General features: G+C 51.7%; 1 protein-coding gene and 1 long non-coding RNA gene across 3 annotated transcripts; both read right to left on the bottom strand.

The window, feature by feature from the left end:
* Positions 1-11,741: 11,741 nt before the first annotated feature.
* Positions 11,742-17,534, bottom strand: RTL6 (retrotransposon Gag like 6). Its single transcript, XM_017529503.2, has 2 exons — positions 17,251-17,534; positions 11,742-17,013 (listed from the first exon to the last, which is right to left on the bottom strand). The coding sequence occupies exon 2, from the start codon at positions 16,740-16,742 to the stop codon at positions 16,029-16,031; it is 714 nt and encodes a 237-aa protein (XP_017384992.1). The 5' UTR covers positions 16,743-17,013; positions 17,251-17,534; the 3' UTR covers positions 11,742-16,028.
* Positions 17,535-21,548: 4,014 nt separating this feature from the next.
* Positions 21,549-31,707, bottom strand: LOC108305002. Of its 2 annotated transcripts, none has more exons than XR_005200420.1 (3): positions 30,646-30,981; positions 27,446-28,719; positions 21,549-22,162 (listed from the first exon to the last, which is right to left on the bottom strand). It is a non-coding gene; the product is annotated as an uncharacterized LOC108305002 (long non-coding RNA). The 2 variants fall into 2 exon arrangements; XR_005200419.1 differs by lacking the exon at positions 21,549-22,162 and adding an exon at positions 30,993-31,707 and having other exon boundaries at positions 27,209-28,719; positions 30,646-30,860.
* Positions 31,708-63,561: the final 31,854 nt, after the last annotated feature.

Here is a 63,561-nt window from a genome sequence, read left to right as displayed (position 1 = left end):
GGGAGGGGAGGCGAGGCGAGGGGAGCGGAGGGGAGTGGGGAGGAGAGATGAAACTTGAGGCTGGGCATGATGGCTCACACCTGTAATCCCAGCACTTCAGGAGGCTGAGGATTGCTTAAAGCCAGGAGTTTGTAAAATAAGTTTATTGGTGGTAACACGATAGAATTAATCCTGATATCTGATATTACAAACTTTAGGGTCCTTGAGATATTCAGGATCCCTGTATGTAACTGGCATAAACCCCATTATTTGAGCTCTCTTAATTGCTTTTGTGATTTCTTTCTGTTTCTTCCCACAAAGACCTGTGACGTGCCTTCCACAAGTGCATCCAGTAAATGGAGAAATAAGCTGAGACAAGGCTGTACGCACGTGTCATCTACATGCTTCCCACACAAGATCCATTTCTTTCTTTCTTTCTTTCTTTTTTGAGACAGAGTCTCACTCTGTCACCCAGGCTGGAGTGCAGTGGCATGATCTCAGCTCACTGCAACCTCCACCTCCTGGGTTCCAGTGATTGTCCTGCCTCAGCCTCCCAAGTAGCTGGGATTATAGGCACACATTACCACACCCGGCCAATTTTTTGTATTTTTAGTAGAGACGGGGTTCCACCATGTTGCCCAGGCTGGTCTCAAACTCCTGACCTCAGGCAGTCTACCTGCCTCGGTCTCCCAAAGTGCTGGGATTACAGGTGTGAGGTACCACATCCAACCCAAGATAAGTTTCTTAAGAGGTTCTTGATAAGGGTTTTCCATTGGAATGGGCAGGTCCTCATTGCTGGAAGGCGGATTGTCACAGAAAACTTTTCCCCTTTAGGACCATAATGAAAGTTTGAGGCTGAGCCCTGGTTACCCGCTTTGGGCCTCTGTTCAGATGTCAGCTCCTCCAAAGTGCCCCTGACCACTGTGCCTGACATGCTGCACACCTGACCTCTCCAGCCTTCCCTGACGTGACATGCGCGTGGCTTCCTTCCCTTGGGAGAACAGTGGTCCTTGAAGGCAAAGTCTTGCCTACTCACTATTATACCTTCAGCTTCTAGACCAGTTCCTTGCATACAACAGGTGCACAGTAAATGTGCATTATTTGAATTGTTTTTCTCATTCAGATACAAAGTTTCTTCTAGACGGCTCCAGGCAGCTGGCATGCTAAGGGTAGCACGGCTCCCACACTCTAGGTTTCCCGCCCTAAAAGCTCCCTTAGCACTGAGGGCACCAGTGTTTTCTCTTCCTCTTTAGTGATTTAATAGCTTTGTTTTTGTTTTTCATAATTTAAGTGAATTATGTGTAACTAGTTTATTGAGGAATCTCAACTCGTTGGGAATATAAATAGACACAATTTCATTTCCTCCCAACTCCAATCCATAAGGGATCTGTTGAAGCCCTCTTTTCTGTTAGGTAGGAGGTCCCTTAATGACATCTTGGCCAGATTCCAAGGTTTTCTTCTCATTTTCATCTTTAGAACAGCCTCTTGGTGTTTAAGACTAAGCCCTGTTTCTTTTTCTTTTTTTTTTTTTTGAGAAGTTTTGCTCTTGTTGCCCAGGCTGGAGTGCAATGGTGTGATCTCGGCTCACTGCAACCTCCACCTCCCAGGTTCAAGTGATTCTCCTGCCTCAGCCTCATGAGTAGCTGGGACTACAGGCACCCGCCACCACGCCCAGCTAATTTTTATTTTCAGTAGAGACAGGGTTTCACCATGTTGGCCAGGCTGGTATAGAACTCCTGACCTCAGGTGATCCACCCGCCTCAGCCTCCCAAAGGGCTGGGATTACAGGCGTGAGCCACGGTGCCCAGCCCAGCCCTGTGTATTTCTAAAGAACGTTCAGCTCAAACACACTTCAAGGCTTATGGGCAGAGTTTGCTGTGGCTTGGAGGAGCAGGGAAGGTCCCCTCTGGACCCAATGAAACTGTTTGCCTTGCCAGGCTGTGTTCATTCACATGCTGGGGTGGCTCAGAGAGGGTGCAGGGACGGGGCCCTGAGGGGGCAATGGACTATCCCACTTTCCCATCCACTGCTGAACACGAGAAGACGTGGGCTCCTGCCTGGGCCCTCCCAGGCAGCTCTGGTACCTGATGCCACGTGCCCCCTCTCCTGGCTGGCCCTGGCTGGTGGCATCACACCACAGTACTCTGATGCATGCGTTCTTGTTTGCTTCCCACCGTGGGGATCCACAACACCGTGGTCTACCGAGACTGGCGCGGCAGTAGAGCCCCGCACCCAGGCGGCGCTGAAGGCGTTAAGAAGCAGACACCCAGATAGAACAGCAAAGTGGGGCTATCGGCGCCAACAGCCTTCCCAGCTGACAGCCTCAGGGGCTGACGCATTCCGGGCTGAGGACCTCGAGCAGATTCTGACCCAGGTAGTTAGTCTCCCTGAACAGGTGATTATTATGAACCAACAGGTGTTCGGTGTCTTCTCATAGAACCAAGATAAACAAGGTAGGCAGCCGGCGCCCGCTTACCACTGATCACGGACAAACTAGAAAGCATTCTCCACGAGGGAGCCACGGGGCAGGTCACATAACCCTGCTGAAAGAATTGTTTTCACCGGTGTATGATGTGCATCCACTGTCTTGCTACTTCAGAAGGCCCCAAGCTGTTTTCCACTTGGGGTGTGGGGGGTGGCTAGGTTTTCTTCTTAGCAAATTACGATTTTATTATATACTCAGTATTTCTCAACAGTGGTCCCCTGCGTCATCCACCTTCCTGGGGGCAGTAGGCTCTGGAGGGTGGGAATCCAGCTTCCATACATTCTGGGAACGGGAACTAAAGGGGTTGATGCTGGCTCCCCTCAACTGGGAAAGCCCTTCTCCCTCTGAGCCCCTTAACCTCTGGTTCATGGGATGAAGATAGGTGGTGAGTCCACTGGCCAAGCAGATATGACCAGAATGTGCTTGCACCTGTCTCAGAGGTGCCTTCAACCTACATGAGGTTCCCAAAGCCCACTCTTCCCCTGGCTTTCTCCCACGAAGGAGGAAACAGCGCTTACCACCGAGGCTCCAGGGTAGTCCCACGCAGATCACTCCCACAGTCCCGTCTTCCCCATGTAAGGACTCACACCTGGTATTTTTAGAGGGATTTTGGTTTCTGGATTTTTTTTTTTTTTTTAGACACAGTCTCACTCTGTCATCCAGGCTGGAGTGCAGTGGCGCCATCTCAGCTCACTGCAACCTCCGCCTCCCAGGTTCAAGCAATTCTCCTGCCTCAGCCTCCTGAGTAACTGGAATTACAGGAATGCACCACCACGCCTGGCTCATTTTTGTATTTTTAGTAGAGACAGGGTTTCTCCATGTTAGCCAGGCTGGTCTCGAACTCCTGGCCTCAAGTGATCCACCCACATCGGCCTTGCTAAGTGCTGGAATTACAGGCATGAGCCACCACACCTGGCCAGAGCTGGTGTTTCTGTCTCCTTCAGGGGACGTCCACAGCGAGTGCTCCTGAGCAGCTGGAAGCCCTCCTCCAGCCACTAACTCAGGGGCACAGGCCTCCTCATTGCATGAACCTGCCGCCTTTGCTGCCTGTTTTCAAGGTCCCCATGACCATCAGTTCAAATCCAGCCGGTGGGAGGGACGGGATCCCCACCTACATTCCACTGGCTAGAGTCTAAGCATTGAGCCACACCTTGGCATTGAGGGGGCAGGGAGATGCCATTGAGTTCTTTGCCCAAGAAGAGCAACCAGAATTGATAAAGAACCAGCCGGCCTTTGCAACATTCGGGTTCTGGGAGAATGGCAGGTCTGGGAATTCCTTTCAAGTGCGGTGGCCGATGGCCTGTAGGCTCTCCGGGCTCAGAATACAGCCTGGTGACTGCATCGCATTCTCAGCTTCAGGCCCTCGTTATAATTTGGGGCCAACAGAAAAAGCCCAGCTCCATATCTTGCTCTATGTGTATAACTAGAAAATACATCCCTTTTCTTGAAAGGTGGGGGGAGGCTTTAGCAGGTGTCCTGTGACAAAGACGGCTCTTGGAGAGCCATGGGCAAGTCACATGGGTTCTGCTGTCTTTGAAAATGCTATGACCCTATCGGGGTAACTGGCAGTTTCTCCTGCTGTTTCATTTGTTTCTGGTGTGTGTGTGTGTGCGTGTGTGTGTGTGTGTGTGTGTGTGTGTGTTGCTCGGTGTATAACCACCAGGTTTCTGTGAACACAGTAGCATTTGGAATCCAGTTCTGGAACACACGGAAGGACCACTGGAAGAGGTGGTGAGGTGGCATCGCCTGGTGCACCAGGGCAAAGACTACAGAGGGAGGCTGGTGATGGGGCACAGGACAGGACAGGGATGCCCGCTACGAGAGTGAGCCAGCTTCCCAGCACCCGCAAGGCTACCCAGGAATGAGGAAGTCCCCTCACGGGCTGAGGCAGACAAAGAATGGGGTGAGGAAGGGAGAAAGTAGCCACAGTTCCACAGAGGAAGGTGCATGTGTTCCCTCCCGCATCAAAGCCCGATGGACACGGAGCTGAATGGGCCAGCTCGGGGCATCAGCAGGCCGGCTGCACGAGTCACCAGGAGTGATAACCAGCAGAGCGGCGCAAGCGTGCAGGGGCCTCCTTACCAACCCCGTGAGAGAAGAAAATAAAATGGCAAAATATCACAGTCACGAAAATACTGAACAAGAGATATGGAAAAGAAATTATGTACAAGAGATATGGAAAAGAATCAACTTTACAACTTATAAAAATACTGAGATTTCAGGCCGGGCGTGGTGGCTCATGCGTGTAATCCCAGCACTTTGGGAGGCTGAGGCGGGTGGATCACCTGAGGCCAGGAGTTGGAGACCAGCCTGGCCAACATGGCAAAATCCTGTCTCTACTAAACATACAAAAATTAACTGGACATGGTGGCAGGCACCTGTAATCCCAGCTACTTGGCAGGCTGGGGCAGGAGAATCGCTTGAACCCAGGAGGCGGAGGCTGCAGTGAGCCGAGATTGCGCCATTGCATTCCAGCCTGGGCAACAGAGCGAGACTCTGTACCCCCACAAAAAAAAACTTTTTTTGAGATTTCAGGATGTGATGGTTTCTTCATTTGGGCTGCTATAACAAGGTACCAGGGGTGGCTTGAGCCGCAGACGTTTACTTCTCATAGTTCTGAAGGCTGGGAAGTTCAAGATCAAGGTGCTGGCAGATTCAGTGTCTGGTGAAGTGTGCTTCCAGGGTGCAGGCTGATGGACGATTGTCCTCTTGCTGTATCTATGCATGAGGGTGTTACCTTCATGACCTCACCGCCTCCCAAAGGCCCACCTCCTAAGGCCATACCATTGGAGACTGCGATTTCCACACACAAATATTGAGGGGACACAAATATTCAGTCCACTGCAGGTGACATTGAAAACAGTACCTTAAGCCAGGCGTGGTGGCTCATGCCTGTAATTCCGGCACTTTGGGAACTGAGGCGGCGTATCACATGAGGTCAGGAGTTTGAGACCAGCCTGGCCAATATGGAGAAATTCCTTGTCTACTAAAAATACAAAAATTAGCTGGGTGTGGTGGCGCACGCCTGAAGTCCCAGCTACTCGGGAGGCTGAGAAACGAGAATTGCTTCAACCCAGAGGCAGAGGTTGCAGTGAGTTGAGAGCACACCACTGCACTCCAGCCTGGGCAACAGAGCGAGACTCTGTCAAAGAGAAAGAGAGGAGGGGATGGGAGAACTTTAATCAATATCTCTGATGTAAATGAGTAACCCATGTGGTTAAAAAAAAAACTGTGCTACATTTGCAATAGGAAACAGACATGCATATCAACAATCTTTGAAAAAAATGACACCAATGTGGATAAAACTGCAAACTTTGTATGAAATAGGATTTGAAATAGGACGTGAAATAGGATTTAAATGAGTGAGGAGATGACACTTGTACCCAGAGTAAATGACTGAGCATTGTCTAATGTTTTTCAGAGAAGTGTATAGACTTGATTAAATGCTAATAAACATTCTAATGTAATTATGTTTAATTCTAAAATCTCTCTGGAATGATCCCAGTTTGTAAGAATGTATGTGTGTGTGTGTGTGTGTGTGTGTGTGTGTGTATGTGTGTGTGTGTGTGTGTGTATTTGCAAATTTAAAAAGACTAGAAAGGAATATGCAGACATTTTAATATTTTCTGGGTGGGGGGGAGTACAGATGATTTTTATTATGTGCATATTCTAAATTTTAAGAAGTATGTAATATATATATAACCATTATAATCCGATTAAACCAATAAGTGCTAAACAATTCAGTTCATCAAAAAATATCAAATGAGGAAGCACGGATGGACAGTTGAGAGGTGCCCATGGCTGTGGGTGGAAATGTGTGCTGCATGGGGTCAGTCCCACTGCGCCAGAAGTTGGTGGCAGGGAGGGTGGAGGAGGGGTGCAGGCACAGGGCAGATTTCTAGAATCGAAAATTCTGGAAGCCCAATCCTAATGAGTGGGATGCATGAGGGACACAGAGGGGCCGGGGAGGAGGGGGAAGGTCCGGAGCTGACGGCGTCTGTTCTTTCACCAGCTCTACCTGTTATTCATGGAGACAGCTTCCTCCTTCCCTTTTTATGATAGTATTTCTTTATTTATTTTTGTTTTATTTTATGATGGAGTCTCACTCTGTCACCCAGGCTGGTGCAATGGGAATATAAAATTGTATCTATTTATATTCCCAACAAGTTGAGGTTCCTCAATAAACTAGTTACACATAATTCACAACGGCTCACTGCAACCTCTGCCTCCTGGGTTCAAGCATTCTCCTGCTTCAGCCTCCTGAGTAGCTGGGATTACAGGCTTACACCACCGCACCTTCCAGATTTTTGTATTCTTATTAGAGACCAGATTTTGCTGTGTTGGCCCGGCTGGTCTTGAACTCCTGACCTCAAGTGATCCGCCCACCTCGGCCTCCCAAAGTGCTGGAATTCCAGGCCTGAGCCACTGCGCCCAGCCTCTTTAAGGATCTTAAACAGACCTGCTTTCAAGTCCTCTTCAGGTTGCTGTGTTTACCTGGGAAGAATCTTCCTCCATGTGGTGTGGTGACTGTCGCAATGCTGTTTTGTCCTATGCGCTTTGTTTGTTTCTGGAGCTCTTTCCGGCAGGGGGTCTCTCCTTCCTGGACTGGGGGTCGTGTGTCTCTCAATGTGTTGTGGTCCCCTGGCTGTGTCCACCCTGGTCCTCCAGGGCACACAGGGTGAAGGAGGCCTGTCTTGGAGACACTGTGCACACCACCCATGCCGTGCAGGACGGACCCTGGACTCTCATCATGACTTGCTTCTGTCCCTGGCCATGGGCAACCCACAGTAGTAGAGACGGGGTTTCACCACGTTGGCCAGGCTGGTCTCGAACTTCTGACCTGCGGACTGGCCACAAACCCCGGCAAGATTTCCAGCCCCCGCCCATGGGCAGACAGCGCGAGGTTCCCAGTTATTGCTTACATTTTAGTTTGGAGGAGATGGTTTCACTTCTGGTCCATAGAAATGTCCTTTGGTTATTTTCAAATGCTCCTATTCATACATCTCTCGTGTGTGTGTGTGTGTGTGTGTGTGTGTGTGTGTGTGTGTGTGTGTCTGTGTGGTGTTATTGATGTTCTCACTTCAAGTCCATGGAATTGAATAGGGAGGTTTCTGTATAAACTCAAGCATGACCCAGAAAATTGTCTTCGATGCTCCAAGCCGACGTGCTCATCTGTCAAGTGGGGCTGTTATGAGGATGAACGGAGATAGATTCATCAGCAAGTAGCACAGCCGACCACACAGTGAACACCCACGGAGCCCGGCGATTCTGCTTCCCGTTAACGTTGGGAGCAGGACAAGGGTGTCATCCATCCGTCCCGGCAATAGCAGTGCTGGGGAAGTTCCACAAGTGACCTAAGAGGAGGTACAGGTGAAAGTCTAAATAAGGAAACGGCCAGGCATGCAGCTCACACCTGTAACCCCAGCACCTTAGGAGCCTGAGGCGGGTGGACTGCTTGAGCCCAGGAATTGGATACCAGCCTGGGCAACATAGTGAGACCCCGTCTCTATAAACAATTTTTGAAAAGGAGAGGGGAGGGGAGGAAGGCGAAAGGAGGGGAAGGAGGGGAAGGGGGAAGAGGAGAAGAGGGGTAAGGGAGGAAGGAAAGAAAGGAGGAAGGGAGGAAGGGAGGGAAGGAGGAAGGGAGGGAGCGAGGGAGGGAGGGAGGGAGGGACTATCTCCAGTAACCCTCCCTGGAGGTCTGCCTGCGAGAGGACTATGGCAAATGGCTCTTAGGACCGACACCTGTGGGACGTGAGGCCAGGGACTGGCACCTGGGATGTCTGCAGCCTCATGAGTCCCACAGAGAGCTCTGTCCTATGCGCTTTGCTTTTGGAGCCATCTCTTGCAGGGCGTCTCTCCTTCCTGGGTTCGGGGCTGTGTGTCTCTCCATGTGTTGTGGTCCCCCGGCCCCGAAGTGAGCACCGCCACAGAAAGGAGGCTCGCATGGCCTTGGGCGAGGCGGTACCTTCGCTCGAGGACAAGGTTCAGAAGGGACCCCAGCTGACAGCTCTCACCGCCAGCACTCCCAGCAGCAGGGGTCAGGACTTTCAGTTTGGGAAGGAAACCCAGATGGCCCACAGCATCTATGCCAGGGGCAGAAGATCGCAGTTCATTGGAAACTCTGCTGATTCTGGTGGAAACCCGTCAGTCTGTGGAATTAACTGAAAAATCCTTCAAATGACTGCACGCCCAGTGAGGCAGCCAAATAAAAACACAACATTAATCTTTCCTATGTATCAGCAGCAATCTCTTCGTAACTGTGGAGGAAGCCTGTGAGACTCGCCAAAGGATTGCATCGGCAACAGAAAACTACGCCCAAGAAGTCGTCTAGCGACTAGGGTGTTTATCACAGCATTGTTCACTGTGACAAAAATTGTCAGCAAATTTCCAAAGGAAAGGGGTCATTTGGGTCAAGCATGGCCAGTCCAGAGATGGGATATCATGTACTTATAAATCCTATTTTTAAAGGCCATGTCATGACCTTGGCAAGTTCTCATCACATATTAAACATGCAGAATATTGTCCCATTCTGTAAAAAAGAAAAGCAAACAGGACAACATGGCGTGAGGCTGGCTGGGGCTCTGGCTCGGCTTGGCGGCCGGCTGAGATGTGACTGGTTGGCTGACATGGACCTGAGACTCCGGCTGTGGTCTGATGTGTGGTCCTGCTCAACCGCTAAACAGACACCTGGTGGCTTCTCCACGAGGCTCTGGGCGAGGTGCTAGGGACGCAGGTGACTCACAGCAGCCCTGCCCTCTAGGAGCACAGTCTGGTCGGGGAGACAGACAGGCTCAGTAACGGCGTAAGGCCATCACTTACTAGGTGTGAGCCTGGGGGTGCCAGGGCAGGAGCAGAGCCACAGGGCCCCTCACCCAGCCCGGGTGCTCAGGGAGGGTCCTAAGGGGAGTAACGCTGGATCCTTCTTAGCAGAACGATAAGGGCAGGAGAAAGGAGGCAGTTAGCAAGGCCAGCTGCCCAGGCCTGCAGCGGGCAGGGGCGGTGGGGACAGAGACAGGCTGACCTGAGAGTTGCTGAGGACCACGGGGTCTCGGCACCGGAGCAGGTGCAGGAGAGTGGAGGAAGGCAAGGGGGCCACCCTGCCACCAGGGTGGGGATTCCATGGAGAGAGAAGGGGAGGCTCCCCAGAAGGGAGCCATTTAGGGCCACAGGATGGAATTCCACCAGGATGGGCCCATGGGGGCTCAAAGTGAGAGCAAGTGGCAGAGCCAGAGGGTGGAGGCCCAGCTCCAAGTCACAATCTGTTTTCTCGCCTCAAGGAAGCCAGACAGTGGGATGGGGACGGGGCTCAGCTCTCAACCTCCCCTATCAGGCAGAGTCCCTGCAAGGCCAGGTCCTTGTAAACCTCTCAGATCAGCCACGTGGGGACAGACAGGAGGACACTATGCACACTCCAGGCCTTCCCATGGAGGAAGACACTGACTAGGCAACGGGCTAGCCAGAGGGGACCCTGATTTTCACTCCCATTCCCAAACCAGCCAACAGTCACAGAGCAGCAGATGGGAGAAAGCTGAGGGCAAGGCTTTCTGCAGGGTGGAAGGAGAGGCCACCCAGCCCACGACCGCAGAGTTCCTCCACAGAGCCCACGACGCTGTGCCCTGCACACAGCTCACCAAAGCGCTTCTGCCGCTCCAGCCCCTACACCTGGTACCAGGATTTGGGGGAATCTGTAGCATGTTTTGAAGCTCATCTAGTAAGAACAGCTAAGAAAATCTGAAGCAGGAGAGCCCTACTAGATATGAATAGAAATTATAAAACCTAGCCAAACATGGTGCCTCACACTTGTAAGCTCAGCACTTTGGGAGCCCAAGGTAGGTGGATCACCTGAGGTCAGGAGTTCAAGACCAGCCTGGCCAACATGGTGAAGTCCCTTCTCTACTAAAAGCATAAACAGAATTAGCTGGGCGTGGTGGCAGGTGCCTGCAATCCCAGCTACTCGGGGTGCTGAGGCAGGAGGATCACTTGAACCCAAGATGTGGAGGTTGCAGTGAACTGAGATTGCGCCACTGCACTCCAGCCTGAGTGACAGAGACTCCATCTGAAAAAAAAAAAAAAAAGCAATTATAAAACCCAAGTCAGCTAAAATAGGGAAGTACTGGGCAAGATAAACGCATCGACTGAACAGTGGAAAAAGCTGGTCCCACGACAGGTAAGATTTCCCCAGTGCGAAGGAAAGAGCACACAGGACCAAGGAAGAGAAAGAGGTTTTAATGCGCGGACTCAGGGTGTTTGTTTAAATCTTTGAAAGAAAGTCTACTTGGAGCCTCATCTCACATTACATGCCAAATTAATCCCAGAAATGACTGTTTGTGAATCTGGAGGGAAGAAAGGGCTGCGGTGTGGAGCGACGGAAGGAACGGCTGCTGACGCCGGCAGCACTGCTGACCCTTGTCTCTCTACAGCAGCAGTCCTCAAGGTGGGGCAAGACCCTTTCGGGGGTCCACGAGGTAAAACTGCTTTCATAATAATCCCAAAATGTCGTGTGCGTTCTCCGCGTCATCTCCGGGTGTACAGTGGGCTTTGCAGAGCGCCGTGGCGTGCGCTCTTGTGGAGGGCTGAGCATGGCAGGTAGGACACTCCCACTGTCTTCTCTTCAGCCAGACTGACAGACATTTGCCAGAATGTCTTCGCCAATGCCTCTTCTCACTAAATCATGTTTTGTTTGAGAAAAGTTTTTATTTAAAAGTTTGTTTTTATTTTCAAAATGATTATTTTAAAACTTTGTTTAAATGTATAATATGGTAAATATTGATGGATAAACCTATATAAGCAAAAGCTCTTTGAGGTCCTCAATGAGTTCTTCTTATAGTGCAAGGGGACCCTGAGACAAAATGTGTGAGAGCTGCCTGTGGCCCGTGAGCTCTGGAGCGTGGACAGCTCACTGCCCGTGGCCCGTGAGCTCTGGAGCGTGGACAGCTCACTGCCCGTGGCCCGTGAGCTCTGAGTGTGGACAGCTCACTCCCTGTGGCCTGTGAGCTCTGGAGTGCATGCTGCTGGGTCCGTCTGTGGATCCCAACGCGCTACAGATCCATTGGCGTAACTAATTCAACAAACCTTCACTGAGTACCTGCCATATGCCAGGCATTGTTGCAGGTGCTAATGCTACAGCCATGAACAAGGCAGACAACAGATACCTGCCTGCCTCGTGTTCTTGTCTAGCTGACACAGTGCTGTGGAGACTGGCTACGTATGTCAAAATTTCAGTAAGACAAAACACACACACACAAAGTAAACACCCGGAAAGAGCTGCAGCAAATATGACACACACCAGGTTAATATCTTTAATACATACTGAGCTCATACAAATGTATCAGACCCCAGAAGACAGAGCAAAGGACATTGACAATCCACAGAAGAGGAAATAGAATCGCTTCACATGAGAGATGCTCAACCGTGCTGGAAATCGATGAAACGCCAACTAAAACACAAAGCTACTTTTTCATTATCAAATTAGCAAATATTTAGCCAGGTGATAAAATTCCCAATACTGGCAAGATGGATATGTTTATCCTTGCTGGTGGCAGTAAGTGGACACAAATGTTTCCGGAAACCATTTTGTCAATATGCAGTAAAATCCTCAAAGGTTTTCATATTCTTTAATTCAAGAATCCACCTCTGGGAGTCTATCCTAAGAAAATAACTTGACATTGGGAGACAGCCTTGTGCACAAAGGTATTCACCAGCTTACAACTGAAATGTTAGTGACAGCATTAGTATCTGCAACTGGCACCACAGTCCATCTAGTCGATGGGAGAGTACACAGCCACTCCAAAGTAACGTTAGTAATCAGACAGGGAGATGCCCACGACAGCTCAGTGAAAACAGCTGCACAAAACTGTGTCATGACAGAGGACAGCAGCCTGTGTCAAAACAAAATGCAAAGAAACTATAGTTGGGGGAAGAAGCCTGAGACACCAAAATGTGACATTTTACTTCCTTCTTTCCTCTACTTGCAAAAATTGACCTAACATGTGGTTGACATGGATAATGAGAAGACCTAGTAGGTTTGGTGCTTGTGTCTGGAAAGGCCTGAGGCAGGCGAAGTGAGGAGCTGGGCTTCCTCCCATCTCTACCACATCTGTGCTGTGCCGGCTACCACCCCAGCCAACCTCAGGTCCCCGAAGAGACCGGCGGGAGCTATCAGTTCCGCAGGGAAGGCCCTACACCCCAGTCTTCTCCCCACTGCTGGGAGCTTCTTCTGCTGGCCCAACAGGCTGCTCTTGCTTCCCTTCCCCGGGAGCCACACCTGGTGCCTACCTCTCTAAGCCCCAGAACCAGCGCTCTCCAAGCAGAGGTGAGCTGAGCCTTAAGGCTGTGCGTGGCTGCAGACGGAGGTGCCTCTGCTACGATCTCTCCCCTGTTCCACCCAGAACTCTGCCCCCAGTGGGTGGCCGCAGCATGGGTTTTGTCCAATCCCGGGGCTTGTTCCTAAGTGAACCTCGGCACGTGCCCAGCTCAACCCACGTCCCTTCATTCCCCGGCTGGCCGGAACCGCTTGGGTGGTGCCCACCGAAGGCGGCTCTGTCCGCCGTGACAACAGGAGCGCGTGCCCCAGGCTGGTCCTGCCGCACTGCCTGGGTTTTGTTTTCCAACTCCTCCTCACTGCTCATCACATACTAACCTGGGGCCAAACAGGTCTTCGCTGTTTCCTAGAAGTCACCAAAATGCTTTAGGCCTCACTATACTGGGCCAGAGAGTCACCCCTTCACTAACTTCCATCTCCAGGGATTTCCGGGTATGCAGTGAAGCTTACTTAGCAGAGGGGTGTCATGTGGATCAGACAGCAGTCACAGTATAGTCCAAAAAACGTCGGAACCAAGGGAAACAGAATTACCTTCACCTGTACTATTTACTGTCTGTCCCTTTTATAAATCAATACCTGTTTTCTAAAATTCAGAGACATTATAAGCCCCAAATATATACAAAGCATCTCCCTTCTCCCACCTTCTTCAGCCTGATCCCCCGTCACTGAGGTCTGCACCTCTTTAGCTGGGGACGAAGGTGTCTTCCACTAGAGCCACCATGGGGTCCTCACCCCTCCAACGTGCGCTTCTTCCAGGTCCAAGGTGGGGGGCAAGCTCCTGACCCTCTCTCATGTGCTCCATGTTCCAAAGAGCAGGAAGCTATCAAGAAGGTCCTAAGAGCACCCCAGCACACGTCCCGAGCCCACACACATGAGCACCGAGAGACAAAACACAAACCACCACGCCAAACAAAGCTGGAGCAGCTGCTTGGATAGGGCGCCCACAGGCAAAGGACCCGGCTGCAGGTGTGAACGGGGGTGTGGCTGGCCTTTCCCAGGCAGCTCTGCGGTGGGCAGCAGCACAAGCCTGACAAAAACACGGCAGGGCTTTCATCAAGCTACTTGGGTGGAGCCAGGGCTGGCGACACGACAGAGTTCCTGCCGTTTCCACGCTGGGTCTCCTACTCTGGCTGGGCTGGGCCACGTGGAAACCTTCCAGGTGGAAGGTTTTCCCAGGTGCCACTGTCCCCCTTCACTTGGGGGCACATCTCCCTGGCAGGTACTAGTCTTATCAATACAGCTGCTGGCGACAGAACAGAACTGAGCAGAGAGAAAGTGATCTGTCCCCTCCCATTCACGGAATGGTGGCCGTGCTGTGCATCCTCCCTCCGTTCATGCTTAATGAGCACCATGATCCCACGTAGACAGCCTCGGCTGGAGTCCAAGGGAACCGAAAGCCTGTGTTCAGGCAGTTGTCCAGCAGGGCAAGTGGGCTAACGGAGTGGATGGTGAGCGGGCGGCAGGAGTCTGCGGACCCGGCAACCACCCAGTATTCTTGGTCTTGCAAAGCAGTGGTTCTTCAGAATCGCAGTCACTTTTCCCAGCGCCATCAAAACTCTTCAGGAGCGGCCAGGTCCCAGGACCAACCTCTGGGGTCCCGAGACATATGTATGTCTGTGGGTGGGTACGGAGTCTGTCCTTCTGCAACCGAGCCAGAACCCTTCAGACGGGCAGATGAACCCAGGGTAGGAAGCCCTGTGGTCCAGGAGGTCATGTCAACGTGGTTCATTTGGCACTGAAATATGGTGGACCAGCACGGTCCAAAGGGCATGGCCAAACTCAGCCAGAAAAATGATTTCTTGGTCATCTCCCTGTGAGGAGGCATGAGGTCCCTCAGAAGCAGGACATGCATGCCAGTGCTGCACTGTCACCACACTAGGACCACTGCAGTCCACAGCTCTTTGCTTTTACCAATGCCACCAAGACCCTGGCTGGGTTGCCAGAGGCAGACACCCCCCGGTCTAAGTGCTTACAGATGGTTCCCAAGGGAGTGTGTTTTCTCTCAGACAAAGGCGAGACATCTGATTGCCCAGGCATGGGGAGGACATGCCACAGGGTGCCCTTGGAGACCCACAGATGGAGTGTGAGTGGCTGCAGGGGCTGCAGGGAAGGCCACGTGGCACCTGAATGGAGATGGGAACAGGTCTCAAGCTGGGCAAGGCTCACTATCAGTGACATGGGGCAGCGGCAGGGGCAGGAGTGACTGAATGAGCATCAGCAGCTGTGGCACTGCCCATTGAGATCCTGGGGGGCAAAAGGAGTCACTGGGATCCACCCTCAGCCTGCTATGGCCCTCAGGTGTGGGTGTGCAGGAACCTGCAGCCTAAGGGACTTCCCCAGTGGCTGAAAGTCCACCATGACCTTATTTAGCAGACAAGTTCCAGGTTCCCCAAATCCCCGGCCCGATCAGAACACAAGCGGCTGAAGCCAAGCATTACTGGAGCTGCAACTTCTGATGGATTCACCCTTCAGCTGCAACATTGTTCCTTCCCAGTGAGAGCAATGGGGCCTCCTAGACTGCATATTCACGTGCAGAGTGGAACCCGGCCCCCAGAAGTGCCAGAACTACACTCCCAGCAGTGACTGCTCCACCACTGACAGCACGGATGAGGCCCTGCCTGCTGCACTGGGCCCTAGCAGGGCCGGTGGGCATTGGGCAGGACGCCAGACCCCCTCTCCAGGTACACCCATGGAGTCACCACCCCAGCCAGATCCTCTCTCCAGGCACACCCATGGAGCCACCACCCCAGCCAGATCCTCTCTCCAGGCACACCCATCGAGCCACCAGCCTGGCCAACGTGGCTTCTTTCTGTCCAGAGGTCGTCAACCGGAACCAGGTGCGGAGCCGCCAAGGGGGCTTGCAGAGGGCAGAGTAGGAGCCTCCATGAACCAAGTCAGGTGGGGAGGAGTCAGCCCACGTGGTCCATCAGTGTGCAGCCCAGTCCCTGTGTCCAGTAGCAGAGTGGTAGTCACTGAAACAGTCCGGGATGCCAGCAAGAGGGAGGCAAGCATGCAGTGCTCGTTAGGTACAAAGCTAGCACGTAAGAGGAAGCGTGGCAAGGTGGGCAACCAGGGCGCCAGGAGGGATGGAAGGAAGGTCTCCTTGGGGAACAGGTCTGGAGAGGCAAGAAGGGAGGTCTTCACACAGGGGTGATGCTGTCGCATGGGCAATTTCTTCTACACAGCAAAGAGCGTATACTACCTGGGCGGCTGCAGACGCTACCAAGGGGTGGCAGATGCTTAAAGATTCCGCGCTCGGGCAGGCAGGGCTGGCGCTGGACTAGTCCCGTTGGAAGCCGGATGCACTGGGCAAGGCCCCGTGCCCGCGGCAGCCAGCTGGCGGCAGAGCATCTGCCTCTCTCGCACAGCCCTGTTAGAGGCGGAAGTCTTTCTGATTTGGGCGCGCCGCGCGTGTCGGAGCGGAGACTTGTAGGTTCTCCGCAACTCTGCCAGGAACCCCTGGTAGTTGTTGCGCAAGGGGCTGTCAGGCTGCATGTGGGGGATAGCCCACTTCTCCGCCTCCCCAGTCAGTCGAGACACAAGGAAGGCCACGCGCTCGGCCTCACCCGGAAAGCGGGAGGCCTGGAAGATCATGAATCTGTCCATCTGCATCAGGAACCCCGCCAACTGGCCTGGGTCCCCGGAAAAGGGCTCGGGCAGAGAGGTTGGAGGTGTGGTCATAGGTCGAGTCCCGTTAGAAGTAATTGCAGAGATGGGCGGGGTGATCTGCAGAGCCCCCGGGATCCGCGCCCTGGTGCGTAACAAGGTCAACTCTGCCATCACGCTCTCCAGCATGTTGGTGAGATTGGCCTTCTCTGCCCGCAGGGTGGAGGCCTCCCGCCTCAGCGCCGAGTTGGTGAGGCGCAGGGAGGTCAGGGTGTCAATGACGTCATCCATCTGGGCGTTGGGAGACGCTGCCGGGCTTTCAGCTTTGGATGTCTGCGGCTGCACCATGCTGGCCAGAGGTCAGCCACGGGTGAGACCCGCGGGTGGGTCAAGGGGGTGTGGTGACCAGGTGGGTCCCCGTGGAAATGGGGGCAGAGTGGGGTGCACGACGGGAGGTGGGCTGTGAGATCCCCAAGCCCAAGCCGAGGGCCCGAGAGAGGGGCCCACGATGCCCGGCGGGGTCAGGCCCTGGGGACTTCGGCCCCGATCCCACGCGGCTCCTTTACTGCAGGCCTCGCGGGCTAGGGAGCCGGACGGGCGGCTGGACCTGCTCTGGGCCCTGGAGGATTAAGAAAAGATGTTTTTAAGGCTTCGATGGCGACTAGCGGGCAGGGCGGCGAGAGGCGGCGTGGAGGGCCTGCGCGTGGGTGGCGAGGCTGCACAAAGCCCCACGGCGTCCGCCCCGCGCCCGCCCGGGGAAGAACAAAGAGGAGTGCTGCTCGGCGGCCGCGGGCCTGGGGGCCGCCACAGTGGCGGGGTCGGTCTGGGCCAGGCAGCGGGGAGGGGACGCGCGTACCTGGGGTCTCGCGGTTCCTCCGCGGCTCCGTCCGCCGCCGGCCGCGACCAAGATGGCCCGCGCGGGGGACGCGGCCAGGCCGATGAGTCACCGCGCGGCCCGCCGAGAACTGCTTCCCGGTCAGCACAGCCGGGCGACTGCGCTGGCGATGGCGGCGGGCGGCCTCCGGCAGGTGCAGGAACCAGGCCGGGCCGGGGCCGGGGCGGGGCCGGGGTCGCGGCAGAGGGCGGGTCACCGCGCGGTCTTTGTGCGGGCGGGGCCGGCGCAGTGGCGGCGTCGGGTGGGCCTCGCGCGGGCCCTGCTGGTTGCCATGGAGACGTCCCGCTCCCGCGTGTGTGGCGACAGCGGAGGCCCCGCCCCCCGGAAGTGACGCAGTCCCCGCCCCCTCAACGCGGGCATCTGCTGCGCCCTCCCCAGCAGCCAATCAGGGACCACTGTGGTTGCAGCGGCGCCTTCATCAGGGCGGCTCGTGGTGTTCTCCCAGCCATGGGGTTTTCTTTGATAATTTACTTTTCTTCTTCTTATGCCTTTTTTTTTTTTTGAGACGGAGTCTCACCCTGTCGACTAGGCTGGAGTGCAATGGCGTGATCTCCTCTCACTGCAGCCTCCGCCTCCCGGGTTCAAGCAATTCTCCTGCCTCGGCCTCCAGAGTAGCTGGGATTACAGGCGCCTGCTACCATGCCTGGCTAATTTTTCTATCTTTAGTAGAGGTGGGGGTCTCACCATGTTGGCCTGACTGGTCTCAAACTCTTGACCTCAGGTGATCCAACCGCCTTGGCCTCCCAAAGTGCTGGGATTACAGGCGTGAGCCACCGTGCCAGGCCCTTATTGTGATTTGAATATAATTTAATGTAACAAATATAATGTAATGTGACAAATGTTGATGTCAGAGAAGTAAAAAAACCTTTGTACTACTCGGACTTCCTCCACCTAGAGATAGCAAATACTGATTTATGTTTATATACACTCACTTAGTTGCCCAGGCTGGTATGCAGCAGCACCATCATAGCTCCCGCCACCTGGAACCCTCGGCTCAAGTCATCCTCCCAACCTCAGGCTCCCCAGTAGCTGGGACCACAGAGGCCACCACACCTAGCTAAGCAAATAGTAATATTTCCGTAGTGCCATTCAGTCATTTTTCTATGATATGTTCTACAAAAATTAATTTTTTACTTTGTGAATATTTTGTAACCATAACAGCACATGGAATTTTGAGCATTTTCCTACTAAAGATAGTTCAGAAGCATGATTTGGAAATCCTGTACCACAATGTATTTAGCCATACTCTTTTTGCTAGATCCTTATCTTGTTTACCATGCTAAAGTTTTATAAACTACACTTGTATATAAATCCCCACCCTTTTCTCTGCTGGGTTCCCCGGGGTAAATACCAAGGAGTGAAGATACCTGGCTGATATGCTTTGGCTGTGTCTCCACCCAAATCTCATCTTGAGTTGCAACTCCCACAGTTACGTCTTGGGAGGTGACTGAATTATGTGGGCGGGTCTCTCCTTCCCTGTTCTTGTGATAGTGAGTCTCAAGACATCTCATGGTTTTACAAAGGGGAGTTTCCCTGCACAAGCTCTGAGTTTGCTTGCTGCCATTCATGTAAGACCTGACTTGTTCCTCCATGCCTTTCACCTTCTGCCATGATTGTGAGCCTCCCCAGCCATTCGGAACTGTGAATCCAATAAACCTTGTTCTTTTGTAAATTGCCCAGTCTCGGATATGTCTTTATCAGCAGCATGAAAACAGACTAATACACTGGCCGAAGGGTATAAACTGATTGACCTTGCTGAGACGCTTCTGCACAGTCAGTTCCAAGCTGGCATGGCTGGAGAGAAACGATACTGAGAAATAAAAATAAAAATTTAAGCCCCCCCAACCAACTGAACAGACCCCTTGTTGGCCAGGGGACCCCAGAGAAACCTGGGAAGCTGAACTCCTGGCCATGATGGTATGGGAGGTTGGGCACACCTCGATATCTGCCTCCCATTCATAACCGATAACCACCATTAGGCTTTTTTCCCGAAGGGTCAAACAGAAACAAGCCCCTCTGAAAGACTTTAACATTGATATCAACCAACCACCTGACACTGCCCCTCCCTTTCCGTGGGACACAACAACTGACCAGCATTCTCTCCTGATAAGAGACCACCCACAAAGGTGTGGTACTGGCCTGTCTGTGGAGGATGTGTGGTGAAAGTTTTTGTGTCCTCTGCTTCACCTTTTGATGTCAGAGGCTGAAAACTCCACCCTCAGATCATGCTGACACTGCCATTTTTTGTACAGGACCCATGAAGGGGCATGAAGCTCAGTTGCACATGTGCATATGTCTCTTCTCATAAATATTCATGCCTCCCCGTGTAGCTTATTGAACATGTATATTTGGCCCTCGTGTTCAACATAAACTTCTGTCTTACTCTTCCAACCCTTGAAGTGCCTGTTTATGGCTTCTGGCCAGAGGCTACCCTTCCCAGCTTGTCCAAATGGCCACCCTGCAGGCTGCAATCTTTTATGAGAAATAAAACTCTCCTTTCCAGGTTTATGAACCTCATCATTCTTCAGATAACAATACCCGGCATGCCAGTCTTTTGAGAACGCAGTCTTCAAAGAGGCTGAAGCTGGCAACCATCTGCACTCCTTAGGCAGGCCTGGGACAGAGCTAGACTCACTCAGACTTACAGTTTTCACTCAAGAGAATTAGGGAATCAGGATGTTGTTACTGAGCAAATGGTCTCGCTGCCTGATGCACACAGAAGCCAATAACTATAGCAGCAGCTTTCTTTTCTTTTTTAGACAGAGTCTAGCTCTGTATCCCAGGCTGGAGTCCAGTGGCACGATCTCAGCTCTTTGCAACCTCCACCTCCCATGTTCAAACGATTCTTCTGCTTCAGCCTCCCAAGTAGCTGGGACTACAGGTGCGCACCACCACACCTGGCTAATTTTTGTATTTTTAGCAGAGACAGGCTTTCACCATATTGGCCAGGCTGTTCTCGAACTCCTCACTTTGTGATCCACCTGCCTCGGCCTCCCAAAGTGCTGAGATTACAGGCATGAGCCACTGGGCCCAGCTGGCAGCAGCTTTTGAGAAAAGAAAAGCTTTATTGCAAAACTAACTAGCAGGGAAAGCAGGTGGGCTCGAATCTGTCCCTGATTTGTGGTCTGGGGCAAGTTTTAAGGGATCAGATGGCAAGAGAAAGTATTTAGAAATGTTGGCTTTTCGGGGTGTGATTGGAGGGCTTCAAGTTTGACTATATATGGTAATCTATGTTAAAGTAGATTTTAGTCCCAGACCTTCCAAGCCGATGGGCCCCCTTGCTTGCGAATAAGTTCTGGTGTTCAAGTTCTGGTCCTGTCCTAGTCTTCTTGGTTCCAAGGGGAGGAGTCACTGGTTCTGGGTGTTGTTAGAGGTCAAAGCTTTCTCTGTGGCACATGCCCATGCTGCATGACTTGCAGTTTTGGACTCTGTTATACGTAAAGGCAACTTGACATTTTGTTATCAACAAGTTAGACCTGTTATCGAGTTTGAAGCAGAAGCACCACACTCTGAGTTTGTTGAGAGTCCGTTTAATGCCACGTGTTCCAGAGTCGGCTAGTGCGCAAACCTCTCGGCCCAGAACAAAAGGCAGTCACCATTTTTATATCTTCTCATGGGTTAGGGGGCAGAAAGCAAATTGTTACAGAAGGAGCAAAAGCAGATTAGGGCAGTGGGAACCTAGCAATAAAGATTCTATTTAAAGTTGTTTGTCAAGCAGGATGTGGAGTTGGCAGTGACACAGCTGCAGGCACAGGATGTATGGGCCAGTGGGCCCTGTCTCTCAGAAAATAGGCTGCAAAATACCAGGTGCCTCAGGCTGCAAAGTTTCAGGAACAGACGGCCCTATAGCTCAGGGTGGTCAAGATGGAGTCAACAGGACTGCTTATGATGGGGTCACCATAGCCAGGCTAGACCATCTCAGGCCCAGTTTGGGCTGGTCCCACAGTTGCAATGTCAGACCTTGGAAAGGATACTTGTACCCCAGTGTGCCAAAGTGTGCACCCTTTGGGACCAGGTGAAAACTTGCAGAGCTTGAAGCAAGAGGGAAATGAGGGTGGTGGCTCGTGCCTGTAATCCCAGTACTCTGGGAGGCCGAGGCAGATGGATAATGAGGTCAGGATATTGAGACCATCCTGGCCAACATGGTGAAACCCCATCTCTACTGAAATACAAAAAAATTAGCCAGACATGGTGGTACACACCTGTAGTCCCAGCTACTCAGGAGGCTGAGGCAGGGGAATCGCTTGAACCTGGGCAGCGGAAGATGCCGTGAGCCAAGATTGTGCCACTGCACTACAGCCTGGGCGACAGAGCAAGACACCGTCTCAAAAAAAAAAAAAAAAAGGAAATGAGGAAGACTCTGCATCCTTAAACTTCTTCCATGAGACCTTCCAAATCAGATAGCGGTGGGAGCTGACCTTGACTGAGGTCAATGACTTCAAAAGCAGATATGAGCCTGAAGCCTTCCACCCCTCCAGGTTTTTCTAAACACACAGACAAATCCCATCCACTCCTGGGAGTCAGTCCATCTGTCTGTCTGCCCTCAGTGCCATGGTTGCAGCTCCCCAGGCCCCTGGATACTGCGCACATGAGGGAAGTGTCTGCTGCAATTTCAAGTGTGGTTGACACCATAAATCTTAAATTATCAGGTGCATTGAATATAAGGTGCACCCCAATTTCAGAAATGATAACACATTTGAAGAAATTTGTAACTTACCTGTATTTCACCTTACTTCCAAGGGAAAATTAGATGGCAGCCCGTAAAAATAGAGCAAAATAAAAATTAATGGCATTTTTTAGATGAACAGGAGAAGAGTATTGGTCTTCTCATCCAGATGAAGGCATGGCTCATGCTCTGAGGTGCCTGTCTGGTCTGTGAACACAGAACAATAAAATATGCAAACAAAATGCTGAAAGCATATAAGTGAATTCAGAAATAAGATAAACTTCACAATGGTCCAGAAACACAAACTCCTGAGTCCTGACATGGGCCTGCAGGGCTCCGGACCTGAGGCATAATGGGGACCCAAGGCTGGGAACACAGCCAGGCTTCCTAGTTAAAGCCAAGGCATTGGGGAGAGAGGAGTCACCCCTATATTAGAAAAAATGTCTGAAAAATTGGATTGAGTCATTTCATGGGGGTGGGGTGTGAGAGCTGATGTGAAAGTGTGTCTCTGGGGCAAAGAAGGACACAGATGGAGTCTCATGACTCTCGTGCCCCTGGTTTAACAAGTAGACCAAGAGGGTCAGGATTCCAAATCGCCAATAAAATGTATATACACATATATAATATACATATATGTATACAAAATTATGTATATATGTGTATGTATGTATATATATAAAATGTGTGTATGTGTGTGTGTGTGTGTGTATTTCTGTACTGCAGACCAGGCATCAAATGGAGCCACCCCAGACTGCTAGATGGGAGAAGGGAGTACCAAGAGAGAGAAAGAGACAAACTCTTTCAACGCAAAACGAGCCCGAGATTCAAAACTCTGAAGCCCATGAAGACATCTTATGCTAAGAATAACAGTCAAGAAAAATCAATAATTATAATATGAATTAACTCCAGAGGAATTAATTTCTGGGGAGAAGGAAGGAAGGACAATGACTGCTAATGGGTGTAGGGTTTTTCTGGGTGATGAATTGTTCTAGAATTAGTGTTAATGGCTGCACAACATTGTGGCTATGCTAAAAACTACTAAGTTTATTTAAAATGTTTGTTATGTGAATTATATTTTTGAAAAAATCAATGGCCATTTATGATCAAACCTCACAATAAGAACAAAGGGGAACTTCCTCAACTCGATAGGAAGTATCTACAAAAACTCTATAACTAACGTTATACTTAATGGCCAAAGACAAAGTGCTTTCCCCCTAGGATGGAGAACCAGGTAATGATGTCAACTCCTGCTGTTCTCATTCAACATAGTGCTGGCAGTTCTAGCCAATGCAATAAGGCAAGAAAATGAAATAAAATACAAACAGATTGAAAATAAGAAGTAAAACTGTCCCTATTTTCAGAGGCATCATTGTGTATGTAGAAAATCCCAAAGAATCTATACAACAAACAAACAATTAAAAACTTCCTGCAACTAATAAGTTCAGCAAGGTTGTAGGATACAATATGAACATGTAAAAACCCATTGTATTTATATAGGCTAGCAATGAACACATGTACAGAAAAGTTAAAAATACAATATCATGGGCCAGGCGCAGTGGCCCATGCCTGTAATCCCAGCGCCTTGGGAGGCCAAGGTGGGTGGATCACTTGAGGTCAGGAGTACAAGACCACCCTGGCCAGCATGGTGAAACCCAATCTCTAATAAAAATACAAAAAATTCACTTTGCAAATACAGGCATGGTGGCAAACACCTGTAATCCCAGCTACTCAGGAGGCTAAGGCAAGAGAGTCACTTGAACCTGGGAGGTAAAGGTTGCAGTGAGCCAAGATTGCACTATTGTACCCCAGCCTGGGTGACAGAGCGAGACTCCTTCTCAAAAAAAAAAAAAAAAGATTGTTATAGTTGTGGACCTGTAAATACCCACTGGTATTATTCTGGAAACATTTTTTTCTTAAGTATGGTCTATTCTATTCTTACTTCTTTGATAAAATCACTTACAGTCTTACTCAAAGTTGCATTCTGTTGTTACAAATTACATCTGTGGACATTAGCTGACTGTTCTCTGCAGACCATATTTTAATTGAGAAAATCCTCTTCCTATGGGTGCTGAGGTGATAGGTGAGCTCAGAAAAAAACTCTACTTAATGGAGAATATGCTCAGTTCTTTTTTTTTTAATTGAAATGTGTAAATATTCCAGCTCAAATATCTCCGTAGATTCAATCATGCTCCCTTCATCCAGGGTAATTATCTTCATCAACAAATATTTTTATAAGCCAAAACTTATCTCCTACTCCCTGGCCAAAACTGACTATTCTTTCCAATGGTTAATCAAATTTAGATGCTGCAAAAACAGTAGACCCTCTAGATTTCCTTCCATTCCAATACTGAATATAAATTTTTCCAATTAAAACTAAGAATCTCATCAAAAGTTTACCCTTACATGTTGAGATATTCCAAAAACAATTATGGGATTTAAAAATTATACCTCGTACACCATTGGAGATCTCAGCATTTAATTTCTTCATCTCCTCCCTTGCTTTTTTAGGAATGAATTCAATGTTTCTCTCTTGGCATGAATTGTTTCCGATAATTACAATTCACTAGAGCTTCAAAGCTCAAAATTCTTGGCACTTGTTTATTGAACACATTGATTAAAGATTTTCAACAGATTTGAAAACAATGCAACAAAAATTTAGAGGACTTATTTACAAAAAGTTGAGTCCCTCTCCAGAACATTAGGCTGATGTACAAAGGGCTCCCACATTTCGAGGGTCTGACTGATGACTCCAGCAAAGGCAGGACAACTTGGAGGCTGAAGTCTGTTTTGGTAGTCACCACTAACTCTGTCACAATATTTTTCATAGCCCAATTTCTAGAACTGTGTATATAAAAAAAATTTGTAAACATTTGTAACAGCTTCTACTGTTAAAATATTGATAAAATATCAGCAATGCAATGCGGTTATATGCAAATTTTTGGTGCCACACACACAAAAAAAATCAGCAATGGGACAAAGGATCTCTCAGCAAGGCAACTTTACCTCCTGCAGAAAGGGTACTTTCACCAGTAAATCTGCCACAAGAGTACAATGAACAAAGGGAAAGCAGACATATTTATCTTTTATGCATTTGGGGTCGTCCTTACTGCTGTGTCTGATCTCTGTTAGTTGGAGCCAGACCCCACAATCTAAACTAAAACCTGATTGGCTAACAACTTAAAACTTTTCTAAACAGGTAAAAGCAATGGAAAACACAAAGGAAGTCCAAATAAGGAAGGGGCACAGGCTGGGAGCTGGGACATGGCTGTGAGCACGTCCAGCACAGGTATCTTGGTTAAAGTACAGGACATAGAATGTACGATGTGCCTGTGAGCATGTCTGACAGCTACATAGGGTAGGACTTAACAAAGAGTTATTAGCAAAAAGCAAGAAGGCTTTGAAGAAAGTGTTTAAAAAAAACTATTATTTCACTTACCATTATTCTTTAACAAGAAAGGAAACTGTGAAGAGGGACTTTCCTATTTCTTAGAGATGCTTTGAATGCAAATATGAATAACAGGTTCACCTCAACCAATGCCAAGTACACCTCTGCTCTACAGATCACTTAACTCGGTGAGAACTCTGCGTTTTATCAGGGCGCTGTTGCAAAATATCATTCTTATTAAACTCTCCACGTCTACCTGGATTGAGTTTGTCTTTTGTTTTCCTTTTGAGCTTATTTTGCTATTCAAATATTCTTCATCTTTTCTAAATGTTTATCTTCTTAATCTATCAATGGCTGACAGAGGTACACTAAACCTTCCCAATATGTTAGTAAATTTCTCTCTCTGTAATTCTGTCAATGTTTGCTTTTTGTATTTTGATTTATATTATTAGATACATAAAATATAATTATTACATAATCCTAGTTAATTGAACTGTTCATTATGAGCAGCACTTTTAGTCTCTGGTCAATTGGTTTATTTACATTAAAGGCAGTTGGTCTGATATTGATATAGCTTAGCTTTCTTTTAGTAAGTGGCATTCCATTTTTCTATGCCTTTATGTTTTAGGTGTATCCATTGTTAATAGCCTGTTTCTCCCCCAAGATTGAGACTTGCTCTGTCACCCAGGCTGGAGTGCAATGGCGCGATCTCGGCTCACTGCAACCTCCACCTCCCAAGTTCAAGCAATTCTCCTGCCTCAGCCTCCCGAGTAGCTGGGATCACAGGTGTGTACCACCACGCCCGGCTAATTTTTGTGTTTTTAGTGCAGATGGGGTTTCACCACATTGGCCAGGCAGGTCTCAAACTCCTGACTAGATTTTTTTTTTAATTTCAGTATAACAATCTTTATACTTTTAACTGTAGAGTCTTACAAGTTTGCTTCATTTCTATTTACTGTGGTTATAGTTCTATTTGGATGCATTTCCACCAATACATTATGTGCTCCCAAATTGTGCTACCGAGTCTGCTTTTTTCTAACCTTCCTTAACTCCTGTTGGATGAAATTCTTTTTCCTCATTCCAATTTCTCCCTCTATTAATTTGGAAGTTATAGCCTCCATTTTTGTTCCTTTAGTGGCTTCCCTAGTAATTTTAGTAAGGAATTCTGAGATTCCTCATAATCCTTACTCTTTTTCCAAACAACACAGGAACCTTAAGCCCTTGAACTCTGATCAGTCTCTTCCTGCCGTATAACATTGATGAATAATGTAAACACACGTCTTTTAAAACCCCATAAAATGTCGGTTTTCTTTCTCATCAGTTTTGTCCTAATTTACTCACATCCTGAGCACTGTTTTTTGCTCATCATTCTTCCTTATTGATTTGACTTTCTTTTAGAATTCTCTCTAGTGACGATATTTTGAGGCAAATTCCTGCAGATTTTTTTAATGTTTGAAGATGTCTTTATTTTACTTTCAATTTTTTTTCCTTTTTTTCTTTTTTTTAGACACTGGTCACCGAGGCTGGAGTGCAGTGGCGCAATCTCATCTCACTGCAACCTCCACCTCCAGGTTCAGGCAATTCTTGTGCCTCAGCCTCCTGAGTCACTGAGATTACAAGTACCCGCCACCGTGGCTTAGCTAATGTTTTGTATTTTTAGTAGAGACGGTGGTTCACCACGTTGGCCAGGATGGTCTCAAACTCCTGGCCTCAAGTGATCCTCCCACCTTGACCTCCCAAATTGCTGGGATTACAGGCATGAGCCACCACACCTGTTTTTTTTGTTTTTTTTTTTTTTTTTTAAGAAATGAGGTCTCATTTTGTTGCCCAGGCTGACCTTAAATGCCTGGGCTCAAGTGATCCTCCTGCCTTGGCCTCCCAAAGTGCCGGGGTTACAGGTGTCAGACACCACACCCAGCTATACATTCATTCTTAAAAGTAATTTTTGCTAGGTAGAGATTTTCTTTATGCATATTTTCAAACTACCATTTTTGCTAGTGAGAGCCAGCCATTGGTCCCTCCTACTTTTTTTTCCCTCTCCCTCCCCATCTCTCTCTCTCGCTCTCTCTTTCCTTATCCCCCCCCCCATCTCTGTTATTCTTTACCTAAGTGTGAATTTCTTTTACTGATTCCATTTGAAAGTGATTACATGGTCCGATTGTAAGGATTAATGTCTCACATTCATTCTGGAAATTCGTCTAAACATCCCGTATGTTTCTCACACGGACTCCCTCGTCACCTCCTGGAACACAGGGGATACTGAGTCAGTCCTCCTCGGTCCACCCTTCCCAATCTGTGCTCCGTGCCTATTAGCTAGGTCTCTCAATGCCTCTTCAGATTTCCTGCCACTCTGGCCCACTGTGCCATGTTCTGGGTAATTTTTTCAGGTATCGTTTCCAGTTCATTGATTTCTTTTTTTGCTTTCCCCTGCTGTATTGGAGGATGTGACACATTTATTTCCACATCTTTTGCAAAAATCAATAACACATGGATAAAAGACCTAAAGCTATTTACACCTGAACCATGCAGTATTCTATGACGGCTAGTTTAGCCTCGAATTTGCCACTGGTTGTCTAAATAGCCTCTCAATATATCCATATGCAACAGAATTCTAACACCTTTATTTTACTGGTGATAATTACCCTAGAGAACTCTGACATGTCCCAGCATGAACTGGTAACCCTCTACATCCTGGGACCTGTCTTCATGAATCCCCTCTGAGGATTCTCTTTATTTCTCCTCGAGTTGAATGCCCTGCTTCTTTTCCCTCTGCCTTCTTTCTTTTCGTTTATTTCCTCGTTTGGTGGTGAAAACCCCTTAGTGCCTCCTCAGCCGCTGTTGGCCAGGCTGGTCTCAAACTCCTGACCTCAAGTGATCTGCCCACCTCGGCCTCCCAAAGTGCTAGGACTACAGGGATGAGCCGCACACCTGGCCACACACCATCCTTCCTCCCATTTCCCCACACCTGGCTCTTTCTAGCTTTGCTTCCTCCTCTCTAGAAAAGAATGGTTCTTTCTAACTCTGGAGACGCTTGCAGACCTCATGGGCAGAGTGTTCTGTTATAATATTTCCCCTCCACCCACTCACAATAGTCCTTTTGAATAAAGTCTTTCTTTACTACATCCAAATGTGTGTTTCCTCTGCCAGCATAAGCCTCAGGGAGAAGAATCAGGGCCAGACTGCCTCTTAGCCCGGCACCCTTCATCCCTCTCCCAGAGGGTTCTGCGGGGTAACTCAGGGCTTCTCAGATACCCCCCACATCTGTTCTGATTCACCTTTCTCAGAGCTGCTGGGTCAGGGGCTGCGTGTCTCTTCCTGCTTCCCAAATCTTCCTTCCATCACCTCCTGTCCTGTTCTCTTTGTCCTTGTGGATTAACATCTGTAAAAATCCACCGAATGTCAGGCTCGTGGGTTTGAAGAGGGAGGATGAGAAATAGTGTGTGTTTCATGCACCATCTTTGCCAGCCTGATTTCCATCCTAATGTCTGCATCTATTTTTATCTTGTTTACTGTAGGAATAATGTTTCCATAATCCTAAGACACAGATTGTTCAAAGTGTGAATGTTTCTGAAATCAGTGAATTCATCTTACAGGGGCTGTCAAAGACCTGGCCAGTCCCAGGCGTCGGTGGGCATAGAGTGGCCCCACCCCCTGAACTAAGAGGGGTCCTGGGATTTGGGAATTGTCATTTTAAACGTGGGATGAGCAAGTCATCCTACTCAAGGGAGACCGAGCTGCACAGGCCAGAGGGTGTGACCTCAGCCCGCTCAGTGTCCCCTCAACCTCGTCGCTTCAGTTAATTTGTGGACATCGGTACCACCACAGCATTTAGGCTGAAACCTAAGAGTGCACACCTCATCTGACTTTAGAATTGGGTTTCATGGGACAAGATGATGAGATATTAAAGCCAAACATTGGTTTCTCCTCTTGGGTCATTGCAGGCTGCCTGGAGAAGTGACGAGTTGTCCACATGGAAATGAGGAATCTGCAGAGCTGTCCACAGCGTCGGCAGCTTTGTCACAAGTCAGTGCCTGCACTTGGAGAGGGGTTCCCCCTTACCTTTTTTCGTTTTTTGGAGATGGAGTCTTGCTCTGTCGCCAAGGCTGGAGTACAATGGCACGATCTTAGCTCACTGCAATCTCTGCCTCCCGGTTCAAGTGATTCTCCTGCCTCAGCTTCCCTAGTAGCTGGGATTACAGGTGCCCATCACCACGCCCGGCTAATTTTTGTATTTTTAGTAGAGATGGGGTTCCTCCTGACCTCAAGTGATCCATCTGCCTTGGCATCCCAAAGTTCTGGGATTACAGGAGTAAGCCACTGCACACAGTTCCTCCTTACCCTTTGAGGCTTATGTTTGAAACTGCATTGGCATCTGTATCAGTCAGCTACAGGCAGTGATGCTGCGTAAGAAACCACCCCAAACTCAGCAGCTTCAAACAATAATCAAGTCTTCCCTCCCACATGCCTATGGTTAGCTAGGAGTCAGTGAACAAGGATTGGGCCAGGCTTGACCCTAAGCTGCAGGCTGAATCCAGGTGTGCTCCACCTGTGTTCCTTTGCGGCTGCAAGCCAAACCAGCAGCAGCTACCTTAGGCAGCCCTTCTCCTGGGGGGCAGAAGTGCAGTGTGCTGAGGCTACTTCATCCGTGTATTTCGGGTCTTTACAGCAGCAAAGCCACTCATTTCCATTTGACCAAAACAAGTCACACCAATAAGTGGAAGCAATGTAGGTCACATGACCAGGTCCACACGAAGGGGTGAAGAAGTGCCATACCTCATGGGGGTGGGGGCGGGGAGCGAATATCCTGGAACAATAATCTGTCCCAGCATCTTTATACTCACAGCCTGTGTCTCTTAATGGCAGCTGGAAAAGGCTGGGCACCGTGGCTCACACCTGTAATCCCAGCACTTTGGGAAGCTGAGGCAGGTGGATCACCTGAGGTCAGGAGTTCAAGAGCAGCCTGGCCAACATGGTGAAACCCCGTCTCTACTAAAAATACAAAAATTAGCCAGGCATGCTGGTGGGCCCCTGTAATCCCAGCAAACTCTAGAGGCTGAGGCAGGAGAATTGCTTGAACCCAGGAGGTGGAGGTTGCAGTGAGACAAGATCGTGCCCCTCACTCCAGCCTGGGTGAAAGAGTGAAACTCTGTCTCAAAAAACAAAAAGGAAAAAAAAAAACCTTCCTACACTCACCCCACCACTTCCCTTCCTACATCAGATATGTGTTCCCAGACCAACCAATTCTGTGGCTCCCTGGACACTGGCTGGCTGTGCTAGAATTTAACTGAATTCTGAGACTACTTACCTGGCATTAGTGCAGACCTCACCAGTTAAGGGCCAGAACCACAAGACTGTCCTCCACTTCATACACCAGCTGCAAGGATTGAATCCCCAAGTCACCCACATCTCCATTCAACTTGGCTATAAATTGACTCTAAGTCACCGATGACCTCCTCCTCAGTTTCGATGAATTCGCCAGGACTCAGATCTCAGGGAAACGCTTCACCTGGGCTCGCTGGTCTATTACAAAGGATATGATAAAGAATGCAGGTGAACAGCAATGCAGACCTGGGAGGGCCCCGAGCACCGGAGCTGCTGTCACCCTGGAGTTGGGGTGCACCGCCCCCCTGGCACCTGCACGTGTTCACTCACCCAGAAGCTCTCCACACCCTGTAGTTCAGGCTTCATTATGTAGGCAAGTCCGGTAATTAGCTCAATCTCCAGCCCCTCTCCCCTGCCTGGAGGGTGGCAGGTGGAGTTGAAAGCTTCAGATTTCTAATCGTGTCTGGGTCTTTCTAACACTCAACCTCCCCCCGCCCCCGCCAGGAGCCACCAAGCATTACCTCCTTAGAATAAAAGATGCTTCTGTGTCCCCAGAAATTCCAGGGGATTCAGAATCACTGTCAGGAATCAGGGTCACAGACCAAATGTTAGCACAAAAGGTTTTCCCAGCACCCCGTCACGCAGGAGACTGTAAGGGTTTTCAGAGCCCTCGCCCGGAGGCAGGGACAAAGACCAAAATATACACTTCTAATTATATTACAGTATCACAGCAGTCACATGGACCTACTGAAGCACTCCAGGGTTGGGTGTTCAGGATGATGAATGCCTCTGTCTCTGAGTGATGCCTCCACTCCCTCCACCCCGCCGCAATCACTTCTCAGAATACATTTCACATTGGGCCATCCCAACCATATTCTCCCAGTTCTGTAAGCGTCTTCGTGAGCTACAATAATAGACAAAAAGACCAAAAAGTCGTTTTGTGTATAAGACCCAGGCTCATCACACACCTGCCAGCGCATTAAAGGCAGGTGAAATTGCCAAATCTCTCAGAAGAGAGTCTAGCACTTCCGAGGCTTGGAGAAGTTTTGGTGACCAATTTGTGTGTTTAAAAGGAATATCACTCAGGAGACAAACATCCCTCTGTCTACAGCAACTGGCTGCTTTTCAGAAGGAGGCATTTAACTTCCAGTGATAAGTAATTCAATTAAAGGGAAAATGAAACTCTCGCTCCTGTACAAAACCCTGGATTCCTCAATGCCACTCAGATCCATCCTGCCAGCTCCGAGAGCGCAGGGGCAGGCAGATGGCAAGCAGGGTTTGGAAAGTGAAGTGTGACGTTAAGTGAGATTCAGAAGATGTCGTGGGTTCAAATCTTGATAGTGATCACCAAAAAGAAATGGAAAAATCGGGATGGAATTGTATGGACGGAGGTATGCACCTGTCACTGAGGGTTTTTCTTTTTTAATCTTGGAATTATAGTCATGTTTACTAGTGTTCTGGAAAACCATGAAATTAGCGTGAGACGTCAACCACCACCTGCGGGAGTCTGGCCGGCAGACCCTGACTCAACGGCAGATGAATGAATGCACTCTCGCCCCATTACAGTGATACTGGCGTTGGTGCAGACCTCACCAGTTAAGGGCCAGTCCCACAAGACTGTCCTCCACTTCAGACACCAGTTGCAAGTATTGAATCCCCAAGTCACCCACATCTCCATTCAACTTAGCTGTAAATTGACTCTAAGTCACCCCTGGTCTTAATATAAGTAACCCATGGGCTAGGGATGGCCATTCGCTGCTTTCAGAGGGTGACATGCAACCAGCAGACCAGACCCTCTGTCCGTCCACACATTTATTCCATCAGGATTTTACAACAGAGGTTCTAAGTCAACACACGTGTGGATAATTCACATGGTTAAAAGAGCAGTTATGGGATGATAGAAGCTTTCGCTTCTGGGCCCAGAATAGACACAATTAACGGGTAATTCCCCTTTGATCTCCCCTGAGAGGGCCATCCAGCACAAAGTCTACACGAGTAAACAGAGTGGAGGCAAAGGGATGGGGGGTAAACAGACTTAAACTGAGACAGCCTCTGACTGTCTCTCTTTCCTATGCGAATGTGAATGAGGCCGCTGCCTTCAGCATGCCCCGTAAAACCTTTCGGCCTTCCAAAAGGTTTGAGATTATAATCTGTAACTTTTCCTAATAGTTAATATTTTGCCAGCCACCCCAGTGAATCGCAACATTGGTGTTGCCGCCCATGCCTGGGGGCGTCTTAGGGGTGAGGAATGGATTCTGTACCCCACCTCGAATCTAATTTGGGAAGAAAGCTTTGGGTGGGCGATGGGACGGAGAAAAAGCAGACAGTGTGGGCCAGGCGCAGGGGCTCACGCCCGTAATCCCAGCACTTTGAGAGACCACGGAGGGCGGATTGCTTGAGCCCAGTAGTTTGAGACCAGACTGGGCAACACAGGGAGAGCCCTTCTCTGCCAAAACAAAAAGAAATTATTGGGCATGGTGGTCCCAGCTCTCAGGAGGCTGAGGTGGGAGGATGGCTGCAGCCTGGGAAGTGGAGGCTGTGGTGAGCCGTGATGCACCACCGCATCGAGCCTAGGTCACACACTGAGACCCATGCCACTGCCCATGCCCCACCCTCAGGTCCACCGAGTGTCCCCACCTCTGTGCCTTCAGGCTTTTTCTGAAGCTGGAGGCTCACTCAGCCTTCCCGCTGTGGAGAGCCTGGACGTGGATGGGAGTCACTACCCTTCGGGACAAACCTCAACTCATGGGACCGGGGTCAGTGGAGAACGGCCCTGGGTCTTGTTGTCAAGGTGCCTTCCACACAGCCCTAGGGCCCTGGAGGGGCTGGGCCCCCCTGCAGCAGTAACCAGCTCTGGGCGGGCTTCCCTCCTGGCCTGCCTCACGCTGCTTTCTGGGGCTACGACCTGCACCAGCGTCTGCTTCCCCGGGGCCACACAGAGCCACCTCCCTTGTGGGCTTGCAGTGGCATTCGGCGAGTTACACGCTCAGGGCAGGGCAGGAGCCGTGACTGAGGGGACCGCGGTGCGAGGCGAGAGAGGAGGGAAGGGAGGGTCCCCGTTTTTCCTCTAAAGCAGCCGCCTAGGCCCCTGAGCAGCAGCAGGCCTGGAGGAGCTCAGAGCATGTCCTAAGGATGCTGTCGGGATGGTCCAGCCAGGAGATGGGGCTGGGCTCGGGGGCTGCGGTGAAGGTGGGGGGAGACAGGCAGATGGTGGACACTTTGAAGAGGCAAAGTCTTCAAGATTTGGTGATGGACACAGGGAGCTCTGGTGAAGAACCGGAGGTGGGGACCACTTCCCGCGCTGCCCTGAGGCTACCAGCATGGCCGTGACCTCTCAAAGAGAAGACTCCATGTCTGGAGAAAAGTGGGGGAGGTCCCCCAGCCCAGACAGTTCAGGGAATTGTTTTCCCTAGAGATGCATCACAGTCTTTTTTTTGTTTTTTGTTTTTCGTGTTTTTTTTTAGATGTTTTACTCTTGTCACCCAGGCTGGAGTGCAATGGCGTGATCCCAGCTCACTGCAACCTCCTCCTCCTGGATTCCAGCAATTCCCCTGCCTCAGCCTCCTGAGTAGCTGGGACTACAGGCGTGCACCACCAGGCCCAGCTAATTTCTTTTGTATTTTTAGTAGAGACAGGGTTTCACCATGTTGGCCAGGATGGTCTCGAACTCCCGACCTCAGGTGATCTGCCCGCCTCAGCCTCCCAAAGTGCTGGGATTACAGGCATGAGCCACCGAACCCGGCCAATTCATCACGCTTTTTTAAAGCAATTGAAGTGAAGGTGATACTGAAAAACATAATAATGACTGTTTCCTGTGAGTCTGAGAGATTAAGCCTGTATCAAGGTGGCTATGTCCCCAAGGCCAGAGAGATTGAGTTGCAGATTCTTTTCTTTCCCACTCCTCATTTCTACTGAATTAGAAAATCCCATCTCACAATTCCCGACCTTTGACAATGGCAGGCAGCACACAGTGGCTCCTTCTGGAAAAAGACAGGCTGAGATCAGACAAGAGGCAGTCACTTTTGACAGATTCGTTGCAGAAAACAGATTCTGCCGCTGCCAGACTCAGTCAAATGCTGGAGAGGAGGCTGCGAGGAAGATCCCAGGGAACGGGCTCCTCACCGCCTCTTCCCTGCACTCAGCTTTGGACACAGTTCACAGTTTGGTTGCAGCTCGTGGACGTGACCACTTAGATGTGTCTGATCCTCAACTGCTTTTCCCAGCAGTTCTTACTATGATTTGATCTTGAGGCATCTGTGACTTTCCTGGCCTGAAACAATGGCTCCGGCCTTCGTGGTAAACAGACACTAAATAGATCCTCCACCAGCCCCTGGACATCTGGCAGAGACAGCCACTCACTTTATCCGTGTCAAGAAGCAGAGGCTTATGTGTCACCTCGTTTCAAATCTCTTTGTGAGAATGTGGTCCCGCTGTCAATGACCTCCCAGGGAGACTTTGGATGCCTCGGCCGCTGGATGTGGTCCTGCTATCTGTGATTCAGGTTCCTTCTTTTTTTGTTGAGATGGAGTCCCAATCTGTCACCCAGGCTGCAGTGCAGTAGCGCAATCTCAGCTCACAGCAACCCCCGCCTCCCGGGTTCAAGCAATCCTCCCGCTTCAGCCTCCCAAGTAGCTGGGATTACAAGTGTGCACCACCACACCAGGCTAATTTTTGTATTTTTAGTAGAAATGAGATTTCACTATGTTGGCCAGACTGGTCTCGACCTCCTGACCTCAAGTGATCCGCCCCAATGCTGGGATTACAGGCATGAGCCACCATGCCCAGCCAGGGTACGGATTTGAAGGTTGCCCCTGCAGGGAAGTAGATGGTGATGCATCGTCAGAACCAACTCAAACACACCTTTCCAGTCCATACCATGGCTGCCAGAAAATGATCATCCTCATAACTTCACTCTGTGAAAAACCTCTTTTTCTGAAACATGGGCTTTCAAAAGTCAAGGAAGGAAAAGCCGCCTCTCCCTGCGGATTGGGCAGAAGCTGTTTTCCATGGTAGTTAAGCATATGCATGGAGGTAGTTGGCAAGGCGTGCACCTCTCCACTGCTAGCTAGCTGTGTCACTGTGGGCGAAGTAGCCTGCCTCCATGTCCTTCGCTTGTTAGCTACAAAATGTAAATAATAAAGGTATCTCGTCTTAAGTAAATACATAAAGTAGAAGTAAAGGTTGCTGAATGCTTGTAAAGTGCTTTTAGCACTTCCTGCCCTAAGCACGTGCTCACAAAATGCTAGCTGTGATCATGATCACTTTCCTCAAAACCATCGCCCTTCATACAGAACCTGCCAGAACCCGATTCATCCTCTTTGCCGCAGAGGTTTTCCCGGGTGAAGGGAGGTGGCAGCTGGCAGGCACACATCCGAGAACCGCTCTTACACGTGCTCCGTCCGTGCTGTCAGACTGTATCCCAGAGCGCCATTTGATAGAGGATTTCGCCGGCCCTTTAGTTTTCTCCCTGAGCACCACATTTGGCATTAATTTTGGGGTTGCTTTTACCACCTTCCCAGCAGCCACTTCACTTCCTCTGCTTTGGCTACAGAGAGGGCAACTTTGAATGATGTTGCTTTTGTCTCATTTCAGCCTTTATCAGTGAAATTACTCAATTTTGCATGGGCATGCCTGGTTTTGTGCTTGAAATGTGATTTTCTTGCCGGGGGGATCCCCACACTTCCCTTGAAAAAGTGATGAAGCCTTCCTCTGCTTCAGAAGGCTGTTTGACAAAGCTTCACAACAGATAACGAAGTGGCAAGGTCTGAGGGGTGAGTTCACTGCTACGATGAAATCAATTTTTCAGAAACATGGACTTGCTGTGTCTTAACTCAGGCTCTTAACGTTTCGGCTGCTTGTGCGAAGCCATCTTTCAGGAGGTTCTCCTGCCAACCGCAACACAGACACCTCTCACTTGGTTTATGATTGCGAGCTCATTCTGCGTTCTCGTCATCATCCCACTGTCTTAATCACACCGTTGTGCATTAATGGATCAATTCTGAGCCGCTGAAGTGTTTCTGCAAATTAGGAGCACAACACAGTGAAGTGTAACTATGATAAATCTAAATTAACTCAAGGAAATAATTAGAGGAGCTTGATGTGAAAGTATAGCATGGAGACAAACTGCCACCTGGCAGCTCAGTGCTCCCTGTGGCGCTCCGGGCAGGGGCAGCCCCTGTAGTCCAAGTGTCCTTTGTCTCTTCCATGGATGGATGGGCCCCAGGGTCTCCAGCCACATGGGCACATAGTTGAATGAATGGAGAATGCCATGTGGCGTCTGGTAGTCATAGCCACCTGCAGTGCTGCATCTACAAGTGCAGTGTCCAGGTCACATCTTCGGGAGCTGTCACCCCTTCTAAGGACCTTTTGGTTGAATCCCAAGGGTCCGGGGACCCTGCTGATTTAGCAGGTGGCCACAGGAAGGCAGGATATGGGGAATCATGGGGGCAGGAGGGAGCCCCAGGAGCAGAGGCTCTCAGGACCAATCTCTCATCACAGACTTCAGATAGCAGCGGGAACCCCTGAGCTGCCTGCTGGAGAGTGTTTCTGGCACAAACACCAGCTGCCAGGCACTTCACAGCCTCTCCTGCGACACTCTCAGCAGCCCTCTGTGGCCGCTCCCCTCATTAGCCCGATTCTACTGATGAGGAGATGGAGATGTGGAGAGCTGAAGGGACTCACTCAGCTGCACAAGCTCACAGGTGGCAGAGCCTCGACCTGTAGGCCAGCCCCATGCCTGAGTTCACCACATCCCGAGGTTCAGCATATATGAAAAGCTACAAGAGTGTATAAATGAGGCTCCTTCTTTCTTGACTTACTTTTTTTTTTCTTTTCTATTTTTTTTTTAGCCAGGTGGCAGAGCCTCGACCTGAAGACCAGCCCTGCACCTGAGTTCATCACTAGCTCACTCACCTCCACCACAGACAGTGATTGAATTTCCAGGACAGCAACCTCCTGGCTCTTGTTTTAGAAGAGCTGAACACAGCCTGCTCTTCTTTACCTCGGGAGTTTAGACAGCAGAACCCATGGCCTGGCGGGGCTGTTTCTACATCTTATTGGCGATACCACGTCGTTTGCATATAAAAGATTCTCCTCTTTGATTCCCAGAGCAGCCAAGCAAGTCGAGAACCAAATGAGACAGGAAGAAAGAGTGCACCTGGGGCCTGGAATATAGCAGGGCTTTGGAACGTGGGGACCTCGCATGACAAGAACCATCACAAAACGTTTGTCTCAACTGTTGTTCTAAGCGTCTTTATTCACGGGCCACGCACAGCCAGGATCTTACAAAAATGCACAAATGTGAGACCATCATTGATTGTAACAGGAGATGTAATCGTGCAAAAATGGAAACTACCTAGATTCCCAAGTAAAAAGCCGTAGCAGAAACGTGCAGACTGTTGGAAATGAGTGGAGAGGCACGGGAATAGGTGACATTCATTCATTCACTCATTCATTCACTCATTCATTCACTCCTTCATTCACTCATTCATTCACTCATTCATTCACTCATCCACTTATGCTTTCAACATGTATTCCATATATGTTGGTTCAGCATGTATGAAAAGCTACAGGAGCATATAAATGAGGCTCCTTCTTTCTTGACTTACATTCTTTTTTTTTCTTTATTTTTTTTTTTTTTTTTTTTTTTTTTTTTTTTTTTTGAGATGAAGTCTTGCTCTGTCACCCAGGCTGGAGTGTAATGGTGCAATCTCAGCTCACTGCAACCTCCGCCTCCCAGGTTCCGATGATTCTCCTGCCTCAGCCTCCTGAGCAGCTGGGATTACAGGTGTGCACCACCACACCTGGCTAATTTTTGTATTTTTAGTAGAGACGGGGTTTCACCATGTTGGCCAGGCTGGTCTCGAACTCCTGAGCTCAGGTGATCCACCTGCCTCAGCAGATCTGGGATAACAGGCGTGAGCCACGGCACCCAGCCTTGACTTACATTCCAATAGGGACAATAAACACATATGTAAGCAGGATACGTTAATAAAACAAGTGTTCTGAAAACAATAAAAGATGAAATGTACCGGAAAGTGCTGGAGGTTGAGATGGAATGGGTTAAGGAAGCCTTCTTGGAGGCGCTGACCTTTGATTTGAGACCTGGATGAAGAGCAGGTACCCACCACGTAAGCATTTGGGGGTTCAGTTTTCCAGGCAGCAGCAGAAGCAACTCCCAAGGCTGCAAGAACCAGGGTTCAAATCCTAAGAGCAACTCAACCTGCCTGGGATGCCCAGCGGCGCCTGTTTTCAGGTATTGCAGGCAGAGAGCTTCACCTCCTGAGCGGCAGGTCCCTCCTCCCACAATGGGGAGGGCAGAAACCATGCCATGAGGCTTGCCAGGAGGATGACAAGAGCAAGTTAGGTAGAGAGCTTGGCTCAGTCCCAGGTGCAGAAACATTGTGCCAAATTGTCCCTCACATGGCTGAGGGCAGAGAGCAGGTAGACGCAAGCACCCAGGGTTGGCTTCTTGGAATGGCAGGCTAGGGGGAAATAGCATCTGCTTTATTAAGAGTTATTTTAGGCCAGGCGCGGTGGCTCACGCCTGTAATCCCAGCATTTTGGGAGGCCGAGGCGGGTAGATCACGAGGTCAGGAGTTCAAGACCAGCCTGGCCAAGATGGTGAAACCCTGTCTCTACTAAAAATACAAAAAATTAGCTGAGTGTGGTGGTGTGCACCTGTAATCCCAGCTACTCAGGAGGCTGAGGCAGGAGCATTACTTGAACCTGGGAGGCGGAGGTTGAAGTGAGCTGAAATCATGCCACTGCACTCCAGCCTGGGCAACAGAGCAAGATTTCATCTCCAAAAAAGGGTTATTTTAATACAGCTGCCCTATTTGAGAGCGTGAACATAGATCAGGGTGAATGGCTCCTTCCTTCAACACCTATGACCCCAGTGGAATCACTGCTCTCTCAGACCCCCCCCGCCGCCCGCCACACACACACACACACACAAACACACATCAGGGGTGGAAGAACACCCTAAATTGGAATCCTAGCTCTCGCACTGGTAAATCGCACAGATGTAGACAAGTTATCCCTCCTTCTGACCTGTGTCTCACCAACACCTCACCCCCCCTGCCGACAGCTCCATCCTCTGCCTGCAGGATCTTAGGAGAGCCCCGGGCCACTGGGAGGGGCATCCACATGGGCGGCTGGGCAGGGTCTGCCATCCTCACAGGGGCCCCGGTTGCTGGCTGAGGCTGAAGTGACCCCAGAGAGGCTGGCACTGCACTCTCCACGCGACCCCACTCCCTTAGGGACCACTCCTCCCCAGGCTCCCCTCACCCAGCACAGGGTCCTGCTGAGGGTGGCAGTGGGGTCTTCCCGTTTCCCCCATTTTTCTTTTCCACCCTTGCTGGGAACCGTGTGCCCCGCCAGCCTCAGGACCTTCTCTCTTGATAGTCCAGAGACAATTTGGGAGAGTGAGACAGCGTGAAAACAGGGCTAAGCACGTCATGCCGGCCTCTCACCACCCCACCAGAGGCACCCCTGGCCCTGCACATGCTCTTCCCACGCTCCTTCTTGGCCAGTTGGCAAACTCCTATTCAGTGTTCAAAACCCACTTCCCATAGCACCTCCTCAAGGAGGCCGGCCCCTCCCACCCTCTGTGCTTCCCTGGCGAGGTGTGCCTGGGCAGCCCTGTGAGAGTCACTGGCATGGCTGCCTCTCCTCCGGCCTGTGGTGCTTCCTTCTGAAGGTCACAGGCCACACCCTGTTCCCACCACATCCCCAGGCCCCAGGCTGGAGCAGCATCCCTGACCCACATAGAACCTCACAACCCACTGCCGCCCTTCTTCCCCCAGAGAGGAGGGATCTCATCCCCCCCCACTCCGGAGAAGAAAGAGTAGAGGGGCCCCACGTCCCACCGCTCGGTGAGGATGGGGGCTGGAACTAGGGCACAGCCAGAACTCCAACCAGATTTGATCCATTCCAAAGACGAGACATGCTCCCCAGCCTGCAGCCCAGGGAAACATCTGCCGAATCATTTGCTGAATCATTTTCTAGATTGCTTCCCTCTGTGAAGAGTAAAAGCTTCTGGCACACCCAGGCACACAAGATGACAATCTAAGACCACAATAGTCATAGCCCGTCAGCCCCTGGTAACAGGCCAGCGCTCAGACACTCTGTGTGGTTACTCTCCAGGCATGTAAGGATGGCTTGGACACCACCATCCTGGGAGAGGCGCCCCCAGGCTTGGTCCAACCTCAGCAGCTGAGAATGTTGGTGCCAGAATCACAGACCTAGCCCCAAGCCTGGCAGCTTCCTCTGGCAGCATGACCCCGGGCACACGAAGCTCCCAAAGGATGCTGACAGTGGCCCCCGGGCTGTTGCGGTCATGGTGGATGATACACACCCATCTGCAGGTGCTCAGAATGGAAGGTTAATTCATGCAGTGGGTGGGGGGGAGGCACCCCCAGCTCCCTGCTGGAGCAAGGCATCTGCCCCTCTGCTGCTGAGGTGTCGTGTGCTGATGGCTCACAGTGGCATCTTGCTCCAGGAATTGACCTTGGCCGAAGGGAGCTGCCATGCCCAAGGTGGTCCCCGCCCCAGGAGGGGCCTGCATGTGACGACTGGTTAATGCATGGCTGTAAAGTCCTGGCCTCCTGCCTCAGCTCGGGCCACCTCCGAAGGGCCTTGAGGCTCTGGAGCCACCGTGGGGGCAGCTGAGGCCTCCCTGGGGCTGCATTGCAGCCAAATGTCTCCCTCTACAAGGTGCCCTGTCCCTGAGATTCCACAGGAGGACGAGGCTGGGGGTGGGGGGAGGGGGTAAGGCAAACCACCAGAACACATTTAAAGCTCTGCTTGGCCTGGTGTGTTCCCCCGGCCTGAACAGATCACAGGGCCAAGCCCTGAGCCCAGCAGGAAGGCTCACCTGGTTACAGCATTATACAGGGGACGGCGGCTCCAGGAAGCTGCGGGCGCACCGAGCTGAGGTCGTTCTGACTTCACACGCCATAAAAACCCCACGGATCACACTGTGTTAGGCTGTCACGACTGCCATCATAGTTCTTGCTTTTACCTTTGACTGAGCAAAGGTGAACACAAACAATCTTGGCCGTGTTGGCCGGGTGCTGGAGGTCAGTCTTGGACGCTGCTGGGAGGAAGACACCTGGGTCAGCCGTTCCAGAGGGCAACTTGGTAACATTTGATGAAGCAACGAGAAAATGCTGAGATCACTCACCAGGCATTAATCACCCTGCCGTGAATTTTCCCAGGTGAGGGCACACACGTCTCCCTCGAGGCTGCCTCACCAGGATTACACGGACTGCGTGGAAACTCCATTGTCTCTTCACAATCTTCCTTCCCCGCCCCCGGCCCGGCCACAGTCCCTGCAGGGAGTGTCTCGTCCAGAGCTTCCTTGCCTCAAGGCTTGGTTGTGAGAGCTGCTTGGAGCTCTGGGATGTGGACAGAAGTGATGGCATGGCTCTTTGAGGCATCCCCGGGTTCCAGGGTTCCGCTCCCCCTCTGGCTCTCCTGCCCTCCACCATCAGAAGAGATATCTGAGCTGACACTGCTCCCTCCTCCTGGGTTTTGGAAAGAGGGGACAGTGACAGGTGGAACAGGCCTGAATGCAAGCACAGCCCCAAATCAAGCACAGCACTTGTCTTCAGAAGCCAGAGAGGGAGGGACTGTTTGTTACGCAGTATTATTACAGCCAAAGCTGACTAATGTGATGCAGGACATTTTAAGATAACTGAGCAAAAGTAGAAAAACATTGTTAAATGTTTACCGTGTTCCATGCAGGCACTTAACCAAGAGGTTCACAAATAATAACTCACTCAATTCTTACCGCAACCATATGTGGGTCAGTACAGTTTTCAAACTTATTTGCAGATGAGGAGCCAGAGGCCCCAAGAGGTAAGTTGTCGGGTACGGTGGCTCACACCTGTAATCCCAGCACTTTGGGAGGCCGAGGTGAGTGGATCACCTGAGTTCAGGAGTTCGAGACCAGCCCGGTCAACATGGTGAAACCCTGTCTCTACTAAAAATACAAAATCAGCCGGGTGTGGTGAGGCGCGCCTGTAACCCCAGCTACTCGGGAGGCTGAGACAGGAGAATCTCTTGAACTCGGGAGGCGGAGGTTGCAGCGAGCTGAGATTGTGCCACCGCACTCCAGCCTGGTTGACAGAGCGAGACTCCGTCTCAAAAAAAAAGAAGACAAGTCAGTTGTCCCCGAAGAATCACCAGTGCCTGGTAGAGCCCAGGTCGGAACCTGAGCCAAGGGCGCTGGCGCCCAGCTGCTTATTCACACTGCTGGCAGAGACTTGGAACCATTAGTCATTAGCTACTCAGATAACAGACTGTCTGCGGCCTTAAAAAGACACAGTCACACACGTTAAATGATCAATCCTCACCCTTTCCTTTTGCCGAACACCCCTCGCCCCTAAGCACACCCACCTGACCAGTGCAGCAGGCACTGCCTGTCACGTGACCATGGCCACCAGCACCCACCCCCAATTCCAGGTAAGCAAATGCCTCAGAGCCCCTGTCCCTGACATTGACCCTGAACTCATGCTGATTTCTGAAAAAGGTCGTGGACTTTCCAGAGCATGAGCACACAAAACACCTGCAAGCCTTCATGCATTCATGGTGGTCATTATTTCAAAGGGTATTATTTCTTGATGTAGAGAAGATGCTGTGTGTGCGCGCGTGCATGCGTGTGTGCGTGTGTGTCTCTGCAGAGAGGGACAGAGATCCCAAATTTGGAAGGAAGAAAAAGAGGGAGGGAGAGAAGAGAGGGAGAAACAGAAGGGAAGCCAAGGAAAGAGAAGAGCAGCAGAGGAAATGTCCGCCCACACATAGCCCCACCGGGCTCTTTTGCCTGCTGTGGCCTTGCACGGAAATGTCATCCTGGAATAAGCCGTCTTTTCTGTCTGCTGTTTTCCACTCAACACTGAGAGTCATCGTCGCTGCTGCCTGTGTCTGCTGCACTTGTGTTCTTGTTGCTGTGAAGTATTGTGTGGCTATCCCAAGTGCACTTATCCACCCGCTGTGATGGGCGTACAGGCAGCTGAAACGGTCATTTCCACCCTGTCTACACCTCGGAGCGGGATTGCCGGGTCGCGGTGGGGCTCCGGTTCAGCTTAGTAGATACTACCAAGTGGTTTCCAATCCTGCCAGCATTTATTTCATCTGTAGCACAGAGGCCGTGATGATTGCAGGGAAGAGCAGAGACTAGAGGGGCAGGGAGGAGGTGGTTTTGTTTGGTTGGTTTGGTTAGGTTCAGTTTTGGTGTTGGTTTTGATTTTGGAGACAGGGTCTCACTCTATCTCCCAGGCTGGAGCGCAGCAGCGTGATCTTAGCTCACGGCAGCCTCCACCTCCCAGGCTCAAACGATCCTCCCACCTCAGCCTCCCAAGTAACTGGGACCACAGGTGTGCGCCACCACACCTGGCTAGTTTTGGGGGTACTTTTTGTAGAGATAAGGGTCTCACTTTATTGCCCAGGCTGGTCTCAAACTCCTGGGCTCAAGCCATCCCACCACCTCAGCCTTCCAAATTACTAGGACGGCAGACATGAGACACCACGCTCAGAGGCGGTTTTTGATCTGGATAACCTTGTATCCAGATCTGGGCACCGGATACATGGGTCTGTAACTGGTGATGATTCACCCAGCTGCACACTTAGAATTGGTGCAGTTTTCTAGATACGTCTTACACTTCAGTATGTTTTAGAAGAAATGTGTCCGTAAACACAGATACATATACACAACTCAGCAGCAAGGGGCATGAACAATTTTAAAATAAATTACACATACTTTAAAAAGATAAATGGCTGCACATGGTGGCTCACGCCTGTAGTCTCAGTACTTTCGGAGGCCGACCGGGGGCAGATTGCTTGAGCCCAGGCGTTTGAGACCTGCCTGAGCAACAAAATGAGACCTCGTGTCTACAAAAAAAATTTTTAAATGAGTCAGGTGTGGTGAGATGTGCATGTGGTCCCAGCTACACAGGAGGCTGAGGCAGGAGGATCGCCTTAGCCCAGGAGGTTGAGGCTACAGTGAGCCAAGGTTCTGCCAGTGCACTCCAGCCTAGGCAACAGAGTGAGACGCTGGAAAGAGAGAAAGAGAGAGAGAGAGAGAGAGGGAGGGAGGGAGGAAGGGAAGGAAGGGAAGGAAGGAAGGGAAGGAGGGAGGGAAGGGGGGGAGGGGAGGGAAGAAAGAAAGAAACACACACGAGTCAAATGTCCCCATGTCCTCCAGTTATTGCCATTTTCTTCTTTATATGCACATATGTATGGGTCACATGCTGTGCGCCAGGCGCTGGGCATACAAGGTTTGCCAGACGGTGCCTGCACACTCAGGGCATACGTGCCAGAGGCAGGAAAATACCACAGGCAGGTGGCCAGGCGTGCACCTCTGTGATGGCAGCTATGACGTGTGCTCTGAAGCAACAGGGGTTGCAGAGAGGAATGAAGGACCCAGCCTTCACTTGGCCAGGACATCTAGAAAGAGCCGTCCTCATGTGGCCAGGTAGGCCCAGCCAGGAGGAGGTAGCGGGTAACAAGTATCCTGGGTACTGGGAACAAGAGGAGAAGATCTCGGGGCACCCAGGGACCAACAAGGAAGCTGTCGGCCTGCAGGCCAGAGAGCAAGGCAGGGGAATGGCACAGGGCAGGGTGAGGAGGCAGCCGGAGGCAGAGGAGCTGGAGTCTCAGCCTGAGAGCAGCGGGAGCCACAGTGCTCAGGCAGGAGAGGGGCATGATCACGTGTAGGTGCCAACCTGCCCCTTCCCATGGTAACCCCATGCAGGCCACCATCTCTCCTGCAGTTTCCTCATGCTCAAACTCCCGGCCAGTCACACTCACGGTCACACGCCCCTAAAAGGAACACTGGGAGGAGCTGCACCCAAAGGCTGTCATCATTGTCCCTGGGGGCAAATGTGCCTCTTAACATGAGGTTTCCACCCAGATTTTCTTCAGGCAATTCTTAAATTATGATTACATATTACATGCAAATACATGTTTATTATATATTAACATATAATTAATGTTTTTTTTAACTTGGGGCAATGAATAATGATGATTCGTTCAGAGAGTTTTTTTTTCCTTTTGAGACCGAGTCTTGCTCCGTTGCCCAGGCTGGAGGGCAGTGGCACCATCTCGGCTCACTGCAGCCTCCATCTCTGGGTTCAGACAATTCTCCTGCCTCAACCTCCAGAGTGGCTGGGATGGCAGGCGCCCACCACCATGCACAGCTAATTTTTGCATTTTTAATTGAGATGGGGTTTCACTATGTTGGCCAGGCTGGTCTCAAACTCCTGACCTCAGGTGATCCGCCTGCCTTGGCCTCCCAAAGTGCTGGATTACAGGCATGAGCTACTGTGCCCGGCCCAAAGGAGGTTTCAGAAAAGGTGCCATGTATCCCGGCTTCAGCTAGCGCCGGAATAGGTCCTCATCCATCCCGCCCTGGCAGTTTTGTTTAGCAGGGACTCTGAGCCAGAGGTTCCTGGGACACATCAATGAACAAACAAGTAGGGGTCCCTGTCCCTGGGGAGCTTGTCTTCCTGCAGGGAGAGAAAGATGGTGAAGCGTGAAGGAAGTAGACAGGTTCAGTGCTCACAGCTTCGGAAGGAGGTAAGGGCAGACAAGGTGGGTGGGGAGCACCCAGGGCGGGGCACCCTACCTCAGGGTGGCAAGGGAGGTCCCTGGAGGGAGAGCTCCTCAGGCAGAGTCAAGGCCCTTGGGGGTGTGGGGGCTGCATGCCTGGCGAGGTCAAGGGCACAAGGTTGCGGAGGGCCACCGAAGGCCGTGGGCTCTCTGAGTGAGATGGCTCCGGGCATCGTGCAGAGAAGAGAACTCACCAACCTCATTTTAACGGGACATTGGGGCCGCTGGGCTGCAAGCAGCTGAGCATCAAGGGCAGCAGCAGGGACGCCACCACGGCCCCTCTGTCGGCTGCAGGGGAGAGGTGGGGACGCGCTGGCCACAGCAGTGGGGCTGCTGAGGCACCACTGCACCTGCATCCGCTCTGCTGGTGGAAGTTTCTGGATCCCCCGTGGGGCATGCCGTGTGGGGAAATGAGAGAAAGAGGGGGCAGTGGCCGCTTCATCCCAGCAGCGCCTCAGCAGCTGCACCCTCACTCGATTGCCACCCTTCCCCGGGGCGGTGGGTTTGCTGCCCCCTGCCGTGCCCGTGGCCTGGCTGTGGCCATCCAGCCTTTGCAAACAGCAGCTTTCCCAGGCACATCTTAACGAGTCTACCTCCCACGCTCGGCTTTTGGGGACGAGACACATCCAGACACAGCCATAAGGCAGCCCCGGCCTTTGCCACAGGACCCCGCAGGCAGCTCCACTTGAGGCCAGTCTCACCTCCGGGCCGAGAAGAGCTCTGCCCCTCCTGAGAAGCCGCCACCATCTTTCTTCTCTCCAGGACCAGCGACCTGCTCCCGCCTCCCGTTCTTGGAGCCCAGCTTGGCCGCCTCCCCGGCAGCTCTGTTCCATGTCACACATTCCCTATGTGTTGGTACCTCTTGATTCCAAGACTCACATGTACTCGAAGTTGGGGGCTTGTTACCAGGATGATGGAGAGCTTGGGAAAGACTCAGAGCGGCTCAGATCAGAGCCACTGTGCTGGAGGCTTCGGGGTCACCGCCCTGTTCCTCTGGCCTCATTCTATCTACCTCGCCCACCCCCGTACAGAAGAAACTGTTTCTTTCTGGGTGACAGGCTCTGTGCCTCAGTCTCCCTGGCTCTTGATTTCTGTGTCTCAGGCCAGACCTGAACAGGTCATCTCTGTCCAAGCGAAGGAGGTGGCAGGACCTGGGCCGTTCCCACAGGACATCCGGTGAAGAGGGGCAGGCCTGGGGCAGGGGCACAGCCCCCCCGTGCAACAGAAGGCATCCCTGCCTCTCCTCTCCTTTACTTCACTTTTCTGTTCTTATTTCTATGATCCATTTTATTTTATTTTTATGTATTTATTTGTTTGAGACAGAATCTCACTGTGTTACCCAGGCTGGAGTGCAGTGGTACAATCTCGGCTCACTGCAACCTCCGCCTCCCAGGTTCAAGTGATTCTCCTACCTCAGCCTCCCAAGTAGCTGGGATTACAGGTGTCCGCCACCATGCCCAGCTAATTTTTGTATTTTTACTAGAGACAGGGTTTCACCATGTTGGCCAGGCTGGTCTTGAACTTCTGACCTCAAATGATCCACCGACCCCAGCCTTCCAAAGTGCTGGGATCACAGACGTGAGCCAGCACACCTGGCTAGCATTTTAAACAAGCCTGTTTTGGAAACATCTATGAAGCAGTGATGGTATTTTATCTCGTGATCTCATTGTATCTTCTCTAGGGCCCAGCAATGGAGGAGCGCATGCTCCCATCGTGCAGATGAGGAAACAGGCTCAGAGAGGGGCAGTGATTTGTCCAAGGACACACAGCTAGACGGTGATACAGAGGATTCACACCCAGTCCTTTCTGGCCCCAAAAGCTGTGTGGGGTTTTTTTTCCCCCATATCAATACAAATTGGTGTTTTGGTTGTTTTTGTGTGTGTGTGTGTGTGAGACAGTCTTGCTCGGTCGCCCAGGCTGCAGTGTAGTGGTGTGATCTCAGCTCACTGCAACCTCTGTGTCCCAGGTTCAAGCAATTCTCCTGCCTCAGCCTCCTGAGTAGCTTGGGACTATGGGCATGTGCCACCACGCCTGGCTAATTTTTTGTATTTTTAGTAGAGACAGGGTTTCACCATGTTAGCCAGGATGGTCTTGAACTCCTGACCTTGTGATCCGCCCACCTCAGCCTCCCAAAGTGCTGGGATTACAGGTGTGAGCCACCGCGCCCAGCCGACAAACTTGTTTTGAAAGCTGATTCCAACCCTCTCTGAAATGTGGGGGAGAGTACAGATGCATCCAATTAATAAACAAAAGCATTAGGATGTCTGCCTTCATAATGCCCAGCTGTCTGGGGTCAAGCTTGGGAAGAACCCGATGCTTCAGTTCTCTGGCAGAGCGTGAGCTCCCATCTCAGCAAAATGCCTCAAGCGTCAAAACCTGACTTTAATTAGCAGAAATCTGTGGGTGTATGTGGCGCCAGGGTCCATCTGGGGTGAAGGGAGGCAACAGCCAGAGGCGGGCGCAGGGAGGGCTCCTCCAACAGCCCTGGGGCCTGCCTGCTCCTCCAGGTGAAGTGGGGAGGTACCCAGCCCCTGGCATTCCCTGCTCCAGGTGATGGAATGCCTGGTGGTAACATCACCTGTTTCTGGGGTGGGACATCCTGGGGCCCGAGATGCTAGAGGTTCCCGAGGCTGATGGGGAGCCCGGGGCTGAGGAACTGCCACAGACGCCTGTGCCCGCGGTCATTGGACTCAAAGTTGGAGAAGGTTCTATCCGTGTCCCTCTTGGTGGCCCCGCATTTTTTTTTTTTTTTTTTTTTTTTTTTTTGAGACAGAGTCTCGCTCTGTCACCCAGGGTGGAGTGCAATGGCACTACCTCGGCTCACTGCAACCTCCGCCCACCGGGTTCAAGCGATTCTCCTGCCTCAGCCTCCGAGTAGCTGGGACTACAGGTGCCCACCTTGGTGGCCCAATTATCCCAGACCTGGTCCCGTCAGTACCTTGACTGGCTGAAACCCAAGGCTTGTTAAAAGCATGTGACAGCTGCTTGTCACCCAGAAACCGCCAGCGTCTGAGCAGGGAGCCAAAAACACACTTTCAATGCCAGTGAGGAGGTCGTCAGCGGTGGGACTGGAAACCTGTTTGCCTGTCAAGATTGGCATTCACGCTGTTCCTTCCTAAGCTGCTCTCCACTGCGGAGAGCCAGGGGTCAAAACACCTGAAGAGTGAGAGTGCTGTCCGATGAGTCACACGGCAGGAGCCCTAACTAACATTTGCACGGCGTTTTCAGCACGCGGGCGCTGCTTAAAACACTGAGCACACATTCCTCTTCCTGACTCTTAGCAGCCCTGTGTGGCAGTGTGGCTGTCATCCCCAGGTACGTATGGGACACTGAGGCATAGAGAGAAATCAAGTGTCCAAGTGCGCATCTAGCAAGCGGCAGGGCAGGGATTTGAACCCTGGCGGCCAGACCCTGGAGCCCAAGGGTCAGCCAGGACGTGCCTCGGTCACCTTTGCACCTGCCCACATTTACCCCACCTGAGTCGCTACCCACCTGTGAGCCAGGCCAACCTTCTCAGCCTCATGACTCAACTTGACCCTGACGCCTTCCCGGAGGCTTCTGGGAAGTCCGGGTGATTGACGCTCCCTCCTGTCACTGTCTCTGTCGGCCTCAGCCGTCCTTCCCTGCCCATCCTCCCCACCCAGCCTCCACCAGCCTGATCCATGTCTGCATACCCAGGGCCCCCACACAGTGGAAGCACTTCCAAAAGTTTGTAGGGAGGAGGGAGCCGCCATGAGGAAGGGCAGCGGCATCGAATCCGCTGGTGAAGTGGTTGGTCTCAGAGCTGAGTGGCCATCGGCCGCTTTCACCACAGTCCCTGCTCCTAAGCACAGCTGCACAAGCTGCCCGACTCAGGCATGACTGTGTCCTGAGAAACATGAGTCATGGCAGTAGCTGACCTCAAGGACGACTCATTACGTGCAGACATCATTGCGAGTGTGTCTATGCAAGTCACCCCATGAGGTGGGCAGGACCACTGTCCCTACATTGCAAATGCAGCAGCAGACCCTCAGAGAGGTTAAGTCACTTTCTCAGGGTCACACAGCCAGGAAGTGGCAGAACCAGGATTCAAGTCCCAGGATGCCTGATCTTTGAGCCCGGACACTCAAGCAGTGCTCCGAGATGGTTCAGGCAAGGCTGGAGCATCCCATCTGACAGCAATGCCTCTGTTCTCTCCACTGCCCTCTCCCCTGCTTCAAACAGTCCTTCTGGAAGCTTCTGTGGGCTGTGCTGCCTTGCGCTTCCTCCTTTCCCTCCGTCAGGGCCATCCTCAGGCCTGGGGCCTTCGCTGGGGTGAGGCTGAGGCAATGCAAGCAGGGAGCTCCCTGCTGGAGGGAATGAAGCGGGTATGCACGGCCGCTGAGAAATGAGTCTCGGTGTGCTCATTTCTTTTATTTATTTATTTTTATTTTTATTTTATGTTTTGAGACAGAGTCTCACTCTGTCGCCCAGGCCGGAGTGCACTGGTGCGATCTCAGCTCACTGCAACCTCCGCCTCCTGGGTTCAAGTGATTCTCCGGCCTCAGCCTCCCAAGTAGCTGGGATTAGAGGTGCACACCACCACACCCAGCTAATTTTTGTATTTATAGTAGAGACGGAGTTTCATCATGTTGGCCAGGCTGGTCTCAAGCTCCTGACCTCAGGTGATCCACTTGCCTCGGCCTCCCAAAGTGCTGGGATTTCAGGCGTGAGCCACTGCACCTGGCCCATCATTTCTAACCTGCACTGGCCCACATGGGGGGCCTGGGTGAAGGGTCAGCATCAAACCCCAGGCAGGTCCCGGCCCTACCAGGTCCAGCTGTCAGAGCTGCCTCCAGCCCTGCAGCCTGACCCCAGGCTGGCCCAGACCCGCCCTGCTGATTCCTCCAGCTTCATGGCCCCAGCACACTTGGCCCAACTTGACTCAACTCCCTGGACCGTCCTCAGCACCTGCCCTGGCCTGGCTTGGGCTGGCCTCTCTCCCTGCCTGAAGCCCTTTCTCTCACCCCTTGCCTGCTGTCCTCCTTCGGATCTAACTAGATTCATCTCAGATGTCCCCTCCTGAGTCGACCATGCCTCTGGGCACTGCCTCTGGGCTCGCAGCCCTTGCCCTGCTTCCATCTGTCCATCCTGTGTGCTCCTCACCTGTCGTCACCTCTGCCTCCTCTACCATCAAAGACAACAAACGTTGAGGAAAGTCAGTACAAAGTCCTAGGGCTTGAGGTCTGCAAGGGGTCAAGGCCAGGGGCTAGGTTTAACTTTGCTTTCGCAGAGCAGACACAAGTATTTGAAGGACAGCTGGGTTGGGGGGCGTGGGTGTTTTGGCAGCACCAGGAGTGAGGGAGTGCCTGCTTGGGGGCACTGGAAAAGGTTCACAAAGAAGGGAGCATTTCCGGGTTTTGAAGGATGGGTAGGAGTTAGCCTGATCAAGAAGAGAGGCCTCGCAATTCCAGCATCAGAACAAGTATTGGTGAATAGGGCGCAGAATGGAAACACTGACTCAGAAGCAGGGAAAGACGTGATGTTGAGGAAGAGGGTGGTGTTGATGCCAGGATCCCGGGGAGTGTTTCTCGTATATTTTAGGCTGAGGACGTAGGGTTTCCTGGGAGCCTGCAGGCACGGGAGTTACGAGAGCCACAGGGCTGCTTGTGTCCCCACCCAAGGTCTGCCCAGGACTTGGGACACAGTCAGTGCCCCCCACAGACAGTGCACCCGTACCCACACGGGCTGGTGTACTTGGAGGAGCCAGGATTCTGGGTATCCTGGGCAGTGGCTGCACCAGCCAGGGCTAACGGAGTCCAGCCTCACCAGGATGGCCCCCTGCAGTCAGCCCAGAAACGCCAACCATCAGAGTAGCAGCCTCAGGTGAAATTTCACAAATCTAGGCCAGAAACAAGAGCACTTTGTTAGCCTCAAATCCTTGGTGACAAAGAATACACACGGAGGTTCAAGTGCTTCACTTTGTAGAAAGGATGAACTCCCATCACTGGGGCCCTGTGGGGGAGACAGAAGGGGGCCACATGAGGGACATGCTGGGGAGACACCGGCTGATGCACTCCCTGTAGACCTTAAGAATGTTGGCGGCCAGGCGCAGTGGCTCACGCCTGTAATCCCAGCACTCTGGGGGGCCAAGGCAGGCAGATCACCTGAGGTCAGAAGTTCGAGACCAGCCTGGCCAACATGGTGAAACCCCATCTGTGCTAAAAATACAAAAATCAGCTGAGTGTGGTGGCATGCACCTGTAATCCCAGCTACTCAGGAGGCTGAGGCGGGAGAATTGCTTGAACCCAGGAGGCAGAGGTTGCAGTGAGCCGAGATCGTGCCACTGCACTCCAGCCTGGGCGACAGAGCATTACTCCGTCTAAAAAAAAAAAAAAAAAACAAAATAATGATTGGTCAGCAAGGGACCAGTTGTCCTCGGCGTGGACAGGGGACGGGACCCAGCAGGCTGTGCTCTGCCTCTCCTCGACACTGGGTCCTGGGCAGGGACATCAGTGCCAGCCCCTCACCTCTCCTTGGCGCCTGGCCTGGAGGAGCCTCAGCCTCCCTCTCCACGCCGGGCTCCTGTGCCTGTGCCCTGCACCTGTTCATTTCAGCTCTGCCCACAGTGACATGCCTCCACGCTGGCTCTGGCTCCAGAACCTTCTCAGGCTCACCTTTCCCCAGCCAGATGCATCAGAGCCTCTAAGGCTGGTTCCCGCTCTGCGCCTGAACAGACCAGGGCAGAACCCACGTGGACATGAAGTGGGAGGCTGAGCTCGGCTGCTCTGAGCCACCCCTTCCCCCCGACCGTGTGTGACCGCTGGGCTCCTGCGTCCCAGCTCCCTGGCCAGCAGCAGAGGCTGCAGAGGAACACTGATCAGGGTTCGAGTCATCACCCTGCTGCCTCCCAGCCAAGTGGCCTTGGGCAAGTCACTTCACCTTTAGGAGCCTCGGTTTACTCATCTGTGAAATGGGCATCTCAGAGCCTCCTTCAAGGCACTGCTGTGCAGTTTAAAAGGGAGGCTGTGAAGCCCTGCACATCAGCGTCCCTCGCTCCAGTCTCCAGCAGCATTGCCTGGCCTGGGAGCAGCCATCCTTGCCCGCTCAGACTCTGCCTCTGCCCACACGGATCCCCGTGAGCCTCCACTTCGCAACTCACATCCCCCACGGCCCAGGAACATCACCAAGGCAGGCGGGGCTGAGAGCATGGCTCGTAGCAAAAACAGAATGTGGAAAAAATCAGGTACTTTTCTTAAGGGGAGCCTTTAAATGAATGTTCTTATTTTACTCTTTTGAGCTTTCAAATAAACAATACATACAACTCCAGTCAAATCACGAATTAACTTCCATGTTATAACACTAGGCGGGCTCCCGCACTCTGCCCCTGCCCCGATTCATTTCTCTGTGCATCTTCCAAAAGTGCTTCTTTATGCAAATATAGCAAATCTACCTTCGCACACAGAGCACAGCACGCCACAGACCCGCGTGGTCAGCACTGGCTGTGTTCGCGAGGGGGCAGAGTTTTATCGGCACACGGCAATCTCCCACATTTGTTTGTGCTCCACACTTTATCCAGTCAGCCCACTATTGACCTTTTCTGTTTTTTGTTACTGTAAGTCATGCTTTGTGAATGTCCTTGCCTGGAGGCTCTTGTCTGTGGGGTGGGGGGCAGGGGTATTCACAGGACACACTCCTGCTGGTGGGGCTGGCGGGTCAAAGCTCAGTGCACCAGGTCGTTGCCGCAGAAATCGGCAGATTCCCATGCCGAGAGGACCAGCACGTCTCACTCTGCCGGCCGCTGTGCGTGCGGGGGCCTCTTCCCCCTGCCTCATCCAGAGGATGAGGCTGCACTTACCGGCAGCACGTTAACTACACAACCATCCAGATTCCAGAGCCGGCCTGGGCTGGGCCGAGGGTGCACCTTGGGGACAGCATGGCTCTCAATTTGAGAGTAGCTCAGTGGATCCACAGAGCCCACGCTCCACTCCTGCCTCAGCGCGGCCTGACCCCACAGCCAGCCCCACTCCTGAGGCAGCGCCACACAGAGCAGCTGTCATTACTCATCCCTGCCTCAGTCAGCCTCAGTCCTGCAGTGCCTACCCACCCCTCCACTGTCCCCACACCCCACCCAGCCCGCCTGCCTGAAAACTTCCTGACATCTTCTAAGTTTGCACAGAGAGGTTAAGTAACTTGTCCAAGGCTGCACAGCTGAGAAGCAGAGCCTGGAGGGGTCAGTGGCAGCCAGACTCCAGGGTCCCTGCTCTCACCCGGGACACCCTCTTACCTCTGTGTTGTGACTCTTGCTCAGTAGTGTGTCATTTGAGAGGCCCGGGGCCATCGGCTAGGAGGGGCGGGCAGGTGAGGACAGGAAAGGCTCGGGGTCAAGGTAGTGATGAGGGGACTAAGCCCAGCACACCCAAGGGGCTTAACGCCACGGGGGCGCCTGACAGTCCAGGAAGCAGCAGGGAGAACGCTTGAGGCTGGGGCGCTGGGGAGGGAGCCCGGGCTGGCCCCTCAAAGGCAGAGCCTGGGCCTGACCTGCCCCTCTGTCCCCAGCGTGTCCAGCCCCGGCTAGATCCAAGCAGGTGGCACAGAGGGGCACTCACTCAATGGGGTCTCCTCCACATGTGCCAGGGGCTGAAGTGGGCAGAGCAGGGAAGACAGTGAGGACACCGGGAGGAGGTGGGTCTCTGACACAGTGACCACAGAATGTGGACTGGTGACCGGGCGGGGCAGATGCCTCTGACCCATGCAGACACTCAGAACAGCTCTTCCCAGCTCAGGTCCACCTTGGCTGGACAGGGTGCCATTGCCCCCCACAGCCCAGCATGTGCACCTCAGCCTGTCTCCACCCAGCTTACCCAGGCCCAGGTGTCAGCCCTGAGCCCCCTGCTGGGGATCACAGCAGGAACGGGGAGCTTCAGGCAGCCTGCAGCAGGGGATGCGTGTGGCCTGGAGTGACACCTACCTGGCTTCAGATCCCACCTCCCTCACTGTGACTGAGGGCAGGCCCCAAGGGAAGGACAGCAAGACGCTTAGAAATGGTATATGCAAATCAGATACACCTGGCCCAGGTATCCAGCACGGGTTGTTTGCTGGTGGTCTCAGGTGCGTGGGATCTGCTGCTATGGTGGGGGCCCCGCCTAGCCCATCCCTCCACCTTGACCCTGGCCACCCCCAACTCAGGACTTCTCCTGGAGCTGTCCTCACTCTGAGTGGGGAGTACGGAGGGAAGAGTGTGGGATTTGGCTTCAGGACCTGCGGTTTGGGTGGGGCTCTGAGTCTCAGTTTCCCCTAACCTGTGAAATAGGACTGATAGAGTTTACCTAATCTGAGGTTTGATGTAATAAGGCAACCACCCCCGGCTCACGGGCTCCACTGATGTTTGCCATCATTACTGGGGCTGAACCAGCCTCATCCTTAGCCCAGATTGGGGTCTCACTGCTCCCCCGCACTCCACCCTGACTCTCTGGGGGTAGTAAGGGTGGCGCTAGAGGGGGACTTGGCCTGAGAGACATTCCTGAGAAAATGCCCCCAGGAGCCTGGGTTTGTCAGGCTGAAGAAGCCAGGGGAGGAGTTCAAGGGCACAGCCTGTGCCAGGCGGTGGTTACACAGATCCACCCACCTCTCCACATCTCGGCAAGTCAGTGGCTCTTGCGTCCCCATCTGACGACCGAGAAGAGAGAAGCCCAGGGCGGTGATCAGTAGCTAGGGGTCATCTCCGGGCTGCCTTTCGCACTGTGTGACCTTCAGTAAATTCCCTGACCTCTCTGAGTGTTGAGATCCTCATCTGTAAACAGGGGTGATACCACCTAATTTCTCGGGTACACAGGCCACTCAAACCTCTCCCATTAGAAAGGGAGCTCCCCAGAGAGCAGGTCATGTCTTTTTCTTTTTTTATTGAGACAGAGTCTCGCTCTGTCACCCAGGCTAGAGTGCAGTGCTGCAATCTCAGCTCACTGCAACCTCCACCTCCTGGGTTCAAATGATTCTCCTGCCTCAGCCTCCCAAGTAGCTGGAATTACAGTTGTCTACCACCACTCCCAGCTAATTTTTGCGTTTTTAGTAGAGATGGGGTTTCACCAGGTTATCAAGGCTGGTCTCAAACTCCTGACCGCAGGTGATCCGCCCACCTCAGCCTCCCAAAGTGCTGGGATTACAGGCGTGAGCCATGGCAGCCGGCCTGTCTTTTTCAACTCAAGTTCAGTCCGAGTCGCCCTCAGGCACGTGGATCGCTCTGCATACATGAGATCCATCCTGTAAACTACAGATCCACGGCACTCCCTTCTTAATCCCGGTCAACAGCTCCGCAGGGCTCCAGGGCTGAGTCCAAATTCAGAAGCCTGACGTTCAAAGCTCTCCAGCATCCAGCCCCTGCTTAGACTTGCCATCCCACGTCCTGTCCCGCTTATGCCCATGCCCTGTGCCCTTGCAACCCTCCAGAGCTTGGCCCCTGCTGGTCCCTGCCAAGGATGTCTTTCAGTCACCTCCTTCACCTGTCGAACTCCTACTCATCCTTTAGAACCCAGCTTGGACATGCCATTTCCTGGCTGTCATTCCCGACCTGGGCTCCCATGCCCCCTTGTTGCTCTGTCCACCTGCTGCTTTTGGGCTGTCTGCACACCAGTCCCCACCTCACACTGAGATAGCTCTGGATTGTTTCTGACTCATGGCGGTGGCTCAGGGCCTGGGCCACCTGCCGTCAGCATTCATTAAGGTCCACGAACACGAAAGAAGTGACCGGGGTCAGGTCCTTGGCTGAAAAGCCGAGCAGACTCAAGCCTGCCTCAGTGTCTGCTCTCTGTCAGCGCTGGCCTCCCCGGGCCCCTCTTCAGGCCCTGCCTAGCAAAGGCAGCTCATGAGGAAACAGCCAGGGCCCCTGTGCCCAGAGAGCTGTGAGGCTGAACGTGTCAGCCTTGTCCTGGGCGCGTCGGTACATCTCGGTGGAGACCAGATTGTTCATCAAAGTTGGCGTCACACAGAGTTGCACTTCCCTTGGGGCACCAAGAGAGTTGGCCTTTCTTAAAAATAGAAGTATCGGGGAGGGGAGCACTACACACTGGGGTCAGTTGGGGGGAAATAGGGGAGGGACGGTGGGGTGTGGGGAGCTGGGGAGAGATAGCAAGGGGAGAAATGCCAGATGTAGGTGATGGGGAGGAAGGCAGCAGATCACACTGCCACGTGTGTACCTATGCAACAATTTTGCATGTTCTTCACATGTACCCCAAAACCTAAAATGCAATAAAATAAATAAATGGGAAAAAAAAATAATAGAAGTATCATTATCGGCTCTCCATCCAGCCCAAGAGGTTGTTTTCAAATGCAAATCATGTCCCTGTACCTCCCGAGGGCGCTGGAAACCCTTCAGTTTCCTTGCCCAGGTCAGCCTGCCATGGGCAGTGGGTGAATGCACCTGCCAGGACCAGCCCTGCCTGGCCCCCCAGCCCTACCCTTCCTGAGGAACTGATATAGGGCCCCCCAGCCCTACCCTTCCTGAGGAACTGATATTTGACCTGAGATAAGCATGAGCTTTTTCCTTTTTTTTTTTTTGAGACCGAGTCTCGCTCTGTCACCCAGGCTGGAGTGCAATGGTGCGATCGGGGCCAATGCAACCTCTGCCTCCCGGGTTCAAGTGATTCTCCTGCCCCAGCCTCCCGAGGAGCTGGGATTACAGGCTTCAGCCACCATGCACAGCCAAGTTTTGTGTTTTTAGTAGAGATGGGGTTTCATCATGTTGGCCAGGCTGGTCTTGAACGCCTGGCCTCAGGTGATCCACCCACCTCAGCCTCCCAAAGTGCTGGGATTATAGGCATGAACCACCACATCTGGCCAGAGATAAGCAGAACTTAATCTGCAGAAAAGGGAAGGAAGAGCCTTCCAAGCAGAGGAGAGAGAATGGGCAAAGGGCCTGGGGCAGGCAGGGCCCCTTGCTGGAAGCATCCTCCCTCTTCCCAGCTCCCAGGAAGACTCCAGCCCACAGCCCCCCTTGCTCTAAGGTAAGGCCATGTTTCTGAGCTCTGCCCAATGGGATAGGGTGGTGTGCACAGCCAGGCCGTGCCCAGCTCTCTCCTCCTCCTCCTCACTGGAAAACATGAAAGTGGGCTGGCTGGGTCCCTGAGTCACCGTATGGAGGCCACCACCCCGGAGAGCTTCCCACTTGTGTTAAACCCTTCATGAGAAAGAAAGCAACAGGGCGTTAAGCCACTGAGAGTTCAAGACTCATTTGTTATTGTGACGTAGCCTATCCCAGGCTGATTCATTCAATGAACAAATGCATACAAACGGATTTCCAGAGTTTCCTTGCTCAACCAAAGTAGAGTTTGGGAGAGAAAAATCCCCACCTTTCTCTGTATCTACACTTCTCTACGTTTAAACAGTCAGGGCCCTTGCAGGTCACTGAGAACAGTGATTTCCAAACTGTTCCTGGGAGGCCTGCATGGGGTGGGGACACTCAGGCTGCTGGGGACCAGTGTAGCAGACAGGGAGAGGAAGAGGCTGAACAAGACCCTGGCCACCCAGAGAAGCCCTTTTCTGTCCTTTTGCATGACAGGACTCTGAACAAAGTCACAATTCAAAGAATGGTCCTGTTGCTTACAACAGAAATTAAAGTTTGAAACTGTCTGTCTATTCTGGCACTAACCACAATGGTGGCAGCCACTAAACATTCGTGGTTATCATGGCCCTGGAAATGGGACTGGTCCAAACTGAGACACGCTTCACGTGTAAAATACACAATCAGACTTTGAAGGCTCAGTACAACAAAAAATTGCAAAACGGGCCTGGTGCCGTGGCTCACGCCCATAATCCCAGTACTTTGGGAGGCCGAGGCATGTGGATCACCTGAGGTCAGGAGTTCGAGACCAGCCTGGCCAACATGATGAAACCCCGTCTCTACTAATAACGCAAAAATTAGCTGGGCGTAGTGGTATATAACTGTGATCCCAGCTACTCAGGAGGCTGAGGCAGGAGAATCCCTTGACCCCAGAAGGCAGAGGTTACGGTGAGCCAAGATCTCACTGTCACACTCCAGCCTGGGCAACAAGAGTGAAACTCCATGTCAAAAACAAAAAATTGCAAAATGTCTCATTAATAACTCACCTAGAGTCCATGTTGTATCAATATTGTGGATATATTGAGTTAAATAAAATGTATTACTAAAATACTTTACCTCTTTCTTTTCTAAATGTGGCTCCTAGAAAACTTCAAACTCTGTATGTGGCTCAAATTCCATGTCTATTATAGTGCTGGTCTGATCACCCACTTCATTTTATGGATGGGAAACTGAAACACAGAGAGGTCAATGAACTTGATCAAGGTCACACAGAGGCGTGAGAGTTTGGAGTTCTCTGTGAAACTGATCCAAAGTCCCACTCACAGCAAAGAAAACTTCCGAGTGGGAGTCCTGTCTTGCTGGGATCGGGAGCAACCAAGACTGAGGGATCTGCAGGCATCTGCCGCAGGGCGAGGGCAGCTTCTCCCACCAAGGAGCTTCTTAGAGAAAGGAGAAGCACAGATGTTGGAAATAGATTCTCAGTGCTGCAAAGAAAACTTAGCACTGAGACAAAGGATCTTTCAGCAACACGATTTTTACTTCCTGGGCTGCAGGAAGGGTACTCCCAGTAGCCATCTTGCCACGAGAGTACAAAGAACAAAGGAAAACACACACATTTATTCCTTACGCATTGGGCGTCCTCCTTACTGCTGTGTCTGATCTCCACTGGTTGGAGCCAGACCTCACAATCTAAACTAAAACCCGATTGGTAATAACTTGAAACTCTTCTAAACAGGTAAGAGCAATGCAGAGCTGGGACATGCCTGTGAGCACGTCCAGCACAGATATGTTGGTCAAAGTACAAGGACACAGAATGTGCTATGTGGCTGTAAGCATGGCGTGTCTAACGGCCACAGAGCATAGGGCTTCTAGCAAAAGCAAGAAGGCTTTTGAAGAAAGTGTTTAAAACAAACTGTTATTTTTAACACATGAATTTTTCTTAAGAGAGGAAACTTTGAAGAGGAAATTGTCTACTTCCCACAACACAGGTGGTCAGTGGTGAGGACCACGGGCCTCAAGACAGTGATAGCCTGGCTCGTGCCCCAGGTCCTACCTCATATGTGAGGGTCACAGACATGACTCTCTCCTCTTGGACCTTCACTGCCCACATCAGTAAACTAGAGATCAAGAGGCAACTCACTGAGCTGATGCAAGAATGCAGTGTGGTGTGTGTTACCGGCCAGGTCAGCACCCAGCTCAGACGGACTTCGGGAAAAAGTGCAACTTACTAGCTCCTAAAATGCAGAGGGCCCTGGCTTGACAGGCTTCAGGCATGGCTTGACCCAGATTCGCTGGTGATGCCAGCAGGGTCTCCCCTTGCTTCCCCCTGACAGGGTCAGGAGAATCGCTTGAACCCAGGAGGCAGAGGTTGCCGTGAGCCAAGATTGTACCACAGCACTCCAGCCTGGGTGACAGGGTGAAACTCCGTCTTACAAAAAAAAAAGAATCAATCATCAGCGTTCACGTAACAGTGACTGGAAGAATACCATTCACAGGTGATTGCAGAGAACTCTACGTTCTGGGCCCTCCCTTACACAGCATTCTGTCTTTCCGAAGTTAATATTCTTTGCTTTGTTTGGTTCTTAGCTTGTTCCCAAGTTCCTGTGACCAAACTCGCTGTGAATTGTCTGCCCCTCGACGCATTCTCTTCCCCAAGCTCTCCCCCGGAGCGCCCGCAGGCCCAGGCCCCGTCTCAGGCTCTTGCCAGGCTGTAGCCCACGATGCCCCGGTGCAAGCCAGTGCCCCAGACACTCCTCCCTTTCCCTGAGTGGGACTGACTGTGTCCATTGTCCTATATCTTTCTCTCTTGATTTTTCTTGCTGATTTCGATGGAAAACATCCTCCAGTAGCTTCACGAGAAAGAGCTCATACAAGCTAAATGTGTGCTACACTGCAAGACTCGAAATATCTTTATTCTGCCCTCCTAGCTGATGAATGGTTTGAGTGGTTATCCCAGCCCCAGTCCATCCACGAAGAGGAGCCACAGCGAGCATTATGGGAGGAGGGGCCCATGTAGGGAGGAGGGGCCCATGTAGGAAGGAGGGGCCCATGTAGGGAGGAGGGGCCCATGTAGGGAGGAGGGGCCCATGTAGGAAGGAGGCCTCTCGAGCCTAGGAAGAGCAGGGAGGGGAGCTGGGGAGGAGGGAGCTGGAGAGTCAGGAGAGACTCGGGCCAGGAGGCCAGCTCAGAGCTTGCAGGGAAGTCACAAAAGTCACGCACATCCAGCTGCAGGGGTCAGGGTGCCAGGGGAGGTCTGGCCAAGAGCCTGCAGGAGTTGCTGCGTCCGCAGCCGCCACTTCTGGGGGGAAACCCAGGGCCACTGGCGGGGCAGCAGGGGCCACGGGTGGGGGGGGCACGAGCAGGACGCAGCGGGAGGAAGAGTGAGGACACCCCGGAACTCCCGGACCCCCTCTGCAGCAGTCTCTCCCCATCTCCAACCACAAAGACGCTCAGAGGAGCGGTGCCTGCTCGCTTTTGCCTGCCAACAGCCCGCAAGTTGTCAGCCTGCCACCCAGACAAACCTCTTCTCACTAAATTTAACTTCCTAATAAAGACAGCGATGAAATCAGGCTGATTCCTCACACGATGCAACTGCTCCTTATTAAAATCAAAATTGTGCTAATCTTCCGCCCTATCATCCCCAAAAAGAGAGCTTCTCCATCTGCGAAGGGGACAATCTCCCTCTTTGATATCCCGTGACTTCAATATCAAGACGTAAAAACTGTCACGATGAACACAGCTTATGTGAGACAGGAGAATGGAAGAAGGAATGAGGGCCAGGCGAGGTGGCTCACACCTGTAATCCCAGTGCTTTGGGGGGTCGAGGTGGGCGGATCACCTGAGGTCAGGAGTTCGAGACCAGCCTGGCCAATGTGGCGAAACCCCATCTCTACTAAAAATACAAAAATTAGCCGGGTGTGGTGGGGGGCACCTGTAATCCCAGCTACTCGGGAGGCTGAGGCAGGAGAATCACTTGAACCTGGGAGGCGGAGGTTGCAGTGAGCTGAGATTGCACCACTGCACTCCAGCCTGGGCAACAAGAGCAAAACTCCATCCAAAAAAAAAAAAAAAATTGGTTAATATGGTTGAAAATGTTAGTAACAACAGCATAGGAATCAGTGCTCCTAACCGCCCCCTTCCCGTCCACCGCCGCTCACATGGCTCTGGCTGCTGTATAGACTCCCCGCTTCCCCTCCCGAATTCGTCCCATATTTCCTCTGCCCAAAGCAAGCACTGCAACTGGATTCCTTGCCTAGAGTGGTGACCATGCCTTTGGTGATCCCTAACGTTGCTATTGTCATTGTTTGGGGGTGCCACAAACCGCACCCACAGAAGATGGCAAACTTACCGGAGCACTGTCATGTGTGTTCTGAAGGTCCCGCCGGCCGGTCTTGCCCTGGTCACTTTTCCTCTCTTCACGCCTCTCTATTCCCTGGGCCACAATAATATTACAAATAGGCCAATTGTAACCTTACAATGGCCTTTACGTGTTCAATGGAAGAAAATGTCCACGTCCCTCTCTTTAAATCAAAAGCTAGAAACCGCTAAGCCTGGTGAGGAAGGCATGCAAACAGCGGAGACCGGCCGAAAGCTAGGCCTCTTGGGCCAGTTAGCCAGGTTGTGAATGAAGAAAAGTCTCACTCTGTTGCCCAGGCTGCAGTGCAGTGGCTCGATTTCAACTCGCTGCAGCCTCTGCCTCCCGGGTTCCAGCGATTCTCCTGTCTCAGCCTTCTGGGTAGCTGGGATTACAGGCACATGCCACCACGCCCAGCTAATTTTTGTATTTTTAGTAGAGCTGGAGTTTCACCATGTTGGCCAGGCTGGTCTCGAACTCCTGACCCCAGGTAATCTGCCTGCCTCGGCCTTCCAAAGTGCTGGGATAATAGGCGTGAGCCACTGTGCTCAGCCTGGAGTAGCACTTTTAATTTCCTTCAAGCATGGATGCTATGGGGACTTATTGCAGAAATTAGACCTTGCGGCCCGGTGCGATGGCTCACATCTGCAACCCGAGCACTTTGGGATTAGCTGGGCGTGGTGGCAGGTGCCTGTAATCCCAGCTACTGAGGAGGCTGAGGCAGGGCTATCACCAGAACCTGGGAGGCAGAGGCTGCAGTGAGCTGAGATCTCAGCACTGCCCTCCAGGCTGGACGACACAGTGAGACTTGTCTCAAAAAAAAAAAAAAAAGTGCTACTCCAGTGAACACAGAACTGTAAGGAATTGAAACAGCCTTCTTGCTGATGTGCAGTCTGAGTGATCTGGACGGCACCAGCCAC

Source organism: Cebus imitator, unplaced genomic scaffold (genome assembly GCF_001604975.1).
Source record: "Cebus imitator isolate Cc_AM_T3 unplaced genomic scaffold, Cebus_imitator-1.0 Scaffold59, whole genome shotgun sequence".
NCBI lineage: Eukaryota > Metazoa > Chordata > Mammalia > Primates > Cebidae > Cebus > Cebus imitator.
The sequence above is the reverse complement of the archived record's forward strand: the minus strand, read 5'-3'. Positions and strand labels throughout refer to the sequence as shown.

Coding starts and splice junctions, on each gene's coding strand:
- RTL6 (XM_017529503.2), bottom strand. CDS start 16,742: ATGGTGCAGCCGCAGACATCCAAAGCTGAAAGCCCGGCAGCGTCTCCC.